General features: G+C 43.9%; 1 protein-coding gene across 1 annotated transcript; it reads left to right on the top strand.

Annotated features, from left to right (window-relative positions):
- The first annotated feature begins 18,302 nt into the window (after window positions 1-18,302).
- ADAMTS15 (ADAM metallopeptidase with thrombospondin type 1 motif 15) lies at window positions 18,303-68,393 on the top strand. The gene is made up of 8 exons (XM_060787772.2): window positions 18,303-19,533; window positions 49,913-50,045; window positions 57,675-57,842; window positions 59,141-59,424; window positions 60,408-60,585; window positions 61,393-61,574; window positions 62,128-62,303; window positions 62,877-68,393. The coding sequence occupies exons 1-8, from the start codon at window positions 18,544-18,546 to the stop codon at window positions 63,655-63,657; spliced, it is 2,892 nt and encodes a 963-aa protein (XP_060643755.2). The 5' UTR covers window positions 18,303-18,543; the 3' UTR covers window positions 63,658-68,393.
- Window positions 68,394-72,089: the final 3,696 nt, after the last annotated feature.

Here is a 72,089-nt window from a genome sequence, read left to right as displayed (position 1 = left end):
GAAACCCTAAGAATGTTTGCTCGAAAATTAAAAGTTCAGCACATAGCCTATATCTTTATCTTGGTTCCAGTCCTTTCTCTTTCCACCAGAGTCTTGACCTACAGCTGGACAGCAGTATTATTGATACTGCTTCAAGTCATTCTTGCAACAACAGCGCTTTCTCTGTCTCGCGAACTCAGGCTTCCTTGGTTGAGTCTATCTCTCTGTAATTCAATCCTTTACCCTCTACTGTCTGCCTTCTTCTACACCAAGCACCATTGTCTTTCTAGTGAGTGATGTCTTCACATGATCAAGCCAAAGTGCAACAGCCTCGGTTTAGTCACCTCGGCATCGACAGAGGGTTCAAGCAATGCCTGGCTGCTGTGACGATCTGGATGAAGGCGAACAAGTTGAAGATTAATCCCGACAAGACAGAGGTCCTCCAGGTCTGTCACACATCTGATCGGGGTATAGGGTGGCAACCTGTGCTTGACAGGGTTGCACTCCCCCTGAAGATACCGGTCCGCAGCTTGGGGGTAATCCTGGATTCAGCGCTGACACTAGATGCCCAGGTGTCAGCGGTGGCTGGGGGGCCCTTCACACAATTAAAACTTGTGTGCCAGCCGTGACCATACCTCATGAAGTCTGATCTGGCCATGGAGTCCATGCCTTTGTTACCTCTAGATTGGACTATTACAATACACTCTATGTAGGGCTACCCTTGAAGACGGACCGGAAACTTCAATTGGTCCAACGATTGGCAGCCAGACTGCTAACTGGAGTGAATTACAGGGAGAGGTCTACCCCCTGTTTAAAGAGCTCCATTGGTTGCTGTTCATTTTCTGGTCCCAATTCAAGGTGCAGATTATCACCTACAAAGCCCTGAATAGTTTGAGACCCGCCTACCTTCATGACTGTATTTCCTTCTACAAACCTGCATGATCTCTTCGATCCTCTGGGGAGGCTCTCCTTTCACTCCCAACTTCATCACAAGTGCAACATGTGAGGATGAGGGAGAGAGCCTTCTCCGTTATGGCCCCTTGGCTTTGGAACTCACTACCTAGTGAGATTAGGGAAGCCCCCACCCTGGCAGCTTTTAAGAAAGACCTAAAAACCTGGCTCTTCCGGTGATCCTTTGATGAGTGAACACAAACCCCCACATCATGTCTGTCTCAACTATTGTTCTGTCCTCATGATGCACTTTCTCCCGTCCTTAATGAAGGCTCAACCCCATTGTTTGCCCCTTCTGAGCTCCCTCCTCAGACACATACTTCTCCATTTACTTATCTTACCCAGGGTTTTATCAATTTTATCCTGTGCATTTGGCCTGCCCACTGTGTTATTTACTCTCAAAGCCATTTCTTTTTTTTTTTTTTGGCAGTCCAAGGCAGTTACTGAATTAAGATAATTTACATGAATGGGGTTGTTGTGAGTTTTCCGAGCTGTATGGCCATGTTCCAGAAGCATTCTCTCCTGATGGATGGCCATCTGTCAGGGGTGATTTGAATGCAATATTCCTGCTTCTTGGCAGGGGGTTGGACTGGATGGCCCATGAGGTCTCTTCCAACTCTTTGATTCTATGATTCTATGATTCTATGATGTTTTGCCTGCATCTATGGCAGGCATCCTCAGACAATACACTTACATGAATTGCTTGAACACTTGAAGTGCATCGTGTTAAACATTGGCCTGAATCTTGTCCCTTTGTCTCAGCAACTGGGATTAAGGCACAGGTAATAATGACAACCTGCAAATAAAGAAATTGCTTTTTCTTAACTTGAGAAAACACTTATCTAGAAATGTCTACATCTGCCAGAATGGCTGTATGGTTATTTCCATTGGAAACGGATCATAGAATCACATTGTCGGACTTGGAGATCCATAGACATACATTCTTTCTAGAAATCTAGATCCATGAACATGGCTGAAGGAGGACTTTTGAATTTCTAGAGAGAATATTACAAATCCTTGAGTAATCAGATCCTCAAAAGTCAAAATTGTAAATGTGGATGAATGATTGTAGAGTAGAACCACCGAATCAATGGCTGTCAACACATAGGTAAACCCCATTGAGATGCAAGCCATTAAGGGTGAATGTGTCATCCTACCTGTCTGCACCCTGAGAGCTTACAAAAATCACCTTTGTGGACACCAGCTCCCAGCGTTCCCCGTCTACCATGACCTCAAAGGAGCTGCAATCAAATAAAAGCAACTTTTCAAACTCATTGACCTCACCATGCCTTCCGTTCTGAGGAACCACACCTTTATAGTGCACCTACTTGTGCCTGAAGTGCCTTACTGACCTTAACTATACAGTGCAATTAAAATGTGCTTTTCTTCCATGGAGTACAACTGTTATCAGCTCCCTTTCAAGAGCCCGCCTTCCTGCCGGATGGAGCTGACCTATGCCATTGTGTCCCAGTGCCCTGCCCTCAACAGTAGTTGCCCAGTCTTTGCCAAAAAATGATCCAGGTGCCCAAGAAAGGAAGGCATGTCCTATTGACTTAGCAATTAAAAACTCCTGCCTGACCTCTCCATCTCCTTTTTATATCTGTACTTGAAACACAATTGACAAAAATAATAGGTAGATGGAAAAAGCACTAAAATATTATAGTACCTTAGAGGAAGCTGAATAAAGCTCAAGGTGAAAAAAAAAAGGGTCTATCTACATCAGGCATGGGCAAACTTTCCAACTTGGGGAACGCATGGTGAACTAGAGTGGGTTGGGTGGGATGGGAGGGAGGGGGTTCTTCCCAAGTCCCCTCCCTGCCCTTTCTACCCCTTCCTTTCCACCCCTCCCCTTCACCTCAATAAAACACTCCCTTTTTCATCCGGTCTGCTTGTAATAAGAGGGGAATCTCTACTATGTAGAGAGGATCACCATTTGTTTGGAGATCCCACCGCTCTACCAATTATAATAGATTATTATTTAAAATTGGATCAAAACTTTGGAGGCTGCAGAGACTTTGCCACCAACACATGATATTCTGAAGAAACTTTAGTATGGAAACAGGCTACCACCACATTAAAAAAGGAATTTTCATTGTTTGGTTGACCGGAGGTTTAAAGTAAGTTGGAATATGCTGAATTCGCACTCAAGGCGCTGAACACTGAGGTGAATGACAGTGAGATTCTCCTTAATAGTCGCTGCCACCAATCTGGGAACTCTGTTTCCCTAAACGGTTATGGAACTTCTTCACATAGAGGCACTCTGAGACAGTTATATTATTAACAAGGAACAAAGTTGTTTATTTGTGTGGATTTCAAAAATACTGGCACTTAAGCGTAATGGTTGCAAGAATGAGATGAAGCTTTTTGGTTACTTCAAACTGTTCAATACTTGGTTCCAATAACAACTCTTCACTCCCTCAGGAAACTAGCTGACTTCCTTCTGACTAGAATTCCTAATACTTCAAACAGTCCTGTCCCTTAGGATCTTTTCATAAACTCTATACCAGCTATTCTTCACTAATAGCTATCTATATTCTCTAACTAACCTCTGTGGCTTCACTAACATCTCTTCTCCTAACTCTCTCCCATAACCTAACTCTCTTCTTCAACGCTCAGACCCTGACTAAAACTGTCATATTTTAAAATGCATTCCTAAAGGCATTTTCCCCCCTCATTTCAACTAAGCTCTGTCCACTTTCTCACAAAGGTTCTCCACATTTCCCTCCAGGCTGCTCCTAAGCTCCGCCTCCTCTGGGAAATGACTAACCTAAGATGGATGCCTCCATGCACCATCCCACAAAATGGCTGCCAAAATACTTGGGCCTACTTCCTGAGCTTTTCTCCTGGCCTACAGGTAGACCAGGAGACAATAGGTGTTCACAAAACACAGTTCATAAAGTTAACTTAGCTAAATTCACCCACATTCCCTGAGTTTGGGAATTTCAAAATGCCTTTGCTAGTCAAAAGTCTTCTCAGGGTGAGGAAAAGAAATCTCAGGGTGAGAATGCTGCCTTGAAAGGTATATGTTTATGTACATTCCTCATTGGTTCAACTTTAGTAGGTTCTTTTTATTTGAATGAGGCATTCTTTGTAACTGTGATTAAATAATGCTTAATACAAAATATTAAATGATGCCATCATGGCCACCTCTTATGAAATCATTGGAGTCCATTCCTAAATCTCTGTTTCTGGCTCCGAAACCTCAGGGTCCATGATAATCCTGATCTGGCAGTACTAGTTGCAGCTATTCCCCTGCCAGATCTTTAAGTCAAAGCAAGGACTATTTTGTCTATTAGAATAGTGAATTGACCACAAAACCTTCTCTGGGTAGTAAAAATGATCAAGAACTCTGATATTGTGACTTATGTGCAGACTGCTCCAATATTCAATGGGTGGAGATTACTGCTACTGGAAGTCATCATTTTTTAGTATGAATGCAAATCTTTTTTTGCCTCCTTTTGGCACGTGGCATGAAACTATAATGCACAGTGTATTGATACAAGTTGTTAATGGCCAATTGTGCAGCTTGCAACCTATGCAGAAATCTATGCAAAGATAAAAGGAAGTGCTTCTTTACACACTGCATTCTGAAACAATGGGATGTGTTTAGTGATAGGGTGATGTCCCATAGCTTGGACAATGAGAATTCGCCAACCTCAAGGAAAACAAATCTAGAAAAGGCCATCGTGGTAGATTGTGAATTCTGGCAGCCAATCTTGAATACAAATGGTAATACACACATGAGCTGAAGGTGCCCATGTCCTGATTTTGGGCTTCTCAGACATATTATCAACAGAATATTGGACTAAATATGCCTTTGGCCTGATCCTGTTTTCAATGTCATGCAGAAAGGCAGTACAATGAGAATGAGGGAGAGAGCCTTCTCCCCCGTGGCCCCCCAACTTTGGAACGTATTGCCCAGCGAGGCAAGCCCCCACTTTAGAAACTTTCAAGAAGAACCTCAAAACTTGGTTTTTTCATTGTGCCTTTGGAGAGTGATCTTACATATCCTTTTATCATTACCTCCAAAATGGTTGTCCTCATGTTGCACTGCCTCCTGCCCACATGAAGGACTGTCTCCACTACTCCATTCACGAGTTTCCCTTACAAATATATATGTTTTATTGCTATCTCATCCTGAGTTTTAATCATTGTGTCTTGCACATGTCGCCCACTCATTGTGATTGTGTTCGATCTTTTATTGTATTACCTTGCACAGTTTATTGTATTTTATGCTTGATTAATTTTATTGTGATGTTCTATGCTTTCTATGGTATTGTATTGTAATTTGCACTACTGGGCTTGGCCTCATATAAGCCGCCCCGAGTCCCCTTTGGGGAGATGGTGGCGGGGTATAAATAAAGTTGTTGTTATTATTATTATTATTATTATTATTATTATTATTATATTACAATATAGTCCCTACATTTGCAGGCAATGTATGGGGAGCCCTTGTGCTTGCAGAACTGAAGACCAATGGGTCGCAGGTTTGAATTCGAGAAGAGCACGGATGAGCTCCCCTCTGTCAGCTCCAGCTCCCCATGTGGGGACATGAGAGAATCCTCCCACAAGGATGGTAAAACATCAAAACATCCTGGCATTTCCTGGGCAGCATCTTTGCAGATGGCCAATTCTCTCACACCAGAAGCAACTTGCAGTTTCTCAAGTTGCTCCTCACACGAAATTTTTTTTGCAGGCATTATTTTTGCGGATTTGATTTTTTTTTTTGGGAGGGTGTGGTAATCTCTAGGTTCTCCAATGCAACTCTATAGCTGACTTCTTTCAAAAGTTGATCAAAGTCATGCTGTACGACCTAGCAATGCATGGAGAGAACATTTTCTCTTTAGATCCTCGAGAACAAATTTGTGGTCAACCACTGGAAGATGCTGAGTAAACTGTTATGATGGAAGACCTAGAGATTCCTAGGGAGATGTTCTCTCAGGTTAAAAAAAAAACAAATTTTAATTCATTTTTTTTCACTTTCATTAGGATTCTGTGACCCTAACTCCAGAAAATATGAAACGCTGACTGTATATAAATCTGGGGAAGGAACAATGTGATCCTCCAGATGTTCTTCAGCTCCCAGCAGCCCTAACTAGCTTAGCCAATGGCGAAGAATGCTGAGACTTGGAGTCCCACACCACACCATCTGAAGGACCGCATGGCTCCCACTCCCAGAAGAATAACGATTTGGAATGTAAAATAGGCCCAATGTGTCACAACGATTTTAAGTGTTTAGGAAATCTTGGAAGTCTTTTCTTTTTTATGGGGAGAGTGAGATCACACTGCCATTGCAGAAAATTTGAAAAGATGGATTAATTGCTTCAGATTGCATAAGTCAATAAAGTCCTTCTTTGCTCTTTTCAATAAAGTGGAATTGGTTGTATTGGTTTCAAGTGAAGAACAATTTTCATTCTTGCATTTCTTTCCAAAAATCTGCTCCATTTGATGCTTTGGCTGGCATTCACCATTTGTTTTGATGTCTTTTGAAAAAACAGCAAACAGCATTGTCTTATGCTGAGATCAGCATGGAAGGATGGTTTTGGAGGCTGCAGGAAGAGGCTACAAGAGGGCTGAGCTCCCAACGGAGTCTTTTCCATTTCCACATGCACATTTAGATTTTATTTTGTTCTTAAAGATCTCTGTCACATATTGTGTCGATCATGGCTCAATTCAGATGGTTCCAAGATGGCCTGATATGATGGGAGCCGTAGTCCAAACATCTAGAAAACACTGGGCTGGGAGAGAGTGATTGAGAGAGAGATTATTTTGTGGGTATTCTGCATCAAACATATGCACTGCAGGAAATTTGGCAGAGTATATACATTTGGGGGTTATTTGGGTTATATATTCCAAAAGAATGTATTTTTACACACTTGGTTAAGAAACCATGCGAGATTCAAACTCTTCGTGTCAGTGTGTCTGTATGGAAGCCAGAGGTATCTTTCTAACTCCTAATTTTCAGCAGTGTGGCAAAACTACAACTCCCAGCATTCTTTAGGATAAGTTACACGAGTGTTTCTCCTGTTGGTGTGAATGTTTGCATACATGATCTGAAAGATGACACCAGCATTTATTTATTTACTTACTGCATTTATATACCGCTTTTCTCACCCCTGTGGGGACTCAGGGGTGAGAAGTAATGGTACGATTCAATTCCAACATATATACAAAACCAAAGCATAATTACAGAAATGACAACATATAACTATAAAATAAACCATTAAAATCATATTAAACATAGAATATAAACAAACATGTAGACAATTAAAACATAGAATTAAAAACACCTTAATATTAACATTAAAATAACATAATCCAAAATCGTAATCCGCTGCCATTCCAAGTGTTAATTGCATTTAATTCCTATTCATTTCTTGTACTGCATTACTTTACTGTCCGAAGGCTTTGTCCCATAGCAATGTCTCTATGTTTTTTTCTGAAAGCCAGGAGGGAAGGCGCTGGTCTAATTTCATTGGGGAGGGAGTTCCAGAGCCGAGGTGCTACCACTGAGAAGGCCCTGTCTCTCATTCCTACCAACTTGTCATGTTGCCAGGGCTCTGCCTATTTTAGATAGAGGTGAACCAAACTCCCAGTTTGTATCAAGCAGCTTAATTAAAATAGCACTTACTGTCTGGCTGTTTCAATAGTCCAAAATATAAAACACAAAAATAGCACTCAGCCACAGAATAAACAAAAACTGATAGCACAAACAATGCTGTAGTCAAAAGGTCCAGTGCAGTGGTCAAATGCTGAGAGTTCAATAAACAAAGTCCAGGGATCAAGAGTCTATGCCGTAGTCAAAAGCCAGTCCAGAGGTTCAAGGTTCCAGGGTTCAGGAGACAGTTCATGATACCAAAAATCCACAAACCTAGGGGAAAACCAGCAGCATCTACCACCAAGATAAAACAAATACTTTTCTCCCAAAGATCAATCCCAAGGCTAGCTCCTTATATCCAGAAACACCCAGCTGCAACCTATCTCTTGCATACCTCCACCCTTAATTGCTTTCACCCATGAACTCTTACTTATAGATTACACAACCCTTTAGAACTAAGTCTCACATTAACCCTTCCATCACCAACTGCTAGGCCTACCACCACCACCAATTACAGAACATAATACATGACACAACTGCAGCTGCAAAGGAGGTAGGACCAAGAGCAGGACTTCCCCAGAAAATCTTAATCTCTGAGATGGTTCATAGGGGGAGATGCGTTCAGACAGGTAAGCTGGGCCAGAACCATTTAGGCTTTCTAGGGTAAAGCCAGCACTTTACATTGTGCTCAGTAGCAGACTGGCAGCCAGTGGGGCTCGTGTAACAGGGGAATTGTATGTTCCCTGTATGTTGCTTTGGTGAGCATTCTGGCTGCCACTCATTGGACCATTTGGAGCTTCCGAACAATCTTCAAAGGCAACCTGATGTAGAATGCATTGCAGTAGTCTATTTGGGATATAAAAAGAATGTGGACCACCGTGGCCAAGTCTTGCTTCCCAAGGTACGGGCACAACTGGTGCATAAGTTTTAATTGTGCAAAAGCTCCCCTGGCCACCGCCAAAACCTGTGGTTCCAGGCTCAATTATGAATCCAGAACTCCCAAGCTGCGAACCTGCGCCGTCCAGCACAGGCTGTAACCCTTTACCCCATTAGGCCTTACAACTTGACCAGGAGTACTTCTCCTTGTCTGGATTCAATTTCAATTTGTTTGTCCTCATCCAGACAGTTACAGCTGCCAAGCACTGGTTCAGGACCTGAACAGCCTCCTTAGCAGGCATAAAACCCATTTTGGAAAAAACAGGGTTTTGCTTCCTGACCCATGACTTTAAATCTGTTTTAGCATCATTTAAGTCATTGAATCCATGTAGGATGTCCTTCAGAGGTCCAAACAGGTCAAAGTCAGAAGGGCGAAATCATAAACATGCTCCAAGCGATGATGGATGTCCTTAGGTGCACAACCTTTTGCCAGAAATCCAATGATAACTCCTTTTAGCTTCAGATTCATGGTTCTAATCAGTCAATCAAAAAAATAAAATAAGAAAAGACTAGATCAGTAGAGTAAGGTGACCTCTATCATATCATGCAGAGATAGTCCAGTAGCTGGAAAAGAAATAAAAGTTAGAGCAATGGAGGCATTACTTTTTGACCCACCCTCCTATTAGAAGACTAAAGGAGGCCCAGAAGCACCTCCACAGGGGAATATTTTTGGGAGCATGAAGAAGGGAAATGGTGGAGATCAATGGATTGCTGTGAGTTTTCCAGGCTGTATGGCCATGCTACAGAATATTCTCTCCTGACATTTCACCCACATCTATGGCAGGCATCCTCAGAGATTGAGGGATATGTTGTGGAGATCAAATCCATGCATGAGGAGGTTGTACTGGAGGAGATGGCAAAGAGCTGAAACTTGAGGCAATAATTTGCAAGTGTTTGGCTGATGCTGTCCCAGAAAGGATGTGGTGCCTCCAATTTCAGCACAGATCCTGTATCCAAACACGACTCTCAAAACACACCACCTCCTGGTGCACAACTACATGTTCCAGCCTGGATTTCACTTGGAAAACTGGATTGCTGTGAGTTTTCCAGAAGCATTCTCTCCTGACATTTCACCCACATCTATTGCAGGCATCCTTAGAAGTTGAGGGGTCTATTGGAAACTAAGTGAGGTTTATACATCTGTGGAATGTCCAGGGTGGGAGAAAGAACTCTTGTCTGCTAGAGGTATGTGTGAATGTTGCAATAGGCCACCTTGATTATTTAATGGCCTTGTAGTTTCAATGTGTGGCTTCTTATTGCTTGGGGGAATCCTTTGTTGGGAGGTGCTACCTGGACCTAATTGATTCTTATCTGGAATTCCTCTGCTTTTTGAGTGTTGCTCTTTATTTACTGTCTTTATTTTGGAGTTGTTTTTTTTTAATACTGGTAGCCAGATTTTGCTCATTTTCATGGTTTCCTCCTTTTTGTTGAAATTGTCCACATGCTTGTGGATTTCAATGGCTTCTCTATGTAGTCTGACATGGTAGTTGTTGATGTGCTCCAGCATTTCTGTGTTCTCAAAGAATATGATTTGTTGAAAACAATAAAAAGGGCTTGTTGAAAACATATGAAAACAATAAAAAGGGCTTCTATTCTTATGTCAGTAGAAAAAGGAAAAACAAGGAGGCAATAGGACCTCTTCGAGGAGAAGATGGGGCAATGCTGACAGGGGATAGGGAAAAGGCAGAACTACTTAATGCCTTCTTTGCCTCGGTCTTCTCACAAAAAGAGAGTCTTCAACCTCAGCAAAATGGAGTGGATGAGGGATTGGAGGACATCCAACCCCAAATTGGGAAAGAAGTCGTCCAGGAATACCTGGCCGCTCTTAATGATTTCAAGTCCCCAGGGCCAGATCAACTACACCCCAGAGTATTGAAGGAACTAGCAGAAGTCATTTCGGAACCATTGGCAACCATCTTTGAGAGTTCTTGGAGAACGGGAGAAGTTCCAGCAGATTGGAGGAGGGCCAATGTGGTCCCAATCTTCAAGAAGGGAAAAAAGGATGACCCAAACAACTACCGTCCGGTCAGCCTCACGTCGATACCGGGCAAGATTCTGGAAAAGATTGTTAAGGAAGCGGTCTGCAAACACTTAGAAACAAATGCAGTCATCGCTAATAGTCAACATGGATTTATCAAAAACAAGTCATGCCAGACTAATCTGATCTCTTTCTTCGATAGAGCTACAAGCTGGGTAGATGCGGGGAATGCCGTGGATGTAGCGTACCTGGATTTCAGTAAGGCCTTCGACAAGGTCCCCCATGACCTTCTGGCAAGGAAACTAGTCCAATGTGGGCTAGGCAAAACTACGGTGAGGTGGATCTGTAATTGGTTAAGTGGACGAACACAGAGAGTGCTCACTAATGCTTCCTCTTCATCTTGGAAAGAAGTGACAAGTGGAGTGCCGCAGGGTTCCGTCCTGGGCCCGGTCCTGTTCAACATCTTTATTAATGACTTAGATGAAGGGCTAGAAGGCATGATCATCAAGTTTGCAAACGACACCAAATTGGGAGGGATAGCCAATAGTCCAGAGGACAGGAGCAGAATTCAAAACGATCTTGACAGATTAGAGAGATGGGCCAAAACTAACAAAATGAAGTTCAACAGTGACAAATGCAAGATACTCCACTTTGGCAGAAAAAATGAAATGCAAAGATACAGAATGGGGGACGCCTGGCTCGAGAGCAGTACGTGTGAAAAAGATCTTGGAGTCCTCGTGGACAACAAGTTAAACATGAGCCAACAATGTGATATGGCGGCAAAAAAAGCCAATGGGATTTTGGCCTGCATCAATAGGAGCATAGTGTCTAGATCTAAGGAAGTAATGCTACCCCTCTATTCTGCTTTGGTTAGACCACATCTGGAATATTGTGTCCAATTCTGGGCACCACAATTGAAGAGAGATATTGACAAACTGGAATGTGTCCAGAGGAGGGCGACTAAAATGATCAAGGGTCTGGAGAACAAGCCCTATGAGGAGCGGCTTAGGGAACTGGGCATGTTTAGCCTGAAGAAGAGAAGGCTGAGAGGAGATATGATAGCCATGTGTAAATATGTGAGAGGAAGCCACAGGGAGGAGGGAGCAAGCTTGTTTTCTGCTTCCTTGGAGACTAGGATGCGGAACAATGGCTTCAAACTACAAGAGAGGAGATTCCATCTGAACATTAGGAAGAATTTCCTGACTGTGAGAGCCGTTCAGCAGTGGAACTCTCTGCCCCGGAGTGTGGTGGAGGCTCCTTCTTTGGAAGCTTTTAAGCAGAGGCTGGATGGCCATTTGTCAGGGGTGATTTGAATGCAATATTCCTGCTTCTTGGCAGGGGGTTGGACTGGATGGCCCATGAGGTCTCTTCCAACTCTTTGATTCTATGATTCTATGATTTTGAGGAGGCACATTTGTCCACCTGTGGTGGTGGTTGTTGTTGTTGTTGTTGTTCTTGCTGTGTACCTTCAAGTCATTTCCAACCAATAGCTACCCTAACATTATCTCGGCAAGACTTGTGCAGAAGAGGTCTGCTATTACATTCCTCTAAGGCTGAGGGAGTGTGTCTTGGCCAACATCACCCAGCTGAGTGGGGATTCAAACCCTAGTTGATCTATTATGTTTTTGGGTTGTTGTAACTTTTTCGGGTTGTATGGCCATGTTCCTAAAGCATTCTTTCCTGACGTTTCACCTGCATCTATGGCAGGCATCCTCAGAGGTTGTGAGGTCTGTTGGAAACTAGGAAAATAGGATTTATATATGTCCAGGGTGGGAGAAAGAACTCTTGTCAGTTGGAGGTCGGTGTGAATGTTTCAATTGGCCACCTTGATTAACATTTAATAGCCTAGCAGTTTCAAGGTCTGGCTTCTTATTGCCTGGGGGAATCCTTTGTTGAGAGTTGATTAGTTGTCCCTGATTGTTTCTTGTCTAGAGTTCCCCTGTTTTTGAGTGTTGTTCTTTATTTATTGTTATGATTTTAGAGTTTTTTTTAATACTCGTTGCCAGATTTTTGTTCATTTTCGTGGTTTCCTCCTTTCTGTTGAAATTGTCGACATGCTTGCGGATTTCAGTGGCTTCTCTGTGTGGTCTAACATGGTAGCTGTTAGCGTGGTTCAGAATTTCTGTGTTCTCAGATAATATGCTGCATGCAGGTTGGTTCATTAGGTGCTCTGCTATATTTGAATTCTCTGGTTGGATTAGTCTGCAGTGCCTTTCATGTCCTTGATTCATGTTTGGGTGCTATGGAACACATTTTGCTGCCCACGCAGATGCTCGCCCTGCAATGTATGAACCTGGCCTAGGATTTGACTCAGCAAAGGAAGGGAAGGAAGGAGGGAAATAGTAAGAATAAGGCTCCCTGGTTGAATTTCAAGTGACCTGTTGCTCTCAGCAGTGCACAGGGAGAGCTTTCCAAGTCGGAAACGATAAGACGGACGCTAATGAAGCGAGGGGAGACAGCAGGCAGGCCGATGCTCTTTTGGGCCCATTTCAAATGCTTCCTCTCCCTTCCTCCCTCCTTCCCCAAAAAGAGCATAAACAATTAAACATCCTCTCGGCTGTCGCCTTTGGCTCGTGGAGGCTTTTTCCTGGGGCTGGGGAAGACTCCAAAGGCTTGGCCGCAAACAAAACACAGCCCTAGGAAGAGAAAACAGCCGAGTCAGAGGAACAAGAGGAACTTTAATTAGAGAGGGAAGGAAGGGCAGAAAGGGAGAGAGAGGAAGGCACAGCAACCTTGAAGTGGAGCAAAGGGGGAAAGGGGAGGCAGGAGGAAGGGAAGCACCCGCTCATCCTTCGCCTCTTTCCAAAGCACTTCCGACTCTTCATGACCTCATGCACCCTTAAATCTATTCTTCACCTTCACTGTGGAATATTAGTGAGATCATATCTCACTGGCCTGTCTTGGAGCTAAGTAGCTTATTAAGCTCATCTTCTAAGGAAGGTAAAAGGATAAAAAGTAAAAATATCCATGCAGCTACATTTTGTCTGGAGAAAGGCAAAATGTGCCCTCACTGAAAGGCAGATGGCGAATCACCATATGGCTATAAAATATCTTTAAAGAGCTAGATAGAGTGAAATCAAGTTTTATCTAGCCATGTTTCATTTCCCTAATCTCTTTAGTCTGATTCTAAAGTGTGCAACAATAAATTTGTGATCTGAACTACAGTCAGCGTCAGGTCTTGTTTCCACTGACTGGATGAATGCCCGCCGACTTTGGCTGCAAAGGATGTAATTAATCTGATTTTGGTGTTGACCATCTGGTGAAGTCCATGTACTTACTTAGGCGAGCCCTTGTAGTCCGAGGATGATGGTCCTCCAAGTTCGGTGTCCTGGTGGTGGGTCCGTAGGTGATTGTGGAGCCCTATTCTTGATCTTTGCATCTTCTTCCACAGTGAGGGCATTGGTTTCCAGGTGGAAGGCGGTCTTGGTCGGGGTTAGCTTGATGCGCCTTCCTCTTGGCACATTTCTCTCTTTCACCCTCCATTCGTGCCTCTTCAAGTTCTGCAGCACTGCTGGTCACAGCTGACCTCCAGCTGGAGCATTCAAGGGCCAGGGCTTCCCAGTTCTCAGTGTCTATGCCAGAGTTTTTGAGGTTGGCTTTCAGCCCATCTTTAAATCTCTTTTCCTGTCCACCAACATTCCGTTTTCCATTCTTGAGTTTGAAGTAGAGCAAACTCTTTGGGAGTACTGCTTTGGGAGATGGTGATCTGGCATCCGGACAACGTAGTCAGTCCAGAGGAGTTGATGGCGAAGGCCCATCACTTCAATGCTGATGGTCCGGCATGCTGACGTTTGTCCGCCTGTCTTCCCAAGAGATTTGCGGGATTTTCCAGAGGCAGCACTGATGGAATCATTCCAGGAGCTGCATGTGACGTCTGGACACAGTCCATGTTTCGCAGGCGTATAGCAGGGTAGGGAGGACAATAGCTTTATAAACAAGCAGCTTGGTCTCCCTATGGATGTCCCAGTCCTCAAACACTCTCTGCTTCATTTGGAAAAATGCTGCACTTGCAGAGCTCAGGTGGTGTTGTATTTCGGTGTCGATGTTGACTTTGGTGGAGAGGTGGCTGCCAAGGTAGCGGAAATGGTCAACATTTTCTAATGTTACACCATTAAGCTGTATCTTAGAGGGGTTCATACACGAAGTCCATGTATAAAGCTGTCTTTTAGGTGGTTGGATGAGAGTGTTTGTTATGTACAGTGAATTTTCCTGGTAAAATTCTATCAGCCTATGTCCTGCTTCATTTTGTTGTCCCAAACCATGCTTGCCTGTGATCCCAGCTGTCATTTGACTACCCACCTTAGCATTCTAGTCTCCTATAATGAAAATAATGTCTCTTTTTGTTGTGAATTAGAGCTGTTAGGTTCAAAAATAATCCCCACTTGGGGTGATTCCACCATAAATATAGCAGTGCTAGAAGCAGACTTCGTAACTAGCAGACACTTACGTGTGATGAGTCAGAATTAGCTTCCATTCAACAGGATGGCACAGGATTGCAGAGACAGAACTTTAGGTCCAAAATATTTATTCAAGAAAAGAAATACATTCTAGATAGAAAAGGGTCTTGGAGCTAACTAGCTTACTAAGCTCATCTTCAAAGGAAAGTAAAAGAATAAAAAGTCAAAATATCCATGCAGCTACATTTTGCCTGGAGAAAGGCAAAATGTGTCCTCACTGGAATGCACAGAGAGCGGAATGGAGAATCACCACATGGCTATAAAATACCTTTAAAGAACTGCATAGAGTGTAATCAAGTCTTATCAAGACTTGTTGTTTTGTTTGATATTGTGATGCGGCCTAAGGCAGTGGCTCTCAACCTTCCTAATGCCACGACCCCTTAATACAGCTCCTGATGTTCTGGTGACCCTCAACCTTAAAATTATTTTCATTGCTACTTCATTATTGTAATTTTGCTACTGTTATGAATATAAATATCTGATATGCAGATGTATTTTCATTCACTGGGCCAAATCTGGCCCAAATACCCGATACGCCCAAATTTGAATGCTGATGGGGTTTTTGTTTTTGTCATTTGGGAGTTGTAGTTGCTGGGATTTATAGTTCACCTAAAATCAGAGAGCATTCTGAACTCCACCAATAATGGAATTGAACCAAACTTGGCACAAAGAACTGCCATGACCAACAGAAAATACTGGAATGGTTTGGTGGGCATTGACCTTGAGTTTTGGAGTTGTAGTACACCTACATCTAGAGAACTCTGTGGACTCAAACAATGATGGATCTGAACCAAACTTAGCATGAATACTCAATATGCCCAAATAATAACACTGATGGAATTCAGGGAAAACAAACCTTGACATTTAGGAGTTGTAGTTGCTGGGATTTATAGTTCATTAAAATCAAAGAGCATTTTAAACCCCACCAATGATAGAACTGGGCCAAACTTCCCACACAGAACCCCCATGACCAACAGAAAATACTGTGATTTCTAATGGTCTTTGGTGACCCCTCTGATGCCCCCTTGTGAACCCCCAGGGGTCCTGACACCCCAAGTTGAGAAACACTGTTCTAGATAGAAAAGGTCTTGGAGATAACTAGCTTACTAAGCTCATCATCTATGGAGGGTAAAAGGATAAAAAGTCAAAATATCGATGCAGCTACATTTTGCCTGGAGAAAGGCAAAATGTGTCCTCACTGGAAGGGAGACAAAGGCAGAGAGAGGGCAATGGAGAAATCACCACATGGCTAAAAAATACCTTTAAAGACAAAGTTAGCTCATCTCTCACAGAGATTCCATTGCTGCATCTTCAAAGTGGGAGGAGATAGTGACATACAAGAAGAGTAAAGACGAAGCCTTTTCTGAGAGAAACATGCATTTGAATGGAGGAAAGGAATCCCTCACTGTAACCCTATATCTATGTCTAGGTACTCATAGAATCATAGAGTTGGAAGAGACCTCATGGGCCATCCAGTCCAACCCCCCGCCAAGAAGCAGGCAAATTGCATTCAAAGCACCCTCAACAGATGGTCATCCAGGCTCTGCGTATAAACCTCCAAAGAAGGAGCCTCCACCACATTCTGGGGCAGAGAGTTCCACTGCTGAACAGCTCTCACAGTCAGGAAGTTTTTCCTAATGTTCAGATGGAATCTCCTTTCTTGTAGTTTGTTTTCTGTATTTTATTGTGTTGTATTGTAGTTTTGGGCTTGGACTCATGTTAGCTGCCCCAAGTGCCCAGTGGGGAGATGGTGACGGGGTATAAATAAAGATTATTATTATTATTGGAGCCCCCCGGTGGTGCAGTGGGTTGAAGCGCTGAGCTGCTCAGCTTGTTGATCGATAGGGGAGTGGTGTGAGTTTCCGCTGTCAGCCCTAGATTTTGCCGACCTAGCAGTTCAAAAACATGCAAATGTGAGTAGATCAATAGATACCGTTCCGGCGGGAAGGTAACGGTGCGCCATGCAGTCATGCCGGCCACATGACCTTGGAGGTGTCTATGGACAATGCCAGCTCTTCAGCTTAGAAATGGAGATGAGCACCACATCCCAGGGTCAGACATGACTGGGCTTAATGTCAAGGGGACAACCTTTACCTTTTATTATTATTACAAGCCGTCCCCTGCCACGCATTGCTGTGGCCCACTCTGGTGGTTATGGGGGTTCTGTGTGGGAGGTTTGGCCCAATTCTATCATTGGTGGGGTTCAAAATGCTCTGTGATTGTAGATGAACTATAAATCCCAGCAACTACAACTCCCAAATGTCAAGATTCTATTTTCCCCAAACTCCACCAGTGTTCACATTTGGGCATAATGAGTATTTGTGTAGAGTTTGGTCCAGATCCATCATTGTTTGAGTCCACTGTGCTCTCTGGGTGTAGGTGAACTACAACTCCAAAACCAAAGGACACTGGCCACTAAAACCCTTCCAGTATTTTCTGTTGGTCATGGGAGAACTGTGTGCCAAGTTTGGTTCAATTCCATCGTTGGTGGGGTTCAGAATACTCTTTGATTGTGGTTGAAATATAAATCCCAGCAACTACAACTCCCAAATGACAAAATCAATGTTTTGAGTGAAGAACATACATTGGGTTGTTAGGTGTCTTGTGTCCAAATTTGGTGCCAATTGTCCCAGTAGTTTTTGAGTTCTGTGAATAGCACAAAAACGGACATTACATTTTATTTATATAGATAGATAGATAGATAGATAATGATGATGATGATGATTATTATTATTATTGCTCTATTGCGTCCTAATCTCCAGGGCAGCAGAAAACAAGCTTGCTCCCTCTTCCCTATTCCCCTCACATATTTCTCCCTGGCCCTCATCATGTCTTCTCTCAGCCTTCTCTTCTGCAGGTTAAACATGCCTAGTTCTTTAAGCCACTCCTCATAGGGCTTGTTCTCCAGACCCTTGATCACCCTCCTCTGGACACATTCCAGCTTGTCAATATCTCTCTTCAATTGTGGTCCCAGAATGGGACACAATACTCAATGAGGGCTGGAGCCTTGTGCAGTCCAGGGATGAAAACCAAGACCTTTTGGTGTGCTGTCCAGGAGGTGCTGCAGATCCTCATAGAAATGATCTCAGACCCTTGATCACCCTCCTCTGGACACATTCCAGCTTGTCAATCTCTCTCTTCAATTGTGGCGCCCAGAATTGGACACAATACTCATTGAGGGCTGGAGACTTATGCAGTCCAGGGATGAAACCTAAGACTTTTTGGTGTGCTGTCCAGTAGGTGCTGCAGATCCTCACAGAACTGATCAACTTATCCTTCTTCAGCAGCTGTGTTTGGGGCGTATGTTTGGATAGAAGCCCACGGGCGAGTGTGCGCTTTAAAAGTCCACGAAGGAGCCGGAGAAGCGCCTCCCCTTCGGAAGGAAAAGGCGGGAGAGAAGAAGGAGGAGGAGGAGGAGGAGGGCGAAGGGGAAGAAGGAGAAGAAGAAGAAGAAGGAGCAGGAGGAGAGCAGCAGGAGGAGAGCAACGCTTAGAAAAAAGCGTTGGCACATGACAGCGATGTATATATAAAGCCCTGACACGTCGAAGAGAGAGAGAGAGAGAGGGAGAAGGGAGAGAGGAAGAAGGGAGAGAGATGCCCCTGTGAGGCTCCTGTTGGAGGGGAGTGGGCTTTCCGGCCTTGGCATGGCTCTCCTCCTCCACCTCCTCCTCGTGGGGCTGCCCGCCTTGGCGGTCCCGCTTGCGGAGGAGTCCGAGGTGGTGACTCCGCTGCGCCTGGATCGGGACCCTTCCACCCGACGCCAGCCTTTCCAGCCCTCGCAAGACGGGGACGCTTCTCCCCCCGAGGTGGTCTTCCAGCTCCGCGCCTTCCGCCAGGACTTCTCCCTCCGCCTCAGGCCGGACTCCCGCTTCCTGGCTCCCGCTTTCGTGGCGCAATACCTGGGCGCCACCCCCGGCTCCGCGCCCCCGGACCTGCGCCACTGCTTCTACTCGGGCGACGTGAACGCGGAGCTGGACTCCTTCGCCGCCCTGAGCCTCTGCGGGGGGCTGACCGGGGCTTTCGGCGTCCGCGGGGAGGAGTTCCTCATCCGCCCGCTGCGGGAGCCCGGCCTGGGCGGGGGGAACCGGGCGCGGTGGGTCGAGCCCGGGCAGCACCTGCTCCAGCGGCGCCCCCCACTCGCGCCCGCCTCCCGCTGCGGGGTGGCCTCGGGACTCAACGCCGGCGCCCTCCGCGCCCTCGAGCAGTACAAGCTCTCCCGGGAAGGGCGGGAAGGGGAGCCCCTCCAACCCCTCCAGCCCTCGCCCTCCTCCTCTCCTCCGCCTCCTCCGCTTCCTCGCCCCCGCGCCAAGCGCTTCGTCTCCCTCCCGCGCTTCGTGGAGACGCTGCTGGTGGCCGACGAGTCCATGGCGCTCTTCCACGGCGCCGACCTGACGCACTACCTGCTGACCCTCATGGCCACCGCCGCCCGGCTCTACCGCCACGCCAGCCTGGGCAACGCCATCCAGCTGGCCGTGGTCAAGCTGCTGGTCATCGGGCGCGAGGACAAGGGCCCCAAGGTCACCGGCAACGCCGCCCTCACCCTCCGCAACTTCTGCGCCTGGCAGAAGAAGCTCAACAAGGGCAGCGACAAGCACCCCGAGTACTGGGACACCGCCATCCTCTTCACCAAGCAGGTCGGGACCCGCCGGGGGGCTGGGGGGGGGGGGTTGAGTTGGGGGGGGGGGGGAGCACGCCCTCTGCCCCTTCCTTGCACCTTTTCCTTTTGCTTTTCTCCTTCCTTCCTCCCTTTCCCCCTTCCCTTTCCCTTCCCTTCCCTTTTCTTCTTCCTTCCTTCCTTCCTTTCTCCTTTCCATTTCCTTTCGCTTTTCTCCTTCCTTCCTTTCCTCTTTCCCTTTCCTTTCCCATTTTTATTTCCTCCTTCCTTTCCCCATCACCTTCCCCTTTCCCCTTCCTCCCTTTTTCCTTTCCCTTTTCTTCTTCTTTCCTTTCCCTTTTCTGCTTCCTTCCTTCCTTTCCCCATCTCCTTTCCAATCCCCCTTTTATTTTCTCCTTCCTTTCCCCATCCCCTTTCCTTTCCCCTTCCTCCCTTTTCCTTTCCCTTTTCTTCTTTCTTCCTTTCCCCCTTTCCATTTCATTTCCCCTTTCTCCTTCCTTCCTTCCCTTTCTCCTTCCCTCCCTCCTTCCTTCCCTCCCTCCTTCCTTTCCCCATCCCTTTCCTTTCCCCTTCATCCCTTTTTCCTTTCCCCTTTCTTCTTCCTTTCTTTCTCACTTTCCCTTTCATTTCCCCTTTCTCCTTCTTTCTCTTTCCATTTCCTCCTTCCTTCCTTCCTTCCTTTCCCCTTTCCCTTCCCTTTTCTCCTTCCTTTCTTCTTTCTTTCCTCCCTCACTCCCTCTCTCCTGTAGCAGTACCCACTAGGAGCTCTGCCCTTCCCTCTCTCCCCCTTGAATCAGCTGTACCCAGTCTTGTTGTTGCTGTGTCCTTCCTTGCCCTCTCTCTACAATCTTCCCTTCCTTATCAGTGCTGTGCACACTGGGCATCCTGTCCTTCCTCTTCCCATCTTTGCCACTGTGACCCCCCCCCCCAGTCTTCCTGCCCTACTCCCTCCCTGTGCCCACTAGGAGCTCTGCCCTTCCTAGCCCTCTCTACACACTCTGCCCTTCCTTATGGTGACTGTGCACACTAGGCACTCTGCCCTTCCTCCCTTGTCCTTGCTGCTGTGCCCACTAGTCTTCCTGCTCTTCTTTATCTCTTGCAGCTGCTATGCCCACTAGAGCTCTGCCTTTCCTTGCTCTCTCTATGCACTCTGCTTTTCTTTATTACTGCTGTGCACACTGGGCATCCTGTCTTTCCTCCTCCCTCCCTTGCCACTGTGGTGCCCCCTTTTCCCTCCCTGTGCCCACTTGGAGCTCTGCTTTTCCTCACACTCTGCGCTTCCTTATCACCACTGTGCATACTAGGCACTCTGCCCTTCCTCCATCTTCCTTGCTGCTGTACCCACTAGTCTTCTCTGCCCTACCTTACAGCCACTATTACTGTCTTTTCTCTTTCCTTCTGCTGCTGTGCACACTGGGCATCCTGTCTTTCTTCATCCCCTCCATCCAGTTGCTGTGCCCAGTATACACTCTGCCCTTCCTCGTCGCTAATGTACATACTAGGCTCTCTGCCCTCCCTCCCTCTTCCTTGCTGCTGTGCCCACTAGGCATCCTCTTTTCCTTTCATTGTCACTGCTGGGCATGCCAGGCACCCCACTCATCCCTCTCCCTTCTTTGCACCCACTAGGAGCTCTTCCTTTCCTTGTGCCTTCTATGCACATTGCCCTTCCTTAGTGCCACTGAGCACATTAGGCCCCCTTCCCTTCTTCCTTCCTTGCCTCCCTGGTGCACATGGGGTGCCTGGTTCCTCTTGCTTGTGGGTGATAATGAGGGATTTGGGGGCAGTGCTCTGAGGGACCCCTTTCCCACCCATTCTGTGCTTGCCTTGTTATTTATGTGTGTCTGAGATGGTTGCAGCAATGTGATTCGAACCCATGCAGGTTGGACCAAACTGGGAAATAGGCCATTTGACTTAACTGGCACTGCAGTAGTGAGATTGTGGGGTGTATGTGTGTGGGAAACAGTGTGAGGATGGACAGGGTTGGATTCTTGACCCTCAATGCCACACTGGCACTCTCTCAGGTGACCAGAGTGAGAGTCAATTGCATTGAATTCAAGGTGGGCTTCCTACCAAATAAAAGACAACATTGCACCTGCTCTAAAGGGCAGGACTTGGGAATGGGGCTGCTTCAGCCTTGGCTTGGGAATTTGGGACATGTAGTTCGAAAGATCTCAAACTGGTTAGGGGATTATGGAAATGTTATCCCTGGTTGGGGATAATGGGAGGTATAGTCCAAAAGGCTAGGTCATGTAGTGTCTGGGGATTCTGGGAAAGTAGTTCCCAAATGTCCAATTCCTAAACTCTCAGGTTTTCTGCTGGGAGTACCTTTCTCCCCTTTGCTGTCTTGCCCCTTGCCATGCAGTGGAGCTGACCCGAACTCAGGACTAAGTGCATGCAAAGCATGTGTTTGGATGCTATACACAGAGTTGGTCTCTCCCGTTGTTGCTTGTTGGCAGCTTTGAGAGAGGGCAGCTCATGGGGCGGGTGCTTGGCATACGTGGAATTCCTTTTGAACAGCAGTCCAGGGAGAGAGAGGGGAAAAAAAAAGACAAACACCCATTGGCACAGTTATTGTAATGATTATTTTCTTTTAGTGAGGCCAGTAAATGGGTCAGACAGAAGGCATTCTTCCAGAGGAGGCAATTCTGACAGGGCTGGAGATTGCCAGTGGGCCCCTCTTTGAGGATCTTTCGAGCTGTCGTGCATCTCTCTTTCTCTCTCTCCACTCATTTTGTGTCTCCATCTCTCCTTCCTGTGCCTGTTTTCAGGGATATAATTGTTGGTTACCCAATGTAGTCACTGTTTATAGCCTGGAGCAGCCATTGCTTGCTGTTTTACAGCTAGGAAACTGTGGCCGGATGCATCTTTAAATGCATTTTGTGGATTTTATTTTTTTTTAGAAAATGGAAGGCATGCCAGAAATGGGGATAGCAAGAGATTTTCTAAATGTTAGGATTGCTTTTTGAAACTTCTAAGCATCCTGTTGAGGAGCAGATAAAAGAAAAGGCATTTCTGCATTATCCATACTGAGCCAAGACACTGGGTTGTTGTAGGTTTTTTCGGACTATATTGGCCATGTTCTAGAGGCATTCTCTCCTGATGTTTCGCCTGCATCTGTGGCAAGCATCCTCAGAGGTTGTGAGGTCATGACCTCAGAGGTTGTGACCCAAGACAGTTTGTTGCCTGAGACAAGAGACAAAAATGTGCCTTCTAGTGGCAGCTGGTGGTGCCAATAGGGCTGCATGTCAGTCTGCTCTGGACTTGAAAGGGAGCTGTCCAAAGTGCTGAACGCTTGCCCCCCAAACAGAGGCAATTCCTTAGATACTGGAAAGTTCAGACTGAAACATGGAGTAGATTCTCTTTTCCTGGTCCTGCATTCAGGGCACAATGAGCCTGTATGACTTATGGCCACAATCAATGGACAGTGTAACAAGTGAGACGTTTAGGGACAATTCACCTCTGCAGACACGGCAAGGGAAAGGAAAGTGTGTCCCTATAGATATTATTGGGCTGCAGTATTAATCTTTCCATCTAGTATAGTCAATGGTGAGGAGTGCTGGGAGTTACAGTACAGCAGCATTTTGAGGAATCACATTTGTCCACCTGTGCTTGTTGTAGTTGTTGGGTGCCTTCGAGTCATTTCCAACCAATGGCTATCCTAACATTTTTTCAGCAAGACTTGTGTAGAAGAAGTCTGCCATTGCATTCCTCTAAGGCTGAGAGAGTGTGGCTTGGCCAACATCACACAGCTGAGTGGGGATTCAAATCTGGTTGATCTATTATGTTTTTGGGTTGTTGTAAGTTTTTCGGGCCATATGGCCATGTTCCAGAAGCATACTCTCCTGACGTTTCACCTGCATCTATGTCAGGCATCCTCAGAGGTTGTGAGGTCTCACAACCTGTGAGGATGCTTGCCATAGATGCAGGCAAAATGTCAGGAGAGAATACTTCTGGAACATGGCCACACAACCTCTGAGGATGCCTGCCATAGATGCAGGCAGGATGTCAGGAAAGAATGCTTCTGGAACATGGCCACACAACCTCTGAGGAAGCCTGCCACAGATGCAGGCAAAATGTCAGGAGATAATGCTTCTGGAATATGGACACACAACCTCTGAGGATGCCTGCCATAGATGCAGGCAAAATGTCAGGAGAGAATGCTTCTGGAACATGGCCACACAACCTCTGAGGATGCCTGCCATAGATGTAGGCAGAATGTCAGGAGAGAATGCTTCTGGAACATAGCCACACAACCTAACACGTTGAAGAAGTGGCTTCTTATTATCTGGGGGAATCCTTTGTTGAGAGGTGATTAGCTGTCCCTGAATGTTTCCTGTCTGGAGTTCCCCTGTTTTATGATTTTAGAGTTTTTAAATACTGGTAGCCGGATTTTGTTCATTTTTGTGGTTTCTTCCTTTTTGTTGAAATTGTCCACATGCTTGGACAATTTCTCCCACCTTGGACATTCCACAGATATATAAACCCAATTTCCCTAGTTTCCAACAGACCTCACAGCCATTGAGGATGTCTGCCATAGATGCAGGCAAAACGTCAGGAGAGAATGCTTCTTGAACATGGCCAGATAGCTCAAAAAACTTAGAACAATCTAGTGATTCCGGCCATGAAAGCTTTGAACAATACATATTATGTTTTTATTTGTTCAAGAAATTTCCCCTAAAAATCTTCCCAGAAGGTCTATGAAACAGCTGCAAAGGCATTTCTTCATCCCGTGGGAGCTGGGATTTCTTTCGCCCAAGGGTCATTTTTCACTGTGAACATTTTATTTACAGTCATGGTAAACACATTTAGGTTTATCAAGTTGCATGGCTTTTGGTCTCAGAGGAACATCCCTGTGTTGGAGTCCTAATTAGAAGGACTTCCTGCTCCTTGCTGTGCTTGTCTTTTGTTTTGTTTGTGTGCTGATGGGAATCCATCACAGTCCAGTGAAGACAAGAGTCCTTAGTGTTTTATAGCTCTGGAAAAAGCCAAAATCTATCATGATTTCCTGCTGGTGAACCCTGCAGGGAGACCTTGTGAAGGAAGCAGAAGATGGCTTTCTAGCGCCTCCTGACTGTGTTCCCTTCGCTCTTCAGCCTCGCTGTCCATAATGACAGCTGGAGCGTTGCTTGCAATCGGTCGTGCCCGATGGCTTCTTGCCCAATAGGAAAACAACCACACACTTTACTCTTCATCTTTTGCTTTCCTTCCACCTGGACTGGCTTCAGACCGGTGATTGACATGCAGCTTCCACAAGGAATTTCTGGCCATGCTCCAGGGCAGTGATCCCAGTGACGCTCATGGGAAACGTCTCTGCGTGTCCAATTGGGATCTCTCATTTGACAGGCAGAAACTTCAGCCAAAACATGTGGCGAAACCTTCTTGCTGGTTGCGTTTCCATTTTTATTTCACCACAGCTCATTTTCTTATTTTTCAGGATTCTCATTCAGGGAGTAATACCTTTCCCCTACATCTATATTAGTGACTGCCATCGTTTGACATATTGAAGACTACCTTCTCATGGGCCTAGGGCAAGGCAAATTTCTCTACATTTCTCCTTGAAAAACATTGTAAGCTAACCCTAGAAGTACTACCATAGGTTACATCAGCAAAGTATTGTTCCTGAAGGCTATTTTTAAGGGCCTTGGTTCTCCCAATTGTGGGGGGAGGTTTGTTGCTAAAGATGCTCTCAAATCTCTAGGGTGCAGGAAGGGACATTTTGCCCTGTTTTATCCACATCCAGATGCTTTAAGTGGGTGTGTGTATGTGTTAGGTTTTAAAACTAACAAGGACCCTGGAAATTTATGTCAGGTTTACTTCCTGGCTCAGCCAATAGGTATACAAATACAGTAAATAAAAAAATAAAATATATATATTATTATTTACAGTATTTATATTCTGCCCTTTTCACCCCACAGGGAACTCAGGTTGGATTACAATGTATATATCCATGGCAAACATTCAATGCCATGGACACACAACATCTATAGACAGACACTCAGAGGCTATTTAAATTCCAGCTTTTCATTAGGGTATTCTGGCCACCAGGGGAGCTGTCACTTCACCATCCATTTGTGACACTGATGAAGTACTTCCTCATTCTTTGCATGCTTGCTGGAGATTTTTATGGCCTCGTACATTACTTAAATTAGCCTCCTCGCAAAAGCGGTATCTGAATTCCCTACTTGACAGATGCAACTGTCTTTCGGGCTGCAAAAGTCGACAGCAAGCTACACAAATTGGTCGGAAGCTCACTTTGACCCCGCTGGCTTCAAACTCATGACCTTTCGGTCAGTAGTGATCTTAATGCAGCTGACTCCCAGCCAGCTGCACCAAAGTCCAGGTGCATGTTGTAGATATAAAACACGTTTTCTTGCGGGAGGAGAACATACTAAACATATTCTTCATGCCACCTAGGATGTAAGAGGTAAGGTGGTTCTCAACCTGGGGTCCCCAGATGTTTTTGGCCTACAACTCCCAAAAATTCTAACAGCTGGAAAACTGGCTGGGATTTCTGGGAGTTGTAGGCCAAAAACATCTGGGGACCCCAGGTTGAGAACCACTGGGTTAGATGATTCATCATGCAACTGGATGGCAGAAGCTGGCTTCCTTATCCTTACTCTCTATGGCACCCCTTTCAGTGCCGGGAAAACGTGTCGCAAGATGTGGGGATGGGGCTCCTGCTGAATAGGAGGGTGGGAGAATCCTTTAAAGTCAAGTCAAAGCTCTCCGTTTGTGAATCTCCAAAGATAGATTCCAGATCCAATCCTTGGGGGTTCTTGGTGTAGTCTAACAACAGCTGGAGACTTACGTGAAAAGTGTTGATGTCACAGATTCATTGTGTCTGGTCATGTTGGGACTGATGATTTTATCACACCAGCCTGCTCTCTCATCATAATCTCATTGTTTAAATGGATATATAATTGGAACAATCACTTTTACACCTCATTGCAATTTCACAATACCAGCACTTTAATGATGCGCATTTCAATGGTCAGGCTTGCACACAGCCTCACTTCTTATCCATCATTGCCCTGTATTTTTTCTGTTCCCTTACATTGCCAAATTGCACAGTTACACGGTTTTGGTGTCCTTGTGAAACTTGTCTCTGCTTCGCAGTATCAGGGTTGCAGCAGATGAACATTATTGCACAAGGAAGAATGGCAGAAGAACAGCAATATTGGTGTCATTGATTCCTCCCCCAATCAATGAAAACGAATGTTCAACCATTATTCAAGTGCAATGCGACTAAAAGAGTGGACAACAAAATGTGGTGAACTCCTTCCAAAGGTGCTTTTACCCTACTTATTTATTTTATTTACCATATTTATTCCCCGCCCTTCTCAACCCCATAAAAACACACATAATAACAACATATATATCAAAACATATAAAACCTTAAAAGCACTTATTTAAAATCACACAATAGAGTATCATATTCCGCAGCTGTTCCAATTTGTCATTGCACTATTCCATATTTTCTTACTGCAATGATAGATTACTCACTGAATGCTTGGTCACACATCCATGTCTTTAGCCTTTTCCTAAAGGTCAGGAGGGAGGGAGCTGATCTAATTTCATTCAGGAGGGAGTTCCATAGTTGAGGGGTCACCAATGAGAAGGCCCTATCTCTCGTCCCTGCCGACTGCACCTGCAAAGGAGGCAGGACCAAGAGCAGAGACTCCCCAGAAGATCTTAACTTCTTAGCTGGTTCATAGAGGGAGATACGTTTGGACAGGTAAACTGGTCCAGAACTGTTTAGGGTTCTATAGACTAAAGTCAGCACTTTGAATTGTGCTCAGTAGAAGACTGGCAACCAGTGGAGCTGATGCAACAGGAGGGATGTCCTCTCCTTGTACGCCACTCCAGTGAGCAGCCTGGCTATCACCTGTTGGACTACTTGAAGCTTCCAAACAGTCTTCAAAGGCAACCCCACATAGAACACATATCAGTAGTCTATTTGGGATGTAACCAGAACATGGACTACCATAGCCAAGTCTGACTTCCCAAGGTATGGGTGCAGCTGGCGCACAAGTTTTGATTGTGCAAAGCTCCCCTGGTCACTGCTGAAATCTGAGGTTCCAGGTTCAACTATAAGTCCAGGATCACTCCCAAGCTGCAAACATGTGTCTTCAGGGAGAGGACAACCCCATCCAGCACAGGCTGTAACCCTTTACCCTGTTTGGCCTTACCACTTGACCAGGAGTACCTCTGTCTTGTCTGTATTCAATTTCAATTTGTTTGTCCTCATCCAGATAGTTGCAGCTGCCAAGCACCGGTCCCATCCTAAAGCCAGACTGCGCCGGAATTCTGTAATTGTCTTTTATCATCCTCATGTGATAAAGTCTTAAAATAGAATTTAGATCTATATGTCTCTCCCATTGAACCTATAGGAAGGGGATGAAAGGGAGGACCATGAAAGCATCCCACAAACTGCTGCGTCTTGGTATCTCTGTCCATGTTCTTGGCACCAGCCCTCTTGTACATTAATAAACTTCCTTGAAACAGCCACAGATTCTTGTGTAGTGAATGGGCCAGTGAAGCCAGCCCTTAGGCACACCTTCTGCTTCTCCTCCCCTCTTCCCCCTCTTCTCCCCATGATGCTGGATTGGAAGAAGTCAGCTTTGGCTGTTTTCACTCTCCTGATCTATGGAGCGGGGCTGTAGAAACCTCACATGGTATACATTAGAGCAGGATGTGGCTCGGCGGATGAGACCCCTTGTCTTACTGAAAATGAGACCTGGAACTTTTCCACCGACTTTGAAAGGGAACTGAATGTTTTTCTCCAATTGCTGTGTTGCTGCACTGTGGCAAAGGATACAAACATTTGACAAATGTGATATTACTTACTGGGTTGTCAAAAAACCCTTCATGGGGAACAGAAAGAAAAATGAGAAAGAGGGGAGAAATAAGGAATTGCTTTTGATTATCAGAAAGAGCGTTTCAGTCTCATGGATGCCGAGGGACTGGTAAAAAGAAAAAATATAGTATTTTTAATAGATAACACAAAAGTGTCTTGTATTTTTCTTCTCTTTTTGTTTCTGTGGAATTCTATCCTGGAGCAGATGAGGAACTCACCCCACCACTTTTTAGTATTTTTTTTTCCCCACAAGAAGTTTCAAAATAATATATTTTTGGAAATACAGGAAAATTGTAGCTATGTTGACAATGCAATGACTAGAAGACTGAATGTAGTGCTGACTTTCAGTTGAACCTGGGAAGATGCAACAAGGAGCACTTCCAGAGCAAGGGACAAGAGTCAAGCAACTTTAGTCCCATTCCAGGCAATGGGATTTTAAAAACATGACAACTGCATTGTCGAAGGCTTTCATGGCCAGAATCATTGGGTTGCTGTGAGTTTTTCGGGCTGTATGGCTATGTTCCAGAAGCATTCTCTCCATATAGCCTGAAAAACGCACAGCAACCCAATGACAATTGCACTTTGTGTCCCTTGTGAAGATACCAACAGAACAGACAGCGGGTCTTCTTTTGCATTGATTTGCTTCCATGGGGAGGACTCTAAGATTACAATTGTGAGAAAGGAAGTGTGCTAATTTCTTCAACCTGATGGATTCTCATAATTCATGGTAGAAGCCTTTGGAAGCCTTCAGAGTTACATTTACAAGAGGCACTGTCTGAAAAGTGGGCGCTAGAAACAATATCATATGAAAGCTGACTGGCTTGGATCATACTTTCTGGGGATCACAACCAGATACAGTGAAGACATCTTCCCTTGCGCTATGCTACTCTGCTGATGAGTATGCATGCCCAGTGTGGAACACATCTCACCACACTAAAACAGTGGATGTGGCTCTTAATGAGACATGCCGCATTATCACTGGGTGTCTGCGCCCTACACCACTGGAGAAATTACACTGTTTAGCCAGTATTGCACAACCTGACATCCACCGGGAAGTAGCAGCCAATAGTGAAAGGACCAAGGCAGCGACATCTCCAGCTCATCCCTTGTTTGGGTACCAGGCAGCACGTCAACGACTTAAATCAAGAAATAGTTTTCTAAGATCTACAGAGACACTTGCTGGAACACCTCAGCAAGCGAGAGTCCAAAAGCGGCAGGCACAAACCCAGAACCTCAACCAATGGCTGATACCAAATGAGAGACTCCCTCCTGAGCACACAGAATACTGGGTGACTTGGAAGGCACGGAACAGACTGTGCTCTGGCACCACGAGATGCAAAGATAAACCTTAAAAAATGGGGCCACAAAGTGGAGGCCATGACATGCAAGTGTAGAGAAAAGCACACCACAGACCACCTATTACAATGCAGCCTGAGCCCTGCCACATGCACAATGGAAGACCTTCTTATAGCATCACCAAGTAGCCAGCTTCTGGTCAAAGGACATTTAATATAATGTCAAGTTTGCAAACTCTGTGTGTGTTTTCAAACTTTCTGGTTTTTTTGTTCTGTTTGTTTGTTTTTTAAATACATTACAATTGTTCCCTTGGTTTGCTTCTGTTATGATATTTTTTTTGTCGTGTCAGGAGAGACTTGAGAAACTGCAAGTCGCTCCTGGTGTGAGAGAATTGGTCATCTGCAAGGATGTTGCCCAGGGGACGCCCTGATGTTTTGATGTTTTTATCAACCTTGTAGGAGGCTTCTCTCATGTCCCCGCATGAGGAGCTGGAGCTGATAGAGGGAGCTCATCCACACTGTCCCCGGATTTGAACCTGTGACCTGTCGGTCTTCAGCTCTGCCTGCACAAGGGTTTAACCCACTACACCACCGGGGCCTCCATAGGATAAATAATAGAGTTACATTTGGGATGGGTTTGGTCTCCAGAATTTAAGGCCTTGTCCCTCCTTTCAGACAATACCCTGTGTGCATATTTTCTGTATTACTGTGCTCTTCATTCCTCAAACCCCGATGTGAGGGCACTGGATCAACCAAGACATCTGCCTCTCTTGAACTCATCCATCTGTGGTCTCATGATACCATGGAATTCTTCTGGCTGCCAAAGGCTATTATGCAAACCCCAAACTCTCCTTTCATTACGGATGAAAAGAAGGGGAAAAAAAAGAAAAAGTTAATTGATAGGCAGTTTGGGGTTGCCGTCAACATGCTAGGGATGAAGTGTGGATGTTCACTCTTATTTTGGCATTTTGAGATTCTTTCCAAGGCCGGTTCTCTAAACTGTAAATGGCTCCATATTGGAATCATAAAATCTTATTGCTGGAAGGAAAAAAAAAACAACTACTTGAAGAAATAGAAAAATGACATGTTAACATTAAGAGGTGGTTGGCTGCATACAGAGTCTTTGGAAATTGAAGCACCTGGGTGCTTTGGAAGATATGTTTCTAGTTCTTGCTTTCTACTGTGTTGTTTTATGGATGTTGGGGCTTACGATTGCTGCCCTTGTGAGATGTGTTTTCCCATAATCTTTGACCATGTGTCTTATGGAAGTCAAGTCTAAAACACACTGAGAGTGTTTACCTACTTATCCCAAGCTGTATGGAGGGTTCATCTGGAATTTATGGTCTCCTAAGGCGAAGGACCCTAGCTATGCCCTGATGTCCACTTGAGCCTAAGCACAAGAAGAGTAGGGGTTAAAAGCTTCTTGCTAATCCCTGCCTGGATTGAGCAGGCGAGATCCACCAGAAAATGTGTGTCAGTGTGTCAGTGCAGGTGTTGGGCGGGAAGCCAAAGGCTCTTTTCAGCTAGTGAGGAAACAGGAATTAAAAAAGAAAGAAAAAGAAGGAGTGAGTAAGGCAAAACAAATGGCCAGTCTCCACAGAGCAACATTTTCCTCTCTCAGATTAACTGATGTTCTACTTTTGAATCATACTTTCTGGATCTAGACAAGCCTCTGGAACCAAATACCCATAATGCTGTGTGTCTGTGGAACTAATTGCCTGTAATGCTTTGTACTTTCATCCAGATCTGGCAGAGCAAGAACCAGCTAGCATCACATCTGCAGCAGGTGCCTTTGTCTTAACTCAAGCCAACTTGTAGCCATTCAGGTATTATCAGAGTATAAATCCTATGGGTTCTACCCAGTGCAGCTAATAGGAAGGGATGATGGGAATGAAGCTCTGTCAATGATGTTGCTTACTGTTGTACTCCAGAGCAAAATCACCTCTGACTTTAAACACCACACCAGATGGGTACAATTAGCAAGCAGCTTATTAAGGTTTATAAAAGGCCAAAGCAATAAAAAGCAATTGACAGTAAAATGTAATCCAATTGGTTGAAAAGAAAACATGAACAAAGAGTCCAAAAAGCTAAACTCCAAAGAATTCCATGAAACCAGGTACTTGAATTCACTGGCAAAATAACAGCAAAGGCACTTAAATCCATGAACCGATCAAAGGCATTTTCCATAAAACTACCAAGATCTTTTTAAAATTATTTTTTAAACTTTTATTGATAAAATATAGAATTACAAGGAAAGTGGGGGAATATTATATAGAAGATAGAAAAGTAGGAAATAGTAGAAAAAAACCTGGAGAGAAAAAAGAAAAGAAAAAAACGCCCCCCCCCCCCGCAGTTTGTTGACTTCCACTCTTCCTTCTTGAGCTGTTCATTTTGTTGTGTTATTGTTCTTAAATTCTTCTCTCTTAAGTAATATGTCCATAAGGGAACTCTTTTCCTCTTCCACTTCTGTATAACTACCAAGATCTTGACACTAGGAACTTAACATGAATCCAATGTTGCTTCGACTGAAACAAGATTTCTTACTAGGCATGCATAAAGTCTGCCCTGATTCCCAAACAGCTAGAAAAGGATTCTTTCTTAATTTTGGTTTCACTTCCAACTTCTGTTTGATTCTGGTCAAGTGCCTTAATTGTTGACCTGTCTTATTTTTGTTGACTGAAAAAACTTTTCCTGTTCAAGGCCTCACTTCCACTCCCCTCATTAAATTCTACACCTGGGAACTCATTCCTAGATAACTGATCAGGGAACTGCATCGCAAAGCCTTTCCCAAGCTCGAAACCTTGTGAATCCTCTTGCAGCAACTCAGGCTTCTGTGACCCATCTTTTAAACTGCATTCAGGCCCTTGCAGCAACTCAGGCCTCACATCCCCAAATCCAGAAAACAAATAAACATCCCCATTCCCTTCAGGAACACCTGCATAGACATCATGAAAATCAACTTGAACATGAACATTATTCTCATTCCCATCATCCAAATCAGCATGATAATCAGACACAATCACAAGCTGAATAGGCTGACATACAACACTCACACCATAGACCACTGTATTTCTAATTCAGAACAGACGTGGAAGGATATGTCTGCAAAATCATCACCATTATCTCCTTTTTCCTCCTTCTCTCCCTTCCCTTCTCCCTCTTATTCTTCCTCCATCATCTTCTCATTTGGAGAGAGAGTGGAGATGAATCCACATAGATTTTTTAGTAAGAGAAAAGCTCCTTTGCTGAATAGGGGGCTATCTAAAGTCATATTCTATTTCCAACTAGCCAGTTGTCTTTGGGGATCTCACAATCATGACAACGGAGACATCCAGCTCCAGGTTGGGTTTACCACTTTCTTCATGACTTCTGCTCAAATAGCCTTTTGGTCCAGGAACCTGTCCATCTGGATTTATCATTCTAAAACAGTCTTTCATTAGGCAAACCCCAGTAGACCCTACTTGACCCATCATAGGGTCAAGTAGGGTCTACCATTTCTGAAAGCCTTGGTTTTGACTGGAACTGTAGACTCTCACATTGGTTGGAAAGACTGTGGAAGCTATAATCTCAATCAATGGCTTTTCCAAGCTTTTATTAATATATACATTGAAACCTAAATGGAGTAAAAAAATCAGTATTTCTTATTGTATTTATTTACAGTATTTATATTTCTCCCTTCTTACCCTGCAGGGGACTCAGGGCGGATTACAATGTACATATACATGGCAAACATTCCATGCCATAGACACACAACATATATAAACAAACAGTCGGAGGCTATTTAACATTCCAGCTTTTTCATTAAGGTATTCTGGCCACCAGGGGAGCTGTCGCTTCCCCGTCCATTTGTGACATTGATGAAGTACTTCCTCATTCTTTGCATGCTTGCTGGAGATTTTTTTATGGTGTCGTAAATTACCCTCCCCACATAAACGGTACCTAAATTTCCTACTTGACAGATGCAACTGTCTTTCGGGCTGCAAAGGTTGACAGCAAGCTACACAAATTGGTTAGAAGCTCACTCTGACCTGGGCAGGCTTTGAACTCATGACCTTTTGGTCAGTAGTGATCTTAATGCAGCTTACTCCCAGCCAGCTGTGCCACAGTCCCGGTGCCATGACAATCATGGGTACAATATCCTTAAAGCCTCGTGGAGGTCTCCCTATATTGTGTCCAGACTTTTTCATACTTTTTATGGATGATGCCCTTTGAAACTGTAATTTACGTTCTTTTCTTTGAGGTCCTCCCAAACCTGATTAAAATAGCCAGAGGTCATTTATTTAGCATCAAGGCTTTTGTAGCTAACTTTTTCACAGAGTTGCAAGATTAGATTAGATTTGGATCTTTGCAAACTGACAAGCCAACAAGAGAACCATCCTGGGAGTGAACTACCTCCAGCCTCTTCTGCACCCATTTCATGAAAGAAACATGGAAACAGACTGAGGAATTCAGTAGCTTTCTCATCCTATCTCTTGAGAAGCAGAAAGGGTGATCTTGGTGATGAATGAGTTTAGCTGCCTCTCATAACTCACTTGACACCGTGAGACAAGAGAGAGAGAGAGAGAGAGAAAAAAAAGAGATAAATTCTTTCTGTGGTTGATGGAAAGCAGCACTGGGAAAACCCTTCCTTAGGAATGTCTGCCAAGGCTTTCCCCTTCACTGGCACTCACTCAGTGATTGATGTCTTATCTCCAGAAGAGATAAGGCCTCAATACCCTAAAGTCACCAGATCCCGGCTGATCTTGGAAGCTAAGCAGAGTCAGCATTGGTTAATACCTGGATTGGAGATCACCAACAGTGCTGTAGGTTAGATTTCAGAGGAAGAAACAGGCACAGAGACTTTTGGGTATTCCTTGCCTAAGGAAATCCTGCAAAATGCATTGGAGACACCATAAGTCAACTTGAAGGCACACACAAACCAGCAGGAATTCTGACCTTTGTAACTGGTACCTGTGTCAGGACTTGTCAGGATGGGACCTTATTTATTTATTTATTTATTTTTACCCCGTCCTTCTCAACCCCTTGGGGGACTCAGGGCGGCTTCCAATTGGCAACAATTCAATGCCGCATCATAAAATACACACAGCAATTATAACAGTTAAAAACATAAACATTAAGACATAAAAATAAAACAGTATACTTACAGTCCATTAAGCTGTTGCCAGTCTGGTGGCTATTTAGCTAGCCATATACTATTGGGTATTCCGTTTACTTATCCAAATCAATTTCCAAGTTATTGTCATTTAACAATTGTCCCTTAACCTAATTGCCCGAAGGCCTGGTCCCACATCCATGTCTTCTTTCTAAAGGTGAGGAGGGACGATGATGAACTAATTTCCCCGAAAAGTGAATTCCACAGGCGGGGAGCCACCACCGAGAAGGCACTGTCCCTCGTCCCCACCAAACGTGTTTGAGACAAAGGCGAGGCCCAGAGCAGGACCTCCCCAGAAGATCTTAAGCTCCAAGGTGGGACATAGAAGGAGATACGTTCAGACAGGTACGCTGAACTGCAGCCGTATAGGGTTTTATAGATCAAAACCAGAACTTTGAATTGTGCTCGGAATTGGATTGGCAGCCAGCGAAGCTGACACAACAGGGGTGGGTGGGGGTGGTATGCTCCCTTTATGACACTCCGGTGAGTAGCCTAACTGCCACCTGTTGGACCATTTGCAGTTTCCGAATAGTCTTCAAAGGCAACCCATGTAGAGCGCATTGTAGTAATCTATTTGGTATGTGACAAGAACATGGACCACCGTGGCCAGATCCAACTTCCCAAGGTATGGGCGCAGCTGGCACACAAGTTTTAACTGTGCAAAAGCTCTCCCGACCACTGCTGAGACCTAGAGTTCCATGCTCAGCGATGAGTCCAGGATCACTCTCAAGCTGCAAACCTGCATCTACCCAACTTATTGGCTCTCTTTCACTTGCTATGATTCACCAAACTCTAAGGCTTAGTTTGCTTTCAATTTGAAGTCCTTGATGGGTCCAAAAGCTCAATTGCAAGGTTCTAGCAGCCAAGCAGACAGCATGTGCTCTGACTAACTCCTTGCATGGGGGCCAAGCAGCTTTGCAGGTCAGCAAAGACAGGAAGGTTAGCAAAAAAGGGTTAATAATAGTGCATTATTGTCAAAACAAATCATCTAATCTAATTAACATCTAAATTATCTGTATGTTACATTGCTTATTTGAATTTTAATTAAGTGTCTGCACTAAAAACTTTACCAGGGTGAAATGGGAGCATAATTCATTCTCTTCGCACTTCTCCATCTTTGTTTTGTGTTTGATAGAACATCACATCAATCCTTGAAATGGGATGGTATGAAATCATAGAACAATAGAGTTGGAAGAGACCATATGGACCATCTAGACCAACCCCTTGCCATGCAATAAAAGCACAATCAAAATATCCCTAACAGATGGCCAGCCAGCCTCTGTTTAAAACTGCCCAAGGAAGGAGCTCCTACCAGACTCCAAGGCAGAGAGTTCCAGGGTTGAACAGCTCGTACAGTCAGGAAGTTCTTTCTAATGTTCAGTTGGAATCTCATTTCCTGTAATTTGAACCCATTGCTCCTAGTCCTAGTTTTAAGGGTAGCAGAAAACAAGTCTTCTTCCTCTTCCTTATGACATCCTTTCATATATTTATACATGGCTATCGTGTCTCCTCTCAAGGAGGAGAACTGAAAAGCCTTCAACACACATCAACTCACTGGAACTCCTCTTGAGTTAATGTTTGAATGTTGTGACCCAAAGAGTGTCGTTCCTCGACCTTGAGGGACTAAAAGAAAGCAAGAAGCAGTTTTGCAAAAAAATCCAGGCGAGTTAGGGTTTGGGAAAAGAACCAGCTGGGAAATGTAAAAATTCTTGGCGCTTTGGCAAGGTCTCTCATGTAACAATTTAATTAAGTTATTTCTGGAATTTAGTTAATGCTGAAATTCCAACTTCAAGTCGATCAAATACCACTTAAAACATAAATTTCAGTAAGTTGACCCTTTTTGTTAGAAAATTCATAACCCAACTGAAACATTAATTGGTTTAATGAAATTGTTGCTGTCACAGTGTGCTGTTAGCCTATTTTAAAATGAGAAAAACAGTCCAGAAAACTGGCGCCTGGGGGGAAAGGGCCTGTTAAAAAAAGCGAGAGGATGCGCTGTATTTTCCCAAACTGCTATTTCTCCATTCCAAACGTTTCCTGTGCCAGGCATCCAGTAAGTGACATAATGATGGCATAAGTTCAACTGAATGCCATGCTAAGTCACTTTAGTTGTTGTTGCAGGGTTGAAATAATGTACTGAACTTCTGCAGTGACAAACCTTTCATTTTAACTGTAGGGGCATGTCCTAAACAGCCATATAGTGCCTGGTTGAGAGTGTAAAGCATTGGTGAAAGATCTGGCTATGTCCCTGTTGCAATGCAAAGAGCAATGACATCATCTGCCAAGATATCCAGAGGTCTTGAGGGATAATGCCATTGTCCTGCTTCCGACTATAGGGACACTAAATGACCACAAAGAAGGGAATTCTGTTAGGGGAAAATGTAATCTAGTCCTGTGTGCAGGACTTCTACGCAATGCCTCCAGACTTATGCAGTGGCTCCAGTCTTTCCTGGAGGGTCGTCTCAGAGGGTGTTACTGGGTGACACCTGTTTGACTCCACAACCATTGTCTGGTGGAGTCCCTCAGGGTGCAATACTGTCCCCAATGTTATTTAACATCTACATGAAGCTGCTGGGGGAGATCATCCAGAGTTTCGGAGTAAGGTGTTATCTGTACGCAGATGATGTCCAAATCTGTTACTCCTTCCCACCTGTCACTATGGAGGCTGTTCAGATGCTTGGCTGCTGTGTCGGACTGGATGAGGGCTAACAAATTGAAATTGAATCCAGACAAGACAGAGGTCCTCCTGGTCAGTCGTAAGGCCAAACAGGGCATAGGGTTACAGCCTGTGTTGGATGGGGTGACACTCCCCCTGAAGACGCAGGTTTGCAGCTTGGGAGCCTGGAACGCCAGGTTTCGGTGGTGGCCAGGGGAGCTTTTGCTTAGTTAAAACTCGTGCACCAGCTGTGCCTGTACCTTGGGAAGTCTGATCTGGCCATGGTGGTCCACGCTCTAGTTACATCCCGAATAGATTACTGCAATGCGCTCTACATGGGGCTGCCTTTGAAGATGGTTTGGAAACTTCAGTTAGTTCAACGGGCAGCAGCCAGATTACTAACTGGGCAACATATGCCTGCTCCACTGTTATGCCAGCTCCACTGGCTGCCGGTCCATCTCCGAGCCCAATTCAAAGTCCTGGTTTTGACCTATAAAGCTCTATATGGTTCGGGTCCATCTTACTTGTCCGAACGCATCTGCCCCTACGTCCCACCTCGTAAGATCATCCGGAGAGGCCCTGCTCTTGCACCAGCGTGAATGCGGCTGGTGGGGACGAGGAGCAGGGCCTTCTCAGCTGTGGCCCCCCACCTATGGAACACTCTCCCAAAAGAGGTAAGATCTGCTCCCTTGCTCCTGACCTTTAGAAAAAAATTAAAATCATGGTTCTCGGACCAGGCCTTCGGACAATAGATGTATGCAGTTTTTAGTGGGACAAGGACTGGAACGGCGACTCGGCTGATGAGATTGTTTTATGGTTTTAATAACTTTTGATATTTGGTGGTGTACTGTTTTTAATATGATTTATGTTTAAAGTGTAGTTTTACTATTGTAGTTGTAAGGCATTGAATTTTTGCCATTATCTATGTGTCCGCTTTGAGTCCCCCTAGGAGTGAGAAAAGCAGTACATAAATACTGTAAACAAACAAACAAACAAACAAACAAACAAACAAACAAATAAATAAATATATCTGCAATGCAAAGTTTTGCTTCATGCTTCAAACTGATATTTGCTCAACATCACAGGGAGGCATTTCATACTCCATGATTGTAGCATTATGATTCCACTTTCCTTCCTCCGGCAACATCTTGTGGAATCCTCAGTTATGCAGTTTAGAGAAAGTTATTGAGATTTCTCAGCCAAAGAACAATAGCATTTCACTGAATTGCGAACCTGAGCATTCAGTCCTTCAGTTGTGGACACTCTGGGTTGTTTCTCAACTGAATTATCTGTGGTGTTGTTATATGTGTAGAAAAAAAGTGCTGCGACATCCTGTCCAGAGACCCTTGCAAACCTATCACACTTAATTTCACTTGTTCTGGATGCTGGCCTGTAAACTAAGTAGCTGCTTCTTATCCCCACACCATCTGATAATATAGGTTTCCTCTTAAGAACCAGTAGTTGTCTAATGGGAGAGATTTCTTTTTGGCTCACTACCCAGTTTACTTTCCGCTTCCTTTAAAAAAAAGTTTGTGCCAGATTATTTAGCATCCGCCACAAAGGAGCAAGTGGAGCCTACAGTGATGCAGTTTGCAGAAAGACAATGGAAGCTGTCCCATTTCCCTGTCCAGATTGCTGGTTATTTGAGATTAGCATCCACAAAGAAAAAAGAAAGTGAACATGGAGACGCTGGGGCTGCAGGGTCTGAAGTAAAAGTTTTTATGCACCAAAGACCTATATAAAGGGGCAGTTAGTGACTTTCATGTCAGTGGGATCGTGATCCTCCTCAAGGTCTACATCTAGCTCAGTGGTTTTCAACCTTCCTAATGCCATGACCCCTTAATACAGTTCTTCATGTTGTGATGACCCCCAACCATAGAACTCTTTCCATTGATACTTCATAACTATAATTTTGCTACTGTTGTTAATCATAATGTAAATATTTGATATGCAGGATTTTCATTCACTGGACCAAACTTGGCACAAATACCCTATATGCCCAAATTTGAGTACTGGTGGGTTTGGGGTGGGGGTTAATTTTGTCATTTGGGAGTTGTAGTTACTGAGATTTCTAGTTCACCTACAATCAAAGAACATTCTGAACTCCACTAATGATGAAATTGAACCAAACTTGGCACACAGACCTCCCATGACCAACAGAAAATACGGGAAGGGTTTGGTAGGCATTGACCTTGAGTTTTGGAGTTGTAGTTCTCTTACATCCAGAGAGCACCGTGGACTCACACAATGACGGATCTGGACCAAATTTGGTAGGAATACTCAATACACCTAAATATAAACACTGGTGGAGTTTGTGGGAAATAGACTTGACATTTGAGAGTTGTAGTTGCTGGGATTTATAGTTTACCTACAATCAAAGAGCATTCTGAACCCCACCAATGATAGAATTGGGCCAAACTTCCCACACAGAACCCTCATGATGAACAGAAAATATTGTGTTTTCTGAAGGTCTTTGGTGACCTCTCTGACATCCCCTCATGACCCCCCCCCCCCCCCGGGTTCCCGATCCCCAGGCTGAGAAACACTGCTTCAAAGGAACTGTCCAAGGTGGTGAACCCAATCCCTCAAATATTTTCATCATCTTAGACTGGGGCCCTGGGAGAGTTACCAGTAGCCAGATGACAAAAGACACAGAGGAAGCTTTCCCTGGCATCCACAGTGATCAAGAAAAGGTGTTTTGGTTGAGGGAGGAGAGTTCCATTTAGTTGTCATCTGGCATTGCAGAGCTTCAGAAAAAATGCATTGCACAAGGAGGTACTGGTTACCTTCTTGCACAACAGCTGTAAAAGTACTGAAGAGTGTAGTCCTTGGTTGCAGAACTCGAGATCACAAAGAGGACCCCAGCCTTAGTTATTTTTTTTATTAACAAAAGAAATAATGTCAAGCAACTTGTTACTTTTAACTAGTTGGTTCCAAGCTCTGCTGACCACAGAGCTTGGAACTGATGACCAGACACAGTGGCTCCTGACTCCTTTGACTTGTTGCTATTATGAATTGGGCCATTCTAACATCTACCCTGTTGCTACTTTCCATAATATTTATGGTCAAGTTGGATAGGTCCCAGCCAGGCATGTAGCCGGGGGGGGGGGGGGGGGGGCTCGGGGGGGGGGGGGCTCGGGGGGCTTCAGCCCCCCCCCCGAAATTTTCATGGTGGTTCGCGAAAAGGCCTTATTGGTGCATTATTTAAACTGTTATGTTTATTCATATCATGATCTGATCACCATACTCAATATATCCCATATGCATGGGGGTATTGGGGTAATGATACAAAAGGTTTGCTAGGCTAGACCCTCTTTCACTCAGACTCAGCCCCCCCGAAACTCAGCCCCCCCGAAACCCCCCCTGAAAAATTTTTTAGCCCCCCCCCGAAACGAAATCCTGGCTACGGGCCTGGTCCCAGCTGTTCATACCATAAGCATCTTCATCTTGGATTCCTCCAGCTCATGGTGAGATCCCAAAAGATGATAAAGTTGAAATATGTTGCTTGAGTCTTTCTGAAAAGATAAAAAATATTCCTGTGTTTAAAATCTGTCAAGCCATTTGTCTTCTTCTCTCTCCTCCTCTTCCTTGACCTTCCTGTGTGGGTTAAGTTCAGAGGAGACCCACCTCACAGGAAAGAAGGAGACCACATTCATCTCTGATAGAGAGAAGAACATCCAAGGACCAGTTAGATGGTGGCTCCAGGACAGCAAATTATTTTTATTTTTACTGGCAGGGATGGGGGGGGGGGGTTGTATGGGTCTTTTTCTGGTGTATGTGTCTAAATAGCTTGGCTTTAAGTATTGTGGACTTTTGAGTACTACAATACGTTTGAGTTGAGGGCTGTGGCTTGAAAAAGTAACTTTTTCAAACTCTGGCATTTTAGAACATTCTGTTGTGGCTCAGGTGGAGCCTCAGGAAGAGCAGGAAGAGGATGATGGCTTTCGGATTCCTGAACATGTTCCTATTGTTGATACAAACGATGTTGATGCTGAGGATGAGGAGTTCCAGTTTCCCATGGGAAGGGATGTTGTCTTAGAAGATGTTTCTGATCTTAGTAAAACTTCACAGGTGCAGGTGGAGGAGTCGAATCAGCCTGTGAGCGCTCACCTGCTGATTCTCAGGCTGGCGATTCCCAGCTCCAAGATAATGAGTTATTTGATCTTGAAGGCTCTGCAGATCTAGGTAGAGAGGACAGTTTGCAATTCAGGGCTCACCGTAGTACAAGGCTTGCAAATGAGAGAGGTTAGAGGTCAAAGAAATGCTTTCATGCTGGGAAAGTATATTTAGTGAGCTTATTGAAGGCAATCTTTTGTCAGTGCAACTTCAGCGAACACCCTGATAACTTCTTGGGATTGCCTGGGCAATGCTGTTGGTTTCTTGGTACTTTGATTTGGATCTTGGCTTCTTGGGACGCTGTCATGCTGCCATGGAATCCTGTTTGATCTATGCTTATGGATTATGCTTCATGTTACTTGCCTTTGGACTTTGGAAACTCTGACTTTGCATTTAAGACTCTGTTTGACTATTGAACTTTTGCAACTTTACTTTTGTGTTTAAGACTTTGCCTTTTCTTTAATAAACAATAAAATCGACAGCCTTGGTATGTGTGGTGTTCTAAGCAAGGTGAATCTATCCTGAGGTGCATCACATTCCTGCTTTCATAGGGCTTTAGCCATCACCAGTCTGCTTCGGTACAAGAAAACAAGCTGTTTTCTCGTGCCGAAAAGAGAACGAAAGGTCTCTTGCATTGAATAGAGATGCCATACATAGTTTGGAAAACATCAGTAGGGTGTATCAGTGTTCAAGGTAGGGAGATAAACCTGCTGCTCCTTCCTAGGTTATTGCCATTTAAATATGCCTGGTCTTGCCATGTAATGGCCAACCCCCTGCTTAAAGTTGAGAAGGGATCCAGGAGATTTTGGAGGCCAGGTTTGGGCAAAGCAGCAATACTGCATTTTGCCTTCTAACCCCAACTGCTGCACCCTCTGCATCAGACCGTACTGAGGAATCGTGAAACATGACAGCATGTGTTCCTGTTTTAAGCATTCTTTCAGCTCTCCAAGGATATTTCTTGGAGCTGTTCCTGTTGCTCTTCCAATGAGAGGATATGGAAGCAATTTGGAGTACGTAAATAAAGACACTGCCCTCACTCAGGCTTGTGGACCGGCCTCTGCAGGCAACATCTGCAAGCCATGATGTCAGACCTGGCTCCTGAGCGAATAGAGCAAGAGGGCTTATCACTTAAGATGAGGATGTGGCAGAAATCCCCCATGATGTTTCTGGCATTGGGAACGGCCATTCCTGTCTTTTCCAGCTGTGCCGGTCATTGGCTTAAGCATCCATTGCTTTGTGAGGAGAGTCCAGTAACTGTAGGAAAGTGGCTAACCTTAAGAATTCTATTTGGGGAGATTCATTATTATTTATTTATTTAGGGCTTTTATATCCCATCCTTTCTCAACCTCCGCAGAGGGACTCAGACGGCTAACAAAGTGCCACCCCATGGTGCCCACATCAAAACATAAATATACAATTAACAGCAATGTAATAATAACAATATACAACAGTATAAACAATATAAAAACAGACAACAAATAGTCAGTGGTCACCAATTTAAATCATTATCCAAGGGCAGTCCATCAGTTCTAAATAAGTCAACACGTCAGTAGGTCAGCCTATTCTCCAATGGCCTGATCCTATAGCCAGGATTTTACTTGTTTCCAGAAGGTCAAGAGGGATGCAGCCAATCTAATTTCACTCGGGAGGGAGTTCCACAGCCGGGGGGCCACCACAGAAAAGGCCCTGTCTCTTGTCCCCGCCAGATGTGATTGTGACAATGGGGGGACAATGAGCAGGGTCTCCTCAGATGATCTTAGGGCCCTAGGTGGACTTATTTATTATTTATTTATTTACAGCTTTTATATTCTGCCCTTCTCAACCCACAGGGGACTCAGGGCGGATTACAGTGTACACATATATGGCAAACATTCAATGCCAATTTTTGACATACAAACATATACAGACCACCAGGGTCTGTATATGTCTGGCCACCAGGGGAGCTGTCGCTTTCATCGTCCATCTGCAATGCTGATGAAGCACTTCCGCATTCCCCGCATGCTTCCTCGCTGGAATGCTTTGCTGGAGTCTTCTTTATGGCCTCATTGTAGCGGGAGATACGTTCAGACAAGTAAACTGGGCCAGAACTATTAAGGGCTTTATAGGCCAAAGCCAGCACTTTGAATTGTGCTCGGAAGCCGATAGGCAGCCAGTGGAGCTGGCATAACAAGGGCGTTGTACCCTGTACCCAGCCCCAGTGAACAACCTGGCTGCCAAACGTTGGACTAGTTGAAGCTTCCGGGCAGTCTTCAGAGGCAAACCCACGTAGAGTGCATTGCAGTAGTCTATTCGGGATGTAACAAGAGTGTGGACCACCATGGCCAAGTCCCAAGGTATCCCAAGGTACGGGCGCAGCTGGCACACAAGATGAAAACCTTTGCTCTTGAATTGCCTCTGCTAATCTATTGAGCACCTCACATACACTGATCTCAATACACTCCACCACTGCATGTTTTCCATGCTTCACGGCTGTCAAGAAAGACTGGGAGTTCTATCAGCCATACATTGTCAAAGAGCTGGAGAATCCTCCCTTGGGGTGGTGGAGGGGCTTTCTAATGTTGAAAGCAAAACCATGTCTCTTCATTTTTCTGGCACCATGATTTTTCTGTCCTCTGCCCAGTTCTTTAAATGCTTTTCCAGCCCCATCGCCTGTGTTTACACCACAGTGCTGATCATCCTTCCTCTGCTGGGGGAAGATCCCTTTTCTCTGCCAATGCAACCAAAGGCATCTGTGTCCAGGAGAGCTCTATGTATTTGAGTTATTTCACAGTTACATCTAGCAGATCCTAGAATAACAGGTTTGCCATTCAACAGATTACGTTATCAGATGTGTAGCAAAACTAGGATGTTCTGAGTGTATATGTGAAGTGTGAATTCAACAGAAAGGGGTTTGCAGGCATTTGCAACAAGAGTGGAGCAAATACAACTCTTCTGAGGCCCTTGGGTTCTTGCAAATTAAAAAAAAGAGACATTTTGGGGCCCCAACCCATCTCAGAATTGCTACAGATTGCAGTGTTTTCCCCCTGCAACACCCAACTCATTGACTTCCAGTTGTAATAGCTAGGTCAATGTGACTCGGGGTGGAAACAGAGGTCAAAAATTGGTCCTTTCTCCTGTTGGTCATCCTTGGCATAGAGCGAGATTCATCAGTAAACTGTTTCTGGTTCTGTGGACTACATTGCCCTCAAGATTTTGCAGGTACAGTCCTGACTAATTTTCTGTTGTTTCCCCTTTTCAGCTGCTTTAAAAATGTCCCCGTTTCTCTCATCTTTCTCCCTTTTTTGTCAGCATACATCAGTTCCGCAATGTGGTTCAAAGTGCAAAAGCTCTTTACACTCCATTGACAATGTATTGTCGAAGGCTTTCATGGCCAGAATCAGTGAGTTGTTGTAGGTTTTTTGGGCTGTATGGCCATGTTCTAGAAGAATTTTCTCCTGGGAAAATCCTTTGTGGAGAGGTGATTAGGTGTTCCTGATCAAAATGAACAAAATGCAGCTACCAGTATTTAAAAAAACACTCTAAAATTATAACAGTAAATAAAGAACAAAACGAAAACACAGGGGAACTCCAGACAAGAACCAATCAGGAACCACCACTCAACAAAGAATTTTCCCAGGTTGTAACAAACCACACTTAAAAACTGTCAGGCCATCAAATGCTAATCAAGGTGGCCAATTGAAACAGTCAAACCTAGCTCCAACAGACAAGAGTTCTTTCTCCCACCCTGGACCTTCCACAGATATATGAACCCAATTTTCCTAGTTTCCAACAGATCTCACAACCTCTGAGGATGCTTGCCACAGATGCAGGCAGAATGTCAGGAGAGAATGCTTCTAGAACATGGCCATACAGCCTGAAAAACCTACAACAACCCATTCCATTGACCATTTTATCACATGGGGCAATTGAAGTGTGCTAGGATGCTTCTGCCCCGGTTCATCCATGGAGCACCTTACTTAGGCGATCCCTCATAGTCCGAGGATGATGGTCCTCCAACGTCGGTGTTCTGGCGGTGGGTCCATAGGTGGCTGTGGAACCCAATTCTTGATCTGCATCTTCTCCCGCAGTGAGGGCATTGATTTCCAGGTGGAAAGCAGTCCCAGTCGGGGTTGGCTTGACGTGCCTGCCTCTTGGCACATTTCTCTCTTTTGCCCTCCATTCGTGCCTCTTCAAACTCCACAGAACTGCTGGTCACAGCTGACCTCCAGCTGGAGCGCCCAAGGGCCAGGGCTTCCCAGTTCTCAGTGTCTATGCCACAGTTTTTAAGGTTAGCTTTGAGCCCATCTTTAAATCTCTTTTCCTGCCCACCAACATTCCATTTTCCATTCTTGAGTTCAGAGTAGAGCAACTCCTTTGGGAGACGGTGGTCGGGCATCCAGACAACATGGCTGGTCCAGCAAAGTTGATGGCAGAGGACTATCGCTTCAATGCTGGTGGTCTTTGCTGCTTCCAGCATGCTGACATTTGTCCACTTGTCTTCCTAAGAGATTTGCAGGATTTTCCGGAGGCAGCGCTGATGGAATCGTTCCAGGAGTTGCATGTGACGTCTGTAGACTGTCCACATTTCGCAGGCATATAGCAGGCATGGAGCACCACTGTACCCATCAAAATGTAGAGTGACTTCTGGTGGGGCTCCTTAGATGAACTGGGATGGCAGCATGGTGGAATGCGGCCTCTGCCAATACACAAGGGATGGGGAAGCATCTGCTGGCAGCCGGGGTAGAGGATGGAAAATCATGGCTCTGGACCTCATCCATGTGAGGTCCAGGATGAGGAAAGGTGGCAAAACATTGCCCTTCCTAGTTGTCTCCAGCAAGCACAGCCTGATGCACTCTCTCCTTTCTGGTGTGAGTTTCCTCATTAATAACTTTTGCCACTTTGGCCATACTCTGATGTTGGTTAGCCACATGTGGCCCAGTTTACCTGTGAATGTTACCGAGTGTGGTTTTTCCTTTGTATAGTCATTATTACCATGAATTGGCTCATTATAGATAGGCTTTTATGGTTTAAAATAGGCCCCAGGGATAACATCCAAGTGGTCAAGATTTCTAAGGGTATTATTATCAATTTTGCAGCTGATTGTGGGAGTTGGAGGCAGAGAGAGCAATCTGCCAAGGTCTGGAGGAGGAGAAAAATGATCCCTGAACTGTTAGAAGTTGCCCATCCTCAGTATAATTTGTGAAATTGCCTTTGGCATTAGTCTGAATGTAGTCATGCTTGGCCTTTAAAGCATAACCCTTTGCACTGAACCTCAGTAAAAACACATCTGTTTTCAGCTGTCACCCGCCCACCCATTTTTGGGACTAAGTCATATTATAGTAGTAGCACCAGAAATACTCAGCTCAGTGTCCATGTGGTGAGCTAGGAGACATTCAGGTTGCAGCATTTCTCTAAGGAGTGAAGGGTTCCTGGGTATTATGTTGTCTTTGCCCTCTATGTTAGGTTCTTGGGTCTTTATAGGAAAGGTTACAAGGACTTCTTCAGATTGGCATGGCTTTGCCTGAGCAGGGATATTCTTTTCTTTGCTTCTGGTGCTTAGTTCCAGTTTGTGGGTTAGACTATCCAACTTTTACTGTCTGCAAAAGTCTTTTTCTTTTCTTGGCTGTTGTTTGACATCTGCCGCAGCTCAGCTCTGATACCTTTTCAGCATGAGCGGGCCTTTTTCAGTAGAGCTCAGCACGTTGAGCTTGCATTGAGAATGGTTCACCATAACTATGTTGCTCAGGACAATGGAAGTGGGGAAGGGCCTTCTAAAAGATCCCAAGTTCAGGCTTGGGACCTTTTCAAATTAGATAGTTATAGCAACTTGATTGCATTTGACTTCCATGGCTGTGTCCTGTGATATCTCAGGATTAGTGCTTTAGGATGAGACATTTAGAATACACAGAGCGCCTCACCAAGTACATGCCCTAAGTAGGGCAATAGCTGGGTGGCTTAAACCCTAAGAAGGGCCATAGCCGGGAGGGGTTAAAAGTTTAATCCTGCCCAGAAATGTGTCAGGTTAAAAAAGAAACCTAGTTTACTCAGAACTTGGTTAACTAATTAAAATTCTTGAGTAAACTAGGTTTCGGGGGGGGGGGGGGGGGGAGGTTAAAACTCTTTTTTTGGGAGGTAGAACTCTTAACCCCCCCCCCTTTTTGGTTACAGCCCTGACCCTAAGATGCCATAAAACCAAGCAATGGCCATTGAAGTGGATCGATAGTGTGATAATTAACAAAATGAGTAGAATGAAAATGTCAGGATGATATCTGGTTGGACAAAAATGCATTATTAGAACACTATTCCTGTAACTGAACCTTACAACCAGAACTTGTGGCAGATCATCTCCCTCATATAATTTGGTTCCTTTCCAGTTTAGTTCTGTTTTCAACAGGATCCCTAGACAAAAATACATATTATATATATATATATATATATATATATATAGAGAGAGAGAGAGAGAGAGAGAGAGAGAGAGAGAGAGGGAGAGAGAAAGAAATAGAGAGAGAGAGAGAGAGTGAGAGTGAGTCCCTACTTCGCGGATTTTCACTTTTCGCGCGTAGTCCTGGAATGTAACACCCGCGATAAGTGGGGGAACACTATCTTTGTACCCTCACTTATCATGGGTGTTACATTCCAGGACTACCTGCGAAAAATGAAAATCCGCGAAGTAGGGACTCCCTCTCTCCCTCTCTCTCTCTCTCTATATATATATACACACACACACATACACACACAATCTCACGTCGGCAAGTAGCATCTCAAGCAGCTGCTGTGCAAGTCCTACTTTCATTATTGGTGTGTTTTCATCCCCTGAGTATATTCTTGATGCCTCTCCTGCCTTTCTTTTCCTATACTGGGTTGGTCTCGTAACATCACATGGATCTCCTCTACTCCCTCCCTCCTGACCCACCTGCCATTCACACCTCTAGACCTGTCCATCATCCTTCCCTTCCTTCTCTCACTTTCAACCCAGAAGGGCTCCCATCTGCGGAAGAGAGTGGGGAAGAGGAGGAGGAGGAAGCAGATGATGATGAGGAGCTGGGGGTGTGGGGTGCTTGCAGGAGGTGGTTTTCCAGGCTTGCATTTCCCACGATGCGCATGGCAAGGAAAGGTGCACCTCCAGTGTAAATATATACATTACTGTATTTATTGCAAAACCGCAAAGCAGCAAGTCCGCGAAAAGTGAACCGCGAAGTAGTGAGGGAACATTGTAGCTGTTACTTTCCTGAGCTGATGGTTCCAAGGCCTGGAAGTAGCTTTGTTGTAAAACAATAATAGGTCATCCCTCTTTGGTGGGGTGAAGAAGGGTTCTTTCTTCCTTTTTTTCTCAAATCCCCCAATATGGAAGAATTGTTGATTTTTGCCTTTGTTTTAGTTTAGTTTTAGTTGAGCAGAGCTGTTCATTGTTCCTTTCCTTCCATCTAGGCCAGTGGTTCTCAACCTGGGGTCCCCAGATGTTTTTGGCCTTCAACTCCCAGAAATCCTAACAGCTGGTAAACTGGCTGGGATTTCTGGGAGTTGTAGGCCAAAACACCTGGGGACCCCAGGTTGAGAACCACTGATCTAGGCCTTGGGTTGACTAACTGTAACTCTTGCATAAAGAATCAATTGTGTAGGAATGAATTTGTTATACAGAATCAATAACACCTGTGGGGTATCCTCTAAGCCACCTAGTCTATCCCTCCACTCCAGTGGTTCTTGACCTGTGGGTCCCCAGGTGTTTTGGCCTACAACACCCAGAAATCCCAGTTAGTTGACCAGCTGTTAGGATTTTTGGGAGTTGAAGGCCAAAACATCTGGAAACTCACATGTTGAGAACCACTGCTCTACTCAGTAAAGGAAACCCAGAGCTACAATATCCCCAACCTGTTGGTCCTCCAGTTCCTCCCTAAGCTCTCCCAACCAGTAAAAGTCAAAGGTGTCATCATTGCCATCACCTGACCATTTTAAATTCTTATTGTTTAAAGTGTAATTTGAAATTGTTTTAATATTGCTGATAGATTAATTATGTCAAAATGTTGTTTTTTTTTAATGTTTTTCAACACCACCAGAGTCATTTTAATTTTTAGGGCACCTTGTGTTCCTACCTGGAAGAAAGTTGAACTATAAATAAAGTTAATGTCATCAGCAGCAACATCTCTTTGGGAATATAAGTCCCAGAATCTTCCAGCTAACATGGCAAATGACTGTGTTGAATTGGGATGTGGAGATCTGTAATCCAAAAAAGGAGCATTTCCAAGCTGTGGCAATAGCCACTTTTGCTGCAGCAACTCAACTATGGTGTAACATTTATCTTCCTTTTTGCATTGAGACTAAGAGGCAATCCTTTCTTTGTGGTAGGACTTGTGTGGAGCTACAACCTGTGACACCTTGGGAATGGCAGATGTCGGCACCATGTGTGACCCGAAACGCAGCTGCTCAGTCATTGAAGACGATGGCCTTCCTTCGGCTTTTACCACGGCCCATGAGCTGGGTAAGGAATGACTTTGACAAAGAGGGAGAATGGGGCAGACATTGATGATATCCATGCTATTTAATCTCAGTTTCTTCACAAGAACAGCTCAGCCAAAGGACAGGTTGCGCAGGCCTGACCAAATCTACCACAAATAGGAGGTGTCCCGGTCATAGAATTCCTTCAATTTTCAAGTGAAATAGGGATGCACAACATTGGCCTCTGTGGTTGGCAGGCAGTACAAAGCTTCTTGGTTGGCTCAATGAAATATAAACACATAGCGATTGGCCAGAAATGCAGAACTTTGGTTGCACTACATTCCCCATTGCTAGCTCTAATGTCAATGCCACATCCCAATCACAAGGACTTTAGGTTCAAGAGGACATATTCTCCAAGCTTGGATTGTCACATAGCTGCCTGAGGGATAGGACAAGACACAGGAAATGCTTTAGCTCCAGGCCAGATTGTTTGTTCATTTAGTCCAGTATTGTCAACTCTGATTGGTTAGAGCTTTTCTGGATTTTAGGCCAGGGGTTTATTTCCTGTCATTAGTACATGATTCAGAAAAGCATGCAGTCCACACTGACATGGAACCTGGGACCGTCTACATGTAAACAAGCATTCCACCCATGATCCCTGTCTTTTCTTGAAGTAAAGGTCCAGATGCCACCTCTCTGTGTACCCATTGAGGTCTGTGATTCTGTGCCTGGTAGAAAGAATGGTGTTGGACCTGGGGATGTTGAGAGTTTGGATCTCCAAAATATTACTCCATTTCTCAATGTGTTTCATCCAACTAATATAATAATAATAGTAACAACAACAACAACTTCTTTATTTTTGTACCCCGCCTCCATCTCCCCGAAGGAGATGTAACATCAACATATAACAACAAAATTCATAAAAACATTTCAACAATATAAAACAACCACAGAATACAATACATAAAGGTAAAGGTAAAAGTTTTCCCCTAACATGAAGTCCAGTCGTGTCCGACTCTGGGGTGTAGTGCTCATCTCCATTTCTAAGCTGAAGAGCCGGCATTGTCCGTAGACACCTCCTAGGTCATGTAGCCAGCATGACTGCAAGGAGCACTGTTACCTTCCTGTCAGAGCGGTACCTATTGATCTACTCACATTTGTATGTTTTTGAACTGCTAGGTTGGCAGAAGCTGGGGCTAACAGCAGGTGCTCATGTTGCTCCCCAGATTTGAACCTGCGACCTTTCAGTCAACAAGTTCAGCAACTCAGTGCTTTAACCCACTTCGCTACCGGGGGCTCCATACAATACATAGCAAACATCTAATAACCTTCAATGGTCTGAATAGTGCACAGTTCTGAGTTTGGGCAGGGAACTGGTGCAAATCACTTGAAAAAGGATAGGGTTGATGGATAAAGTGCTAAAGGCAGATGACAAGATTAGGACCTGGGGGTAGTGTAAGGAGAACATTGTGTCTCTAAAAGGAGCAGTGGTAATATGTAAGATCTAATTATGGATCAAATTGGGATCCAGAATTATTTGGGGAACTCTCTAGTGCAGTGGCTCTCAACCTGGGGTCCCCAGATGTTTTTGGCCTACAACTCCCGGAAATCCCAACCAGTTTACCAGCTGTTAGGATTTCTGGGAGTTGAAGGCTAAAAACATCTGGGGACCCCAGGTTGAGAACCACTGCTCTAGTGGAAGGCACAGTGGAATATCCATGTCTTTAGTTCTTTTCGGAAGGTGGACAAGATGGGTGCCAGTCTAATCTCCCTGGGGAGAGAGTTCCAGAGCCAGGAGACCACCACCGAGAAGGCCCTCTCTCTCGTCCCCACCAACCATGTTTGTGATGCGGGTGGGAGCAAGAGAAGAGCCTCCACAGAAGATCTTAGAGATCGCACAAGTATATAGGGGAAGATCTGGTTACAAAGATAAGCCAGGCCCGAACTGTATAGGGTTTATAGGTGATAACCTGCACCTTGAATTGAAACCGGAAACTTATCAGCAGCTAGTGGAGCTGTTTGAACAGGGAGGTTAACTGCTCTCTATGGTTTGCTTCAGTTATCAACCTGGCCACTGACCTTTGCACTAGCTATAGTTTCCGGGCCATCTTCAGGGGCAGTTCTGAGTTTGGATGGCCAACTGGTGGAAATCACTTGCCAAAGCATAGCGTTGATGATAAAGTGGTAAAGGCAGATGACAAGATGACAAGGACCTGGGGGTAGTGTAAGGAGAGCACTATGTCTCTAAAGGGCAGCAGTGGTAATGTGTAAGATCTAATTATGGATCAAACCCATGTAGAGTGCATTGCAATAATCCAAACTCAAAATCTGTTACAGCAGCCAACTTTGCCTCTGCCTAATTTTGCACACTCCCTTTCAAATGTTGGCCAAGCATCCCTACATCATTCTGTGGCTAAGAAAGCAGCCACTTAAACCAAAGCCACAGATTGGCGCCATATCTTTGGTGGCAACCTGGGCAGCAGATTTCCTTTGGGTAGTGAAGCTGGTGACAATTGGTTTCTTTTCTTCCCTTTCTTTGCTAAATAAATACAGAATAAACCCTCTTGATCCATAATTAGGAGGGAGACAGGCATGTTGTTTAAAATAGAATGGTTCATTTGGATTCATTAAAATAGAATGGTTCATTCAGGAAGTTTAGACAATAACAAAAGCATCAAGACGAGTTGTCTGGGGAAACTCCCCTCTGGGTGCATACATAATGTTGGGAAGTTACTTTTTAGGATTACATCTCCCATACTTTCCACCAGCAGGGCCAAGATCTGTACTTGAATCTTATAGAGGTTGTAGCCCAAAATTAACTTTGGTAAGCAATCTTTCTCTAATGGAGTGAAAGAGACAGAGAGACTACTAAAGCCAGCATTTTAGTCCCAGTGCTGCAGGGAGGTTTGACTGGAACTGCTGGAAAACATCTGTTAGGAAGTCAAACAAGCCCAAGCTGGAGAACGCTCTCTCCTGGCTCTGCTCTAGCTTCATTTCCCAGACTCCAGAAATCCTAAAATAACATGTCACGGCCAGGATGCATTCGATACACACCTAGATCCGGAAAAAAGCCTAGTGCCAGATTGTCAACAGGATTTACAGCCAAATTGCTTGACTTTTTATTTGGAAAACAGGAAGAGACTCAGGGTTTCTGATTAGCACCACAAGAAATCCCCCATTCCCAAACTTGATTAGGAAGCAGTCCCATTTCCCACAATGGGATCAGTGCAGAATTGGATTTTTACTGTCAGAATGGATTACCTCACAGTTTCTGTGTGTGTCACTTGTGAATCATCTGTGTACTGCAAGCTGAGCATCTCTTATCCAGAATTCCAAAATCTATGGACATGGACTTAAACCCAGAAGTCATTGATTTTAATCGTTTTAAATTGTTTTTATATGAATTCGATTATGTGATTTAACCTGTTTTAAACAATGTATTTATGTGTGTTCGGCATCTAATTGTTGCCAGTCTGTACGCCGACCTGAGTCGCCTTCGGGCTGAAAAGGGTGGGATAAAAGTGCGGTAAATAAATAAATGTGGTAAATAAAAGTGTGGTAAATAAATAAATAAATGAATAAATAAAATCTGAAATACCCCAAAATTGTTCAAATGGTGACAAATTTTGTTTAAGGCACAACACTATTAAAAATATTGTATGAAATTACTTTCAAGCTTTCTGCATAAGGTGTATTTGAAATATAAATGAATGTCATGTTTAGACTTGGATCCTTAAATAATGAAATTTCAAAACACTTAAGTATTTTAGATAAGGGGCCCTTAGCCTATAATGTTCAATGCATTTGAATAGGGCTACCCATATAAAGGAGCCCCCAGTGGTGCAGTGGGTTAAACCACAGAGCTGCTGAACTTGCAATCCGGAGAGCAGGGTGAGTTCCCATTGCTAGCCCCAGCTTCTGCCAACCTAGCAGTTTGAAAATATGCAAATGTGAGTAGATCAATAGGTATCACGGGAAGACAATGGCGCTCCATGCAGTCATGCTGACCACATGACTTTGGAGGTGTCTACGAACAACGCTGGCTCTTCAGCTTAGAAATGGAGATGAGCACCAACCCCCAGAGTCAGACGTGACTGGACTTAATGTCAGGGGAAACCTTTATTTTTACCTTACCCATATTAAAGCTGCTGGGCTTTGCAATGGGATCACTAGGCAAGTGAGGTTTATATATCTGTGGAATGTCTAGGGTGGGAGAATTTCACAGAAGTATATAAACTTTCCACAGATATATAAACCTCACTTGTCTAGTTTCCAACAGACTTCACAGTCTCCGAGGATGCCTGCCATAGATGTGGGTGAAATGTCAGGAGAGAATGCTTCTGGAACATGGCCAGACAGCCCAGAAAACTCACAGCAACTCAGTGATTCCGGCCATGAAAGCCTTTGACAACACAGGGATCACTTTGCTTGGCTGTGGCAGGGCCTCAAAAAAACATGTATTTTTTCATGTGCAAACTAAGCCAATTAAAACAGTGATTAGATGTCTGTGGTGGCATGAATAGCAAATTTGGCAGTTTTTATGCTTTCAGAAAACATTTATATGTGGTGTGATAGGCAGAAAAAGAAGGCTTGTTCTAAATGCACCTGTTTGCCCATAAAGGATAACACAGCGGAAGGAAACAGGAAGTCTTTGTGTGATGGTTGGTGGCTTTGAAGTGTAGGGTAACACAACCCAAAGAAAACAATTTGAAATTAAATCCAAACATGGTACTAAAGAGAGAAATTGTCACAGATGTATTAAAGGGAAGTGATATAAACATGTTTTCATCTTCTCTTTCTGAGAATAATAGAACTAGTAACGGTCGGTGACTTCCATGTTTATAGCATGATCAATCCACTTCAAATTTTCCCTATAACTTTCAAGGAACTATCCAGGGTGCTGAACTGGTTCTCCAAACAGTCTCAGCATTGTGGATAGCTGCTGTAGAATAGGTTCATTGTGCCCTGATATGGAAGTCACCAACTGCTTTCAACAATAAATTCAGGAGGTAAACAAACACACATCATGTTATGGTGGAATATGGGAATAGCTAGGGCCCTGGATGTCTTTGAAAGTGGAGTTAGATAAAGTCATGGTGGAAAAATGAGTCAGTAGTTACTAGACCTCAGGATGACGATATGTTGTCTTCAGCCTCAGAGACAACATACTAATAAAAACATTATTTCTAGAGAACAACAGTGTTTGGGTTAGTTGTTGTGTACTTGGCAGGAATTCACTTCACCATTATGAGAAACAAGATGTGGCATCAGAAAGGTCTTTGGTCTGATTCAACAGAGCTTCTAAACATTAGAAAGGACTTCCTGTTCAATAATCTTGGTGGGTGTTGTGATCTCTTTAATTTGAGATCTTTAAATAGATAGCAATCTCTCAAGAATACTTTAGCCATTTCTTCCTGGAAGGCAAGGGGTTGGACTAGATGGCCTTACGGTCCTCCCAACTCAATATTTATTTATTTACTCTATTTATACCCCACTTTTCTCTACCCCGAAGGGGACTCAAGGTGGCTTTCCATATGGCAGCTATTCAATGCCTTTGGACGACAAACAGAATACACTTCAGTTAAAAATTAAAATTAAAATTAAATGCACATTAAAACATATAAAACATTGCATTCACTATTAAAACCACACTATCCTCAATCATTTAATAGTGAACCATTGCATTTACTATTAAAATCACACAATCTTCAATGGCTCTTCCATGTTTAAGAAAGACATGCCGTGGGACCGGTGCTTGCAGGACTATTCACATCTCAAAATGACAGCTTTGTTGCTTGTTTTAGTGCAAATGTTTGGCCAACGTTGAACTCGGTCAATTTGATTTTAGGTCTAATTTCTAACAGGGGAGTGTTCAGTTATTCCCAGCATATCAGACATCTGCTTTCAGATGTTCAGAAGGAGCCCAAATATTAGGAACATGGACAGGAGAACCACGTTCCCAGGGTATCCCGGGTGTATGAATAAGGAAATTATTTCTCTCTGCTCCTCCCCCATTTCCACTTCTCCTCCAGTTTCTCAGGTTTCCTTCCCATGTCTTTTGGAAAGGCGAGTGTCCACACACAAAGCAGATGGTGTGAATCTTGGCCAGCAAATTGCTGGCTTGCTGGCTTTTGCTGGCAAGGGCTGCATGCATCTGTTGTAACTTTTCCTGCCTTTGGGGGCAATCTGCTCAGATCTTGAGAAGCCAGCAAGCAGCGCGGCCAGGAAGGAGGCTCGGAAGGAGCAACAACTGCGCTGCAGGCATTTCCAGGACCAATCAGCCTCATAAGAATGAAGGGTGTCTTTTATGGATTGTTAAAGGAAGGTTAGAGAAGTAGTTGTGAAGAAAGGCAGGTAGGCCCGTCCAGTTTATGACCCACCAGATCAAACACATTCCAACAGATGTATTTTGTGGCCTGCCAGTTTACTGACATCCCTTCCATATGTGTGTATTTACTGTCCTGCCAATTGGTGCCTTTGAAACATCCTATGTTAAAAGAGCTGTAATGGCAAAACAAAAAGGAAAGAAAGAAAGACACAGAAAAAAAGAGATGAAAAGACACCTCTTTAGTGTCTGCTGTCAACTATCCAAAGTCTAAATTCTCCCCAAAATTTGAGTACCTGCAAAGTTATCTTTTTGGATCACAACTCCCAGAATCTCTAAGCCAGAATGCCCACTAGATTAAAAAGTTCTAGTGGTTGTAATTCCTCAAGAGAGATGTTTTCCAAGCTGTTCCTCATTCACGATGCATGCCATCAGCCCAGCAAAACATTTTTATTCATCCCTCCCAAACCTCCATGAGAAAATATCAGTGAAGACCTTTGGCCATTGATAATTTCATTCACACGAAGCTGCCTTCCTGTTTCCTCTGTGGTTTTTAATTGATCACATTTTTGTTTACAAACCCACGCAATCTCTTCGATCACCTGGAGAGGCCCTGCTCTCGCTCTCGCTCCCGCCCCCTTCGCAGGCGCGATTGGTGGGGATGAGGGAGAGGGCCTTCTCTATGGTGGCCCCCCGACTCTGGAACACACTTCCCAGGGATATTAGGCAAGCCCCCTCGCCCCACATTGACAGTCTTTAGGAGGAGCCTGAAAACGTGGCTGTTCCAGTGTGCCTTCCCTGAATAAAGATAACATTTGGGTTGTTGTAGGTTTTTTCGGGCTATATGGCCATGGTCTAGAGGCATTCTCTCCTGACGTCAGGAGAGAATGCCTCTAGACCATGGCCATATAGCCTGAAAAAACCTACAACAACCCAGTGATTCCAGCCATGAAAGCCTTCGACAATACAAAGATAACAATTCCCTGCAAAATATCCTCAGAAGCACTTTAACTACCCGTTGGGTTGCTCTCCTTACATTTCTTTTAAAACCCTCCTACTAGATACATCCTACCTCTATTCATGTCCAGCAATTATTTTTTTAAAATTTTAAACAATTACATCTGGCCTGACCATAGGTTTTTAAATCTTTGCGTATTATTGTCTATATGTGAGTTATATTAATTGTATTGTTTATTTGCTTATTGCTTTGTTGTTTTTACTGATGTGTTGTTGGGCTTGGCTTCATGTAAGCCACCCTGAGTCTTTTTGGGAGATGGTGGTGGGGTATAAATAAATTATTATTATCATCATCATCATCATCATCATCATCACTCTTTGTCTCTCTAGGGCACGTGTTCAACATGCCCCATGACAACGTGAAGGTCTGTGAGGAGATCTTTGGCAGGTTGAAAACCAACCACATGATGTCTCCCACGTTGATCCAGATTGACCGCACCAACCCATGGTCAGCTTGCAGTGCGGCCATCATCACGGACTTCTTGGACAGTGGACATGGTGAGCAGGGGATGGGACATAGAGAGGTGAAAGGAGACCAAGAATAAGGGAGATCTATAGGGACAAGGTCTGGGTGGCTGATATCTCTTGGTATATTTATTTACTATAAACATGCTCAAAACTAGCAAATAAAAAGTAATACTTTTATGAAGTGGTTTACACAAAGAGGTCTTTAGATAATTAGAAATGCAAAATCTAAATGCTGCTCTAAATAGTCATATGGTTTTAACTTTGAGTATGTTTTAATGGATTTTGACAGAATTTTTAAATACTGTTAATATTTAATTCTGTTTTAATGTTTGCATATTTTTATATTTTAAATTGTATGCAAATGCTTTTATGCTAAGCCACTTCAGGAGAGATAAACCAGAGTATAAATAAATAGTAGGAGTAGTAGTAGTAGTAGTAGAAGAAGAAGAATGTGAAAATGTGTGGCATCAGTTTGGCTGGATTCCAACTGAATTGCTTGAAATCTGTATTGTTGAAAGCTTTCATGGCCAGAATCACTGGGTTTAATGTATTGTCGAAGGCTTTCATGGCTGGAATAATTAGGTTCTTGTGGGTTTTTTCGGGCTATAGGGCCATGTTCTAGAGGCATTTTCCTGACGTTTCGCCTGCATCCATGGCAAGCATCCTCAGAGGTAGTGAGGTCCTGGGTTGTTGTAAAGTTTTAGATAATCACTGGGTTGTTGTAAGGTTTTCAGGCTATATGGCCATGTTCTAGAGGCATTCATGTTCTAAAGGCAAAAACCTACAACAACCCACTGCTTGAAATCTCCTTCCTATTTCAATTGGTTAGATGTTGTCTATGACTTTTGTATACTACCTTTCAATTTTAATTTCTCTTTTAGACATTACTAAGTTTGGACCAAACCCTATATTGTAAATATTGTTAATAAACTCCAAATTTGCTAAAAGCAAGATTAGGAAGTAATTGATCATCGGGGGGGGGGGGGGGGGGGGACTTGTTAGCAGCAAAGTTTGAAAAAGTTACCTTTTAGACTTCAATCCTTTGGATCCTTGAGCTTTGTTTACCAGATTCAGTTGCTGAATGGGCTACAAAAAGGGTCCTACTTATTATTTCTGAAAACACGGTCTCTATGCAGTCTGGGTTGCCACACTTTTCAAATGAGTTTTGTTTACAGTTCATCTGAAAGCACAGCTTTTGATTCTTTCAGTTATCTCATCTAGTTTCATTTGTGATTGGAACATCAGATACTGAATCTCAGCCTGAAGAAAATGATCCACTTCTATGATGCCTTCTCTTTTTTTGCTGAGTTCTTTCCTGCCTTTTCTAGGTGACTGCCTCTTGGACCAACCCACCAAGCCTATTCCATTGCCTGAGGAACTCCCCGGCACCAACTACAACCTCAACCAACAATGTGAGCTTGCCTTTGGTACGGGCTCCAAACCCTGCCCTTACATGCAGTATTGCACTAAGCTGTGGTGCACAGGGAAGGCTCGTGGCCACATCATGTGTCAGACACGCCACTTTCCTTGGGCTGATGGCACCAGTTGTGGAGAAGGAAAGTTCTGTCTGAAGGGCATCTGTGTTGAGAGACATAACATCAGTAAGTACCGGGTGAGTACCTGACTATTCTGTGCTGGGGATGTTGCTTGGGGTACGGATGGGATTCTGTTTGCAGAAGTCTAGGTTGCTACACAATGGAGCTCCAAATCATGCAAAGAAGGTGTATACACAATGTGGGGAAAGACCCAGTTTGTTTCAGCTACAGAACTGGGGTTATACATAATTTGTGATTTGAAGGCTTCTCATATTAGTGAGGGAAGATGAGACAACAGTTTGAGTTGACAGATATTGGGGAAAAACAGTGGAGCTCCCCAAATGTTCCTTCTGAGCACCTTGGCTCTTCTGCCCTCTTGTTCTGCAAAAAGCTTGTAAAAATTACTATTTTAGACTATAGCCCCTTAAGGCTAAGGATTATTTGGGAGATATGTAAATTTTCATTTGGTTTTGTTCTCTATTTTAAAATGACTACCTTTTCTTCTCATTGGAGAAAATTTCAATTTTCTGCGTACAATGTTTTTTGTACACAAAAAGTGTGTGTGTGTGTTTTTAAAAAACACAAAATAAAACAAAAATGGGTAAAAAGTCCAGAATTACAGAATACCTTCTTGTAGTTAACTATGGGATGTCTTTATGTAATCCTTTCAAAGGGTATGCTTTAATTTTTTAAAATTTTGTCAATTTTTTTAGGCTTTATTATAATGTTATATTTAGTAAGATATCTTGAGTTTCAATCTTGTTGGAAAAGATGGGGTATAAATGAAGGTAATGCTTCTGAATATATGACAACACACCCCTTTTAACTAAATATTTGTGTTTTTGTCATTATCGCTTCCCTGGTCACACAGAGAGCATTGTTTATAATATCCAATAAGTACCAAGTATGGCTAGATTTCAAGATGTGACACATGGAAGTTCCTGGTTTTGGAGATGAAGACTAGGAAGTGCTAAAGAAATTGGATGGGATGGTTCAGATGAAGCATTGGAGATAATGGGTGTAGGCTTCATGTCCCCTTAACCAAATCTACTCTTTTTAGGTGGATGGCAATTGGGGGAAATGGGCACCTTATGGCCAGTGCTCCCGGACCTGTGGTGGAGGGGTCCAGTTGGCCAAGCGCGAATGCAACGACCCATCTCCCACTAATGAAGGGAAGTACTGTGAAGGGATTCGAGTTAAATACCGCTCCTGTGGGCTGGACCCCTGTTCTGATTCAGGTAAGTCCTTGTTTGAAGGGAGATGGGATAGTTCAATAAATAATAGGAAATCCATTTTGTATTCTTGAGCACCTGCATTCCTAAAGCTAAGCAGGCAGAGCATACAGGAAGATACGATTTCTAAATAAATGAGAGCAGTTGAAAAGACCCGGAGAGGTTGGAACCATAAACCTTCCTTCAATCACCTGGGCAAATATTGGAATGTCAGTGGCAGTCAAATATTTCAGGCCATTCAGAATCAGAGGCACAGAATAACTCTCGATTATCATATAATAAATTTTCTATTCCTGTTCAGTCATTTTGCCTTAACTCAGGGTGAGCAACTAAAGCTGTTTGCAAATGACAACTCCCATAAGTCCCCTTGACTATTTTGGTTGAGATCGATGGGAATTCTAGGCCAAAAATTCAAGAGGGACACAGTTTCCTACGCATGCCTTAGGATGCAATGCTAACTCACCATTATCACCAAGAGCAGCAGAATTTGTGTTGAGGTCAAACCCTTCCCAACCCAAGTATGCTAGAAAATGATGCACAAGGCTAACCTTTTTGTGGACTAATTTTCTGGCTGAAAAAATATCAAAAATTTCATAGAGTTTTCTTAGGCCAGGAAAAAGCAGTTTTGCTACTTCCTGCCTTCCTATAGCACCTGGTATTCATTGGTTGCCTCCCATCCAAGTATTGACCCTGTTTCGATTCCAAGGTCAGACAGGAATTAAGGGGGGAGGGGGGGTATTCCTGCTTTTGTGACACAACCCTAGAATATGTTTTGCAGAGACTGAACTTCTGAAAGGAATTGTTTTCTTATAGTTCCAGGAAAGAGCTTTCGGGAGGAACAGTGTGAAGCTTTTAATGGTTACAACCATAGTACAAACCGGCTCACTGCCACAGTCTCCTGGGTCCCCAAATATTCTGGAGTTTCCCCTCGGGACAAATGCAAACTCATCTGCAGAGCCAATGGAACAGGATACTTTTATGTCCTGGCACCAAAGGTGAGTGGGAATCTCTTGCTGTTGGTGGTACTGGGTGCTGTCATTGTCTTCCAGAGGGACACAGAATGGAGACAGAAAACTAAAAACTGTGAAAAGTTAATATTATTAATATAATCACAAAATAAAAATGTCTTAAAATCTAAGTGGGAGTGACTTTACATGCTTCCTAAAATGTAATAAAAGAGTGAATTGGTCCCAATTCCAAGTAGATCAGTAGTTCTCAACCTGTGAGTCCTCAGATGTTTGGGCCTTAACTCCCAGAAATCATAACAGCTAGTAAACTAGTTGGGATTTCTGGGAGTTGTAGGCCAAAACACCTGGGGATCCACACCTTGAGAAGCACTGAGGTAGATGTGATGCTACCATGAAATACATTGGTTCAAAAGGTTGGCTTCCAGCACATTGAGTGGCTATGGACATAGTGGTCACATACATTTTCGTCTTGACATGTCAGAAAACGAAGCCAGTTTAGTATGAGCAGATGGGAGTGGTATATGTTCCTGTGTGACCAAAGTAACATAACATGCTTCTACCCTACCTTGGTGATCTTCAGGTTGTGGATGGTACACCATGTTCTCCAGACTCTACCTCACTATGTGTCCAGGGGAAATGTATCAAGGCCGGTTGTGATGGGAAACTTGGTTCCAAAAAGAAGTTTGACAAATGTGGAGTGTGTGGAGGAGACAACAAAAGCTGCAAAAAAGTCTCTGGCCTGTTCACCAAACCCATGTAAGTGAGAAATGCCCATCCAATAGCCACCTAATCGCATTTAGAAGAAGATACTCAGTATAAGATTTAATTTCTAGTGTCCTTGGGCAAGTGGAGCAGAAAAAGATCCCTGCCTGAAACTTTGGAGGTATTCTATATGGAGATAGGTAGATTATGCGCAAGGAACATTTGGATTGACTTATACTCCAAGGCATGGCAAATCATGAACAAAATGAGCACCCATTCCTTTAAAGCAACAGGTTGAGAATAAGTATAATATGCATTTTGCTTTAACTTTTTAGAAGATGCTACTGAATAACAGTATTTAGTATAGAATGTAAATACTAAACATTTGTATGAGTGGTGATGAACAGCACTGGAAACAGATGAGGTGTCATTTAAAATTCCCATGATGCCTTGGAGTAATGCTTTGGGGGGAGCATTGCGGGAAGTGTCAATGGTGGATGTCAGTCCGATGGTCAACTCTGACTAGCTTGAAAGCTGTACTGTCTAAATATTATCTACATAAGCTCTCTGATGTGTCATTTAACTAGTTCATATCTGAGTGGGTGTTTGTTTTTTTAACCTTCAAAGGCATGGCTACAACTTCGTGGTGCTCATCCCAGCTGGTGCTTCTAGCATTGACATCAGACAGCGGGGCTATAAGGGCCTGATCAGCGATGACAACTATCTGGCTGTGAAGAATGCACATGGCAAATACCTCTTGAATGGGCATTTCATTGTCTCAGCTGTAGAAAGAGACCTCATTGTGAAAGGCAGCGTGTTGCGTTACAGTGGAACGGGGACAGCAGTGGAAAGCCTCCAGGCCTTTATGCCTGTCCAGGAACCTTTGACTATCGAAGTGTTGTCTGTTGGGAAGATGACTCCACCTCGGGTGCGCTACTCCTTCTACTTACCCAAGGAAAGCAAGGAAGACAAGTCCTTGTACCGGAAGGACGGGAAGCGCCCGCCGGTCCTCACCAACAGCATCCTCAGCTTCTCCAATCGCCTGGACACGGGCCGGCCGGATTACAAACGGCCCTCTTACAAATGGGCCACCACCAGCTGGGAAGACTGTTCTGTCACCTGTGGCAATGGGCTGCAGAAGCGCATGGTCATGTGTCGTGACACCCTTGGCCAGCTGGCCTCTGCTTGTGATGCCACTCAGCGGCCCGTTGATATCCGGATATGCGGAGACCCATGCCCCACCTGGGAGGTCTCCCCTTGGTCATCTTGCTCCAAAACCTGTGGCAGGGGGTTCAAAAGGCGGATGCTGAAATGCACAGGGCGGGGTGGCAGCCTCTTGCCCCGGGACCGCTGCAACCTCCGGAAGAAACCCCAGGAGCTGGACTTCTGCACCCTGAGGCCATGCTGACCGGGCTGGACCCATTTCTGACTTAGATGTAATGGTCAGCATTCTGGTTCTTGATGATGCAGTGGTGGAAAGTGTACAAAATAAAGATGTTGAAAAGCCTCCGGGGGGAGGAAAGGGAGTTGACTGAATGGAGGGGCGGGGTCTGTTACATAGCACATTTCAATAAACAAAAGGATTTAAAGTGGTCATAAAAAAGAGAGAGAAAGAGGGAGAGTGTGCCAACAAGACAAGGCTGAATAGTGGGGTTTGGAGGATCCAGTCACTCAGTGGTAAAGCAGGAATAAACAACTACCTCGAAGCTGCCAAATCACCCCAAATTTTGTTACAGCCTAGTGGTGCATTCTTGGGGTTTGAGGAGAAAGAAAGGCAAGACCAGAATTGGGAGAAATTGCCGTCCACAGATTGGACCAAAGACAGTCATTCCTAAGAACTATGGGCCCATTTACCTTCAAACAAAAAGGGGGCATCTCTTGTTTTCTGGTGAGAGGGAGGAAGAAGTCTGGTTCCCACCCTCTTGAGCACCCTAGTCTTAAAGTGGACCCTAAAGAAGCACTGTTAACACCTGCAACAAAATGTAAGGTTGAAGAGCTGGTACCACGTGGTACCTCCAAGGGCTACCAGCAAGTGACCCTCAGCCCTGGTGCATTGCGGGTATCTTGGCACACACTTTGCTTGTTTGTTTTGATGTTTTTGACTCTTGTGCTTTTATGAAGGGCTGACAACCAGTCACTGATTGGTAGCTTTATTTCTGTTAACATTTATGGACCAAACAGTATACTTCTTTAAAAAAGAAAAGGTGCTTAACCCTATTTTCTCTTGGACCTCCTTGGTTGATTTAGTTGCCAATTTCCCTGTGCCATACACTGTTTGTGGAAGTACATTTTATCCCTCTTCCTTACAAATGAGATTGAGAAGGCTCAGAGTCCCTCCCTCCCTTCCTTCCCACATGCCTTCTAAATTTGTTGTTTTGTCTGAGTGTCCCACTGTAAATTTATGCAAAATCCCTGTGGATCTGAAAATCCCTTCATCTGCAATGTTTTGCGAATTTCTCCAGCCAATTATGTACTGAGTATGAAAAATCCTAATGGTCAGGGTAATGTTCTTATGATGATCCCTGTGTGTTACTTGGACCATTTGAGCAGCATATTACTGAGTAGAAATGACATTACAGTTGCTATAATTCCTGAGACCAAATTGATGGGTGTGCTAAGTGTGAGACAGAAGAGATTCCTTCCCTGCTAGACTATGGCATCCTCATCTAGGTTCTTAACTGGTAGAGTAATATTGCATCTTAAGAGTTATTTCTACCTTAACTGTCTGAGTTGGAATATAGCGGTTGTTGCTTACAATGAGCAAAGTGTGGCTCACATGTTGCTTGTAACCCCGAGGTCATTTTTGTATTTTATGGAGTTTTCCCAGATGCTTACTCCCCATACAAAACAAAATTGATTTGTTCCTGAAAGTCTTCAAAAGGAGTGATTTCGTGCTACAAGAAGGTGCAAGGGCATTTTCAGCATCTGTGTGGAAGCGGGGAGACCTTGTTTTCTTTTGCTTGACTGGAAATGAAGTTCTGATTGTTTCCAGGTTTGAAAAAAGAGGGGGAGAATTGACATTTTTGAAAAAAGGATGCAGCTGTACCAGGTGGCTGAGGGACCAAAAGGGCCCTTAGGCTGATGTTTACTTTCTATAGCTACAGAAAGATAAGGAGGAACAGGTGAGATGTTGCTATGTGGGAAATCAAAAACAATCAAATGCTTCTTACCCAGGCTTTAAAAAGAAGGAAGTACACCACCTTGAGCTCCCCCAAGGGTGAGAAAAGTGGTAAATAAATATAGTAAATAAATACAGAAAGAAAGAAATATTTTCCCCATTGCCTCTAGCAATGGAGTAGGATTGTTCTGCAGGTCAAAGGATGAGTTATTTTCAGATATACGGTAGGGGTTGTTGTACAAAATGTGACTTGCTGAGCAAAGTGACAACCTGTGAAATGCTGGATTGTGTATACAAATTGTAAAGGTCTGCTTCAGATCATTAACGTTTCAGTTTGTACCTCTACAAAACCACCAGTGGGTTTTCTTTCCAGAAAGTATGTTGTTGTTATATCCAGGAAGATGTACCAATGTAGCATTTGCCACATGTAGCAAAGGCGACTCTTCTTTTCAAGATGGTGCTCATTTGATGAGTATTTGAGGGAGGGCTCCTGGACACTGAAAGTGCTAGCAACCCACACCCTCCTTAAAATTGTTTACAAGGTTTTAAAGTTGTATTAAATATCATAGATGCAATGGACTGAGATAGATTGCCTCCTTGTCTATGCCACAGACAGTCAAAGTGGCTTAAGTACAATCAATAGATGAGCAGTGATGTTAAAAGAATTTGAGAAGGAGATGAGTCCTCCCTTCCCTCTGAGATTCTAAAGAAGCCTATAGAGAAACTTGGTCTCAGTAAAACTAGACTAAATGGGAATTCTAGATCGGCTGATCGGATTCGGAGATCATTGTGTAGCACCCCCAATTCAGGTATCACAATTTAGATTCTCAACAGATCTTGCTCACCTTTACTTGATACAAATTGTCTCCTTGATCTCAGGGATGTATTATGCCAATCTAGATCAGCCTGTAGCATTCAGTCATTGACTACGAAACACCATAGCCATATGTTACCAATGAACAGGAGAAAAGACGAATGACTCTGATACTTATGGACCTTTCCAGGGCATATGTGATCATCCAGAATGGTGACAATGATGTCGGACTAGACGGATTATTGACTTGATCCAATATGGCTGTTCTGTTTTTTCAATAATGCCCTTGTCCTCTAGATTGGGGATGAGGACTGTACAGCCTTCCATTGTCTGTATCACAGCTCCTAAGCAGTCATTGTGCTAAAACTAGTGAAAGTTGGAGTTCAGTAAATTTACTCAGTCACACAATCTCCTGCTTTGGATGCCAAATGAATCTTGGACAACCAGTCATCCAGGTAGCCCAATGTTTTTTGCTTCATATGATGCTTTTGGTCAGTCTAGTTTCTAATTATGCACAAGAAAGGCATATCGGTTTTATCACCAGTTTCACAGTCATTGTTTCCACATCACACTCCTGGGGAATTTGGGAATAAGGAGTGGTGACAAGTCCATTGTTTCCATGTCTTGGAGGAAGGAAGAGATGACTAAACCAGTTTAAATCTGTGATGTACACACACCCACAAGGAGAGCAAATGGAAAGAGTGGAAAGAATATTCCTCACACAATGAAAGAATTAAGTAAGTTAAGAAGTTCATAGAACTGGGCAACAAAATTATGTTATAGGCATCAATGTCCATAGTCAACTTTGTGGTACATTCTAAGCCCTAAGCAAATTTGTACCTGTTGTTTAAATGTGTCATTCAGCCTCAGCAGTATTAGCTTTCTTAGCCCTAGGTACATTGGAGATAATGCATAGTTTTTTTTTCAAGATCACCAAACTTCATCCTCCCACAAAGCTTTATACAGTTGTCGTCAGAAACGGATTTCTTTCCAGGCTAAGAGAAGCCCACTCCGTTTATTTTTCTTTGGATCAAAAATGAGAATCACAATTCCTTGCTATCAGGATATTATAATTCCAAATAATACCACCACTAAAAATCCTGTGTCATGGGGTGAAGAGGGTAACGAATCTGGCTCTTGTAGCTTCAAGTATCAACTGAATCTTTTTAAAAATGTTGGATCAAGCTCTGCTAGTCCTCCAGATGTTTCTTTCCAAAGATACCAACATAGCTGTTGATGCTTTAAGTTAAGGGTGTCTTTTCAGATGTTTTGATCTGTAACTCCTATCAGGACAAGTACAGGTAGCCAACAGTGAAGATGCATGGGAACTTCAGTACAACAACAACTAGTGGTCTATGACCTTCCTACCTAGATCTTTAGGTCCTTTCAACATTGCAAACCAATGCTGAATTTCTGTCAGTTTAACTAGGTTGGCTAAGTAGCCTCTTGTCCAATCTTCTGTGATGATTAAGAAGTGATTAGAAAAATAAACTTGACCAAAGTTGTTTCCTTTGTTTTCCAGTTCAGTGGTTCTCAACCTTTGGCCTTTCAGATATCTTGGGCTTCAATTGCCAGAAGTCCCAGCCAGCATTTGGAAATCGAAGTTCCAAACAACTGTAGGCTCGAAGGCTGAGAACTACTGGGCTGAACCATAAAGAAATGACACAGAGACGTGTAGCATCAAGAACTAGGACACTTCATAGACATAGCATGATGAATTGTAGCTGTGGCTTCATTCCAGAATCCTGGAAACAGTAATTGGTGCTTAGGAATCCATTAGTGATCCTGGTTTTGTACAACTACAATTCCCTGTGGGAGGACAGTGAAATATGTGTTATATACTATAGGCAGGTTATAGTATCTTTGCCATGCCTTGAAAATACATTATCCTTGTCTTTTCTGTCTTCCTCAGTAATGCCTTGATTGGTTACTGATTTTCCCAGAGGACCAACTAAAACATTGTAGGACCAAAAATAATTGATTTCCCCTAAACTACACATCACTGACATCCTTTTCCATTGTGGTGTTATTTGGGTAGGGAGGGGCTTCTTTTTTGTTTTTCCAATATGGTTCTTTTGCAAAATGTACAGCAAAAGGATGGGAATGCCGATTGTACTGGCTGCTTTGTGTATACCATGTATACTGTATGTGGGTTACTGCTGTTTGTGTGTCAATGGCAAACCTGAAATAAAATTTTTAAGTATTTAAACAATTTCAATGCTGTTGCACTCTTTGGGTAATGGCTTGTGTCATGACTCCATGACATACATAGTAATGCTAATGTGAATTATTTATTATTCAATTTTCAGTGACCAAGATGTTTTGTGTGCTTGACATCCAAGTGAGCATAATGTTTAAACAGTGTTTATTTAAACACACATAAACAAACATTGAGAGTGAAAAAGAGGGATGCTCTTGGAAAAGTGTGACAAACCTTTAAAGACATGTGTAATTGTGGAAATCTATATACTACTACATTGACCACACAAAGGACATATACAAATATTAGGTGGATGCATGCTTATGTATCATCATCATCATCATCATCAGAATTCAAAGTGGTTCACAACTGAAAAGAACAAAACAATAAAAACATACAAAAAGTATGTTAAAATAGAAATATAATTAATTACAATATTCTAAAGCCTTTGACTGTGTGGATCATAATAAATTGTGGCAAGTTCTTGGTGGGATGGGCATCCCAAGCCACCTTGTCTCTCTCCTGAGGAATCTGTACAAGGACCAAGTAGCAACAGTCAGAACTGACCACGGAACAACAGACTGGTTCAAGATTGGGAAAGGCGTACGGCAAGGCTGCATCCTCTCACCCAACCTTTTTAACTTGTATGCAGAACACATCATGCGATGTGCGGGGCTGGATGAATGCAAAGCTGGGGTGAAAATTGCTGGAAGAAACATTAACAACCTCAGATATGCAGATGACACCACTCTGATGGCCGAAAGCGAGGAGGAGCTGAGGAGCCTTCTAATCAAGGTGAAAGAAGAAAGTGCAAAAGCCGGGTTGCAGCTAAACGTCAAAAAAACCAAGATTATGGCAACAAGAATGATTGACAACTGGAAAATAGAGGGAGAAACCGTGGAGGCCGTGACAGACTTTGTATTTCTAGGTGCAAAGATTACTGCAGATGCAGACTGTAGCCAGGAAATCAGAAGACGCTTACTTCTTGGGAGGAGAGCAATGTCCAGTCTCGATAAAATAGTGAAGAGTAGAGACATCAGACTGGCAACAAAGATCCGCCTAGTCAAAGCCATGGTATTCCCTGTAGTCACCTACGGATGTGAGAGCTGGACCTTAGGGAAGGCTGAGCGAAGGAAGATCGATGCTTTTGAGCTATGGTGTTGGAGGAAAGTTCTGAGAGTGCCTTGGACTGCGAGAAGATCCAACCAGTCCATCCTCCAGGAAATAAAGCCCGACTGCTCACTGGAGGGAAAGATACTAGAGACAAAGTTGAAGTACTTTGGCCACATCATGAGGAGACAGGAAAGCCTAGAGAAGACAATTATGCTGGGGAAAGTGGAAGGCAAAAGGAAGAGGGGCCGACCGAGGGCAAGATGGATGGATGGCATCCTTGAAGTGACTGGACTGACCTTGAGGGAGCTGGGGGTGGTAACAGCCAACAGGGAGCTCTGGCGTGGGCTGGTCCATGAGGTCACGAAGAGTCGGAGACGACTGAACGAATGAACAACAACAAACAATATTAAAACATCTGAATATTAAAATAGAATATAATTAATCACAATATTAAAACATCTGAATAAAAGAATAAAGGAGAATTAAAAAGATATAGAAAACTCTCTAAAATAGCATTTCTCAACCTGAGGGTCGAGACCCCTGCGGGGGTCATGAGGGGGTGTCAAAGGGGTCACCAAAGACCATCAGGAAACACAGTATTTTCTGTTGTTCGTGGGAGTTCTGTGTGGGAAGTTTGACCCAATTCTATCATTGGTAAGGGATCAGAATGCTCTTTGTAGGTGAACTATAAATCCCAGCAACTAACAATCCCAAATTTCAAGGTCTGTTTTCCCCAAACTCCACCAGTGTTCACATTTGGACATATTGAGTATTCAAGCCAAGTTTGGTCCAGATCCATCATTGCTTGAGTCCACAGTGCTCTCTGGATGTAGGTGAACTACAACTTCAAAACTCAAGGTCAATGCCCGCCAAGCCTTTCCAGTATTTCCTGTTGTTCATGGGAATTCTGTGTGCCAAGTTTGGTTCAATTCCATTGTTGGTGGAGTTCAGAGTGCCCTTTGATTGTAAATTAACTATAAATCCCAGCAACTACAACTCCCAAATGACAAAATCAGTCCCCCCAATCCCACCAAATAACTGGGCTGTATCAGTTATTTGGTCCAGTGAATGAAAATATATCCTGCATATCAGATATTTATATGATGATTCATAACAGTAGCAAAATGACAGTTCTGAAGTAGAAACCAAAATAATTTGATGGTTGGGGGTCACTACAACATGAGGAACTGTATTAAGGGGTCACAGCATTAGGAAAGTTGAGAATCACTGCTCTAAAACATTTCAGTCAAAGCAATACATCACCCTCAAGCTTCCGTATGCCTAATAGGAAGCTAGGCATCAAGTGAGAAAGGCCCAAGTGATTGTCTCGGCCCATTTGATGCAAGATGTCTGAATGTATGGAGATGACTTCCCAATGGGGAAGATGCTGCAAGAACTAGCAAACCCATCATGGGGGGTTCTCTGCTATATTTGTTTGGAGTTTGCCATGGCTTTCTTCTGAGGGTGGGATTTGCCCAACAGCACCTGGTGGGTTTCCATATGGACAAGGAGGAACCGGTCCCCTAAAGTCCTGGTCTAACACTCAAACTACACTGGTTCTCAGGATTCTTGGGAAGATTGAAAAACTTACTTGGCCCCTGTGACTTCTTTCCCAACTCATCTTGGATGACTGCTGCAATATCTTGAGTGTACTCTTGAGATAAGGCTATGTTTTCTTCTCATCACATGTTTGGCCCCCAAAAAGCTATTCCAGAACTTGTTCTCCTCCTCCCACTTTTATTGTCTCCTTGAAAAGCATCCCCACCTCCAAATGTAAGAACCTGTTATTTTGAAATTGCTTTAGCAAATTTCAAAAGCCTTCCACTTTTCAGCCTGAGAAGATGATTTATTGACTTGAATGTTGGAGAATATAGCAACAACCCACACATTCTTCCAACATCTCTACCAACATCTTCTCTGAATGATTCACGAGAAGTGATGGATTGTTTTGTCTCCTGTCAAAATGTTTCTGCTTCTATTCCATTCCAGAGTGGCAAACAGCTTTATTAAAAACACATGGCCATATCTTCTAGCAAAGGAGGTGGAAAGTCACAGGTTGAAATGGCTTAGTAAAATAGGACCGGGGCTTAGAATGGGCCAGATGGACTTAGAATGCCATCAGCCCCCACTAGCTTGGCCACAAATGAACTATGTCAGGAGAATTTCATGAGCTTCTGGAGGGTCATCTTTTACTACAGGTAGCATGCTTGAGACAAATTCTAGAGCACCCATGCTAGTGTGAACCAAATGAGGGCCAGATGGAGGATGATTGACTTCACTCAGTATAAAATGGGTCAGTTTGCAATGATTTCTATCTCATTTATAAGAAAAGGATGCAGCGATCATGAGGATGAACTTTGTCAAGACAGTAGTGGAACCAAATACGAGGGATATTTTTTAAGTAAGGTCCGTTTTGTTGTAGACACTAGTAGTTCACACGCATACTGCAACGAGTGCATGCGTCGTGTACCAGCATGCCTTGGGAACAACTGTGCTCAGTTTCCACTCTGTAGCTAACTTGTACGGTACTGTTCTGTGCTTTAAAAATGTTTAAGACTATCAACTCACCCGCCGCATGTGATACGGTTTTTGTCA

This window comes from Anolis sagrei, chromosome 7 (genome assembly GCF_037176765.1).
Source record: "Anolis sagrei isolate rAnoSag1 chromosome 7, rAnoSag1.mat, whole genome shotgun sequence".
In the NCBI taxonomy this organism is placed as follows: Eukaryota; Metazoa; Chordata; class Lepidosauria; order Squamata; family Dactyloidae; genus Anolis; species Anolis sagrei.
The sequence above is the reverse complement of the archived record's forward strand: the minus strand, read 5'-3'. Positions and strand labels throughout refer to the sequence as shown.

Coding starts and splice junctions, on each gene's coding strand:
- ADAMTS15 (XM_060787772.2), top strand. CDS start 18,544: ATGGCTCTCCTCCTCCACCTCCTCCTCGTGGGGCTGCCCGCCTTGGCG. Junction 19,534..49,912: donor CCATCCTCTTCACCAAGCAG/GTCGGGACCCGC, acceptor TCTTTGTGGTAG/GACTTGTGTGGAGCTACAAC. Junction 57,843..59,140: donor CTTCTTGGACAGTGGACATG/GTGAGCAGGGGA, acceptor TGCCTTTTCTAG/GTGACTGCCTCTTGGACCAA.